This window comes from Pavona decussata, unplaced genomic scaffold (genome assembly GCF_977016875.1).
Source record: "Pavona decussata unplaced genomic scaffold, jaPavDecu1.1 SCAFFOLD_32, whole genome shotgun sequence".
NCBI classification, from domain to species: domain Eukaryota; kingdom Metazoa; phylum Cnidaria; class Anthozoa; order Scleractinia; family Agariciidae; genus Pavona; species Pavona decussata.
In genome coordinates this window covers 2,925,323-2,997,411 of record NW_028145455.1, presented here as the reverse complement: position 1 = coordinate 2,997,411, position 72,089 = coordinate 2,925,323, and the positions used below count along the sequence as shown (strand labels likewise).

Genomic DNA, 72,089 nt, shown 5'->3' with positions numbered 1-72,089 from the left:
AACGCGACGAAGCTAAGTTTCCTTCGGACAAGTGGAAAAACGTCCCACGAGTCATGATCATGAGGTGCGATACCTTTAGTAGCTCATTTCTTTTTCGCTAATCGCGAGACTCGAATTTCGCGAAAATCGAGACTCCAAAGGGACTGTCACCTTGAGCGGTACTATAATTAAACTGTGCGAAGCTTTGCATGCCTTTAATATTAAAAGAAGTTCTGTAGAAAAAAATCGTGGAGAGCTTCCACGTCGAAAAAAATACATGCAGACAAATTGGACTAAAGAAAAATTTATCCACTGAAAATTTCTAAGCCCACATCCCGGCAGTTCTAATGGTCCGCCCCTAAAGAAAAACAAGATAAAAACAATTTGTTTTAACTTTTAACTTTTAAGTCAAATTTTTTGCGTTTAAAATGTTTTATTTGAACCTAATTAGGCAAAAATGCTCTGTCTGGAATGATACTACATGCAAATCAGGCCTGATACAGACGCTGTTCCACCACATGTCTAACCTAAATTATGAACAAGAGGCCTATACTGGCATTTACGCGTGATGTCGTGCCTGATTTCCATTTAAAGCTATCCGTCCCTTCGCAATTGAACCATTGCATTACGGTACTCTTATGGTTGGCGAAATGGTGCAAAATTTAGGATAAATATTCATTCACATTCACCTACAATATCCATTTACATTCACGATTAATATTTTGATTAACAAATAAAACCGTTCACATTCAGAATTTAAGTGGCACTTTCCCTAAGAACGGTCCACTGCGTTTCGGGTCGAAAAAAAGTTTGCCCTCAAACTTTGCCCACTAAATCATCTTGGGTCATAAGTAAATGAAATGACTTTAGTTTTCGGAAATACGTTAAAATATATTTTTTACAGGCCACAACAGTCAGAGCGTTCGAGGACCTAAATTTGAGCGTGGCGAAAGTAGGAAGTTGCATAAAATTGAAGAGCTCGCTGCTCGAAAACCAGGAAACGCCACAAAAATTCATTATAATTCTTAAGTCAAGTGTTCCTTCAAAGGTATGAAATGCATGTTTATTTTGATTTGTTTTAATTATTACGGTCACAAAAACTAATATCATTAACCCTCGTTAGAACGCTTACTGAAAACCGGTGAAAGTACCCTGTCTTTGCCGGCATTTATTTCACAAGTCCAGACCGACCCATTCTAAATTCAGGCTGAACTTTGCTAAAAAGATGTTAGGAAGCATAGAAATATAAAAATACGTTGCACTTTTTATCTTCCTTGACCACAGCGACTTCACACTTTTGGTGCTTTTTCGAATGAGAAACCCGCATTATGCAAATAAGGTTGTCGATCAAATTCAAATTGTTCTAAATTAAGACATTCTTAATCGCTAAATTTCACCATTCTAAATTCACTACACCAAAAAGCACACAAATATAAAAGCAAAAACGGCTTTACCCGTTTAAAAATGCCTAAAACCTGATGAATTATTTAGTCCTGATCTCTGAATGCTATGTCAGTAAAAAAATTGTAAACATTGAATATGCTAATTGCGTTGTGTGGGACACTTAGTCCTATATAAAGAAATCTTTCTTCTCGCTGTTTTCTACTGTCGATTTTCATTTTTTTGAAAAGTGCTATTGAAAATTCGTACACGTTTTTAGTATCAAAAACTTGAAGAAATAATTCAGCTTTAAATGGATGAGCACACGCTGTGACATGACCTGCATTGAAATCGACAACACTTGACTGTTTTTTTCAATGAATGTTGTGTTACACTCTTGGTTATTTCTTGATTGCCTTTTTGTTTGGTAAATGGCTACTAAAAGGACAATGCTAACAAGACCCTCTTATTTTTCCCTGACCTACGACCAACGTACAGAATGATTTGATGAAGAAAGTTTTGTTTTGCCGGATATGGCATTTTAACGACATAACTCCCGCACTGAAGTAGGTCATAGGTCAAGGTCTTTTAAACTTCTCAGTTTACTTCCTAATTTTCTCTAAATTATTCCATTCCGTTACGAATCAAAACACTCTTAATCGCTTAACGTCACCATTCTAAATTAACTACGCCTAAAATCACACAGAATAAAACGCATAAACGGTTTTATAGTTTTAAAATGCCTAACACTTGTTCGGTCCCGATTTTTAGATACTTTGCGGGGAATTTTTATGCAAATTAGTCTGTCTGCTAAACAGTATTTAGGTTTTAAGAAACCTATTTTCATTACTAAGTTTTTCGTTTATTATTACATTTCCCTTTTTTTTTACGCCATTCAGTTGGTATTCATAGCTTGAAGGTCCTTTAAGAAATAATTAAAAATATTTCGCTGAGTTTGGCATACTGCCATCTGAAATCACAAAACACTGAAATTCACAAGCCGACTAGAAGGAGGATGCCTGTACATCCCTCTACATAAAGTGCCTTTCTCAATAAATAGAAAATATAAACTTCGGAACCACGAAAAAAATGATAGGTCGACTGTTGAAGTGCAAGTTGTTATTTTATTACAGTTCGAAAAAAAAAATCCCATGTAGTAATGAGAAAAACTTGAATTCGCTTTTGTAAAACATGTGATTTATTAATTTTCAAAAGCTGGGCATTGTCAATATGTTGCTCAAAATGAATTGATAGGAACTTCTGCATGAAAGTCGGAAGGAAAAAACTGTACAGAAAAAGAAAGATTTTATAGGAAGCGAGGGAAGGAGAATCCGTACGTCGCGATGCGTTCCGGTTGCAACCCTGGCGGACTAGGGTCATAGGTAGAGTTAGCTGTTAGCTTGCTCTGAGAGTTTCACTTGAGGCCCTTCGCCGCAAATGCCAAAGCTTCTAACTTGCACTTTTTGTTGTAGATGATATTTCTAGTTTAATGCCTCATTGTTTCTGTAATTACTTTAAAGTCATTATTATTGAAAATTCAACACGAGCTCTCCTCCTAGTGAAGGAAAATCAAATCCCACATTAAGGAGCATCAGTAAAGTATATTGTTGCTGCGTTGTTTTTGTGTAAGTGTAATTTTAAAACTACTCCAAGCTAGTTGACAGGCAGTCCACTAAAATGCCATAAATCCTCGAATAAGTGCCCCCTCTCGAATACGCGAAGTTCTCTGTGATTATAATAAAAATTGTCCAATTTTATCGTCTTCCCCCCCCCCCCAAAAAAAAAAATTGCGTATCAAAACGAAATTGTAATGCAAAATCCCCCGATAAGAATGTTCATGAGGTATTTTCACATATGCTTCTTAGACTGCGTAGCGCAGTAGCCCGAACATGAGAAATAAGTCCGAAGTCAGTTCTAGAACTTTCCTTGAGTAATTTGACTTTCTTTTTGACCAAATACGATATTTGCTTCTGTGAAAGATACGCCTTAGATCTTACATGCAACTTCGGAAAAGGAATCTGTACAAACATCCAATTCAGGCGCGAGGTGAGTTATTTTGTGAAATATCTACTAACAAATGTAGGTATATAGAGAACGACCGGACTATAAGATCGTTTTTAATCTTTCCTATAGCTTTCCTATAGAGAAAAGAACTTGGCGCGCGCACCTGTTAAAATCTCGATAACTATGAATGCAACCTGGTTTATAATTTGTTACAGGAAAGCAATACCCGCAATAAGATGAACATTACCATGTCTGATGATATTCGTCATGAGATAAATCATAATAACAACACAAGGGACGGCCCTGCCATTAGTGTCAAGAATCTTTTACTCCATACTGCGGCCCCATTTACGCCGGTCTCTGTACAAATGGGTATCAGGTTAAAAAAAATGGCTATTGCATCAAATTGAGCGGCATTTTCAGTGTCTGCGTTTGGGGGTTTTTGTTTGGCACGCATTGCGAGTCTCAACAAACATATTGATAGCTACAATCTTGGGCAACCGGCCTTTCTCCCCTTTTTTTTTTTTTTTTTTTTTTTTTTTCCAGTAATGGAAACATGGCGCGTTTTGCTTTGTACGCGAATTCGTACTGATTGATTTAGAGGGGAGGATGGGGGACTAAATTTTCCGTTATTTTGTCCAAGTTTGTAGGTCCTTGTATCCGCCAGGGCAAATATAAATTGACTATCAATATGACTGTTCATAAATAAAGCTTCGAAAGTGAAAGAGAACAACTTCTCATTAATGAGGTAATTTGAGCCCGAAAATACCGAAAAAGCAATCTGCTTCATAAGATGTCCATATTTTAACCTCGACAAGAACAGAAACCAAAGATATTTTATTTGCTTATATCTCTCGCTTTTTCACTGTTACAAGGTAGGATTGTGTAATTCTTGGGCGGCGTCATTGCTCATATAAGTTGAGCAAGTCAAATTCAGATCTCAGATTCCAGAAGTTAATAGTTACACGCTAGTAAGCTTTAATTGTAAGGTGTTGAATATTGCTTATCTTGTACGAGAATAAATGTAACAATGTATTCAAAGCGGAGGTGAATGGAATCATTTTAGAGAAAATTAGGAAGTAAACTGAGAAGTTTAAAAGACCTTGACCTATGACCTACTTCAGTGCGGGAGTTATGTCGTTAAAATGCCATATCCGGCAAAACAAAACTTTCTTCATCAAATCATTCTGTACGTTGGTCGTAGGTCAGGGAAAAATAAGAGGGTCTTGTTAGCATTGTCCTTTTAGTAGCCATTTACCAAACAAAAAGGCAATCAAGAAATAACCAAGAGTGTAACACAACATTCATTGAAAAAAACAGTCAAGTGTTGTCGATTTCAATGCAGGTCATGTCACAGCGTGTGCTCATCCATTTAAAGCTGAATTATTTCTTCAAGTTTTTGATACTAAAAACGTGTACGAATTTTCAATAGCACTTTTCAAAAAAATGAAAATCGACAGTAGAAAACAGCGAGAAGAAAGATTTCTTTATATAGGACTAAGTGTCCCACACAACGCAATTAGCATATTCAATGTTTACAATTTTTTTACTGACATAGCATTCAGAGATCAGGACTAAATAATTCATCAGGTTTTAGGCATTTTTAAACGGGTAAAGCCGTTTTTGCTTTTATATTTGTGTGCTTTTTGGTGTAGTGAATTTAGAATGGTGAAATTTAGCGATTAAGAATGTCTTAATTTAGAACAATTTGAATTTGATCGACAACCTTATTTGCATAATGCGGGTTTCACATTCGAAAAAGCACCAAAAGTGTGAAGTCGCTGTGGTCAAGGAAGATAAAAAGTGCAACGTATTTTTATATTTCTATGCTTCCTAACATCTTTTTAGCAAAGTTCAGCTGGAATTTAGAATGGGTCGGTCTGGACTTGTGAAATAAATGCCGGCAAAGACAGGGTACTTTCACCGGTTTTCAGTAAGCGTTCTAACGAGGGTTAATAATATTAGTTTTTGTGACCATAATAATTAAAACAAATCAAAATAAACATGCATTTCATACCTTTGAAGGAACACTTGACTTAAGAATTATAATGAATTTTTGTGGCGTTTCCTGGTTTTCGAGCAGCGAGCTCTTCAATTTTATGCAACTTCCTACTTTCGCCACGCTCAAATTTAGGTCCTCGAACGCTCTTACTGTTGTGGCCTGTAAAAAATATATTTTAACGTATTTCCGAAAACCAAAGTCATTTCATTTACTTATGACCCGAGATGGTTTAGTGGGCAAAGTTTGAGGGCAAACTTTTTTTCGACCCGAAACGCAGTGGACCGTTCTTAGGGAAAGTGCCACTTAAATCTATTATCTGGATCAATATTGGTTCACATTCAAGATTTGTATTCGTTTAGTAGTTATAACTTCATCCAAATTCAGCTATTGTATCGGTTCACATTCACAGTGCGCCGAATAGTGCAAAATTCACGAAATATTTCCATTCAGCAATTTCTGCGCATCGTATCTTGCGCGCACCACGTGATATAAAATGACCTCATACCCAGAGCCCGCGCTTTCGTGATCAAAATGGTGGATGCGGCTGAACGGACCGAACTATCAACCTCGTTCCCAGGGGTTTTCCCTTCTCGAGGGGGGCGGGCCCGCCCGCCCCCTACGAGAAGGGAAAAGCCCTGGGAACGAGGTTGACCGAACTATGACCAACTATGTGATGCCTCTGATTGCGAACTTATTTTTGGAGCAATAGTTGACGTCCTTAACGCGTTCATCATTAGCAGCTTTTGTCCCAAGGCAATAATGATCACCACGTTACTGAGTTGGCGCATGTTGGTGCGCTTGTTCGCGCAGGTGATACTCACATTTTTCCCATCCCTTCGAGGTTGAGAAGAATACTCCGTAAAAACTAAAATCTTAAACTAAGATTTTACCTTACGTTTCCCGTCTTATGCGAGACCAACACCACATTAAATTGAGACGATGATCATCTTTTTTAACACAGAAGATCTTGAAGAAAGACTATCGGAGTCTCAGTTAGTAAATAGGATAAAAGATCGTCTTAAATATTGTCTTTAAATCGTCTTCATTTGAGAAGCGCTTATCTTAATCAACATTGAGGCATCTTACTTTAAGAAAGACCAGTCTTAATTATATTAATCTGAGTCGATGCGGTCCTTATTTTAAGACGTTTTTTGGTCTTGTGGAAATTTTAAGACGCCTAAGCAGGCTTTAAGATACTGCTATCTTACGTAAGATGCAATCGCCTAAAGCTGGCAACACACCTGGTATTTTATACGACAATCGCAGCGAATTTGATCGCCTGCGAAAATCCTAAGTGACTTTCGCCACCGATTGATGCAGACACACCTGGCAATTTTTTTTTTTTTGTTTTTTTTTGTTTTTTTGGCCGATCGCGGCGATGTGGCACTTCAAAATTGTTCATGTGATAAAATGGCTCAACCTGCCTGATTGACTTTACTGGCAATTCGCAGCGATGAGCGTAAAAAAATCGCGGGAACGGGCACACTTGGCGAATGCCGGCGAATTTAATCGCCGATATCTAACATGCTAGATATCGGCGATTTTATTTTATTTTATTTTATTGCAATGCAATGCAAAGTTTATAATTTACGGGACTTTTAAGACCAACAAAACAGTATTTAAAATGCCGCGGTCCGACCTCTGTTTTCCTGCGAATTTACGGTAAGCGGATTTGTATAAGTTGTGTCATTTCAGATTTGGTGTAATAAAGTACTATGGATTGAAATTTGTTGTGTTTTCATTGCTGCATATATCATGTTCAAGCTTAACAGTATTAAACGCTCCCTGTTTTTGAATGTAGGCTTAATAGTGACCGTTGCAGTTAGATTGAAGATTTCTTCCTTGCTTCGAAACTTAAATTGAGATTCTAAAGCATCTAGAATAAGATTGTTCAAATCTTAAGATGAAAATATGACTTACCACAGCACTTTTAATCTAAGTGTTTTAAAAACCTTTTTGAGACCTTTCCTAAATTGACTGGAGTTATGTCATTGATATACAGATAAGATCATGGTAACTGGTACCAAACTTTAAGAGCACACTGTGATAAGTTATTTCCCACAGGAGTCAATAGGGGCCTCAAGAATTGAAATCCTTAAATAATAAACACTTATTAAGCAGTCCAAATCAGTTGTAAATTAAGAACTTGTTTTATATTCATTGGGAAATATTATGTTGAAATACATTTCAATTTAATCTTAAATCCAGTTCTTGAGTATAAATATTATATTGTCTACTGTAGGGTAATTAAGTAAAGATTAAAAGATTGTCACAGATCACTTCAACTATGTTGCTAAGTGAGTGTTGTGATGAAAGAACTAAAAATTCTGATTGTCCAGGATAACAGAACATTAGAAGGTGTAACAACAGATGTATTTTACGCATTACAACTCTGCATTTTTCTGTTTTCTACATATTTTGGAGTTATGGACGTTTCGAAAAAGAAGGGGTATACTTGTCACACACTTCCATGATCAATATACTGGAATTGATGGGAAGGCACTTCCATGACAAGATTGTTGAACTGGTCAAAAAGGGAAAGAAGTTCTACACTGTTAATGATAATTTGAACTGCAAAACAACAGTGAAGAATATGAGGGTAGATCACAGAAACAAGCAGCACAACTGGTTTGCAAGCATTGTTGTTTTTGAGAGGATTGATTTCAGAAACTTGGACAATGTCAGGCCACTTGGTGATATCCAGACCTTTTCAAACGAGGGGGATCTGAGGTTGCTAAGACCATTCAAATGCATTCCACTGCATGAGCCTCATCCTTCATTACCAGGAATGTTTAAAGAGTGTCAGAGAGAAAATTAACTTGGGTGAATTTTTTCGGTGGCTTGAAAGGCATAAGAGAGCTTGCAAGAGGTCTACCTGTAGCTCCTGAAAATAAAGAATCTGAATCGTCTGATGCAGATGACTAAGTGAGTTCAATACAAAAGTTATGACAAGGGTAAAATTTAGTTAATATCATAGAAACTTGAAAATTTAACTTACATACAGTAGCTTAACTTACAGTCGATCCGGCCTTCGCACCGTCTTTAAATCCGAAACGACACTTTTGGTGCGACCTAAGGACACCGTCGATCCGGCTAAACAAGATGGCGTGGTTTACAGGATTCCCTGTGAATGCGGTAAAGTCTACATCGTGGAAACAGGGAGATCTATGCACAAGAGAATCAAAGAGCATGACAGGGATATACGACTCGCCCTTACCCAGACGTCCGCCGTTTCTGAGCACGCCTACGACACCGGCCATTATCCGCTTTGGAACGAGGTAAAGTTTATTGATCGAGACTCTCACTGGTACAAAAGCATGACAATGCTGGATTTAGCTTAGATAAAATGATATCAGTAAGCTTAACATGTCAACAGGTAATTCAACTCCTATGCCTATCTTTGATGGTTGTTAGTTTACCTCTGTGGCTCAGAAATATTTAAAGGTCACTGTTCTATATGTTTAATACAACAACGTAAATATGAAATAACTTATACAGGGAAAAGCATGACGCAAATATCAATTTTCCTCCGTGTCCAATTCGTCCACCGAGAGAGTTTCATCATTGAAATCCATTGCAGGGAATAAGTACAGGGCCGTTTTCTTATTCAATGGATTATGTTTCAGCGCAAACATGCCAGATGCCTTGGCTTGTTGTGCTGTTGATTTTAAAGCAAGACAGAACCGTTACTTTGAAATAGAGGAAACAATATTGCAAGGGTAAGATCTTATGAGGACCATGAAATGAATAAATTGTCCCACTTATTGTATGAAAGACCTACAGTTTGTACTCGATTACATGTAACAGTTCAATTTTACATCAGTGTTGTTGTTGTCTGTGAGGATCTCTCAAGAAACAAGGTCAATTTGTTCCGGGAGTCATTGCTTGCCATTTTAATTATGATTGACAGAAGTATAAACACAACCGTTTGCTGAGTTGACAAATACACAGAAAACTCATTCAATTAAAGTCTCACAACGGTATATCAAGATATAAATTTTACTTTCTCTTGTGCTAATAAAATTATTTAGATTTTCAATAGTCTAACCTGAACATAACAATTAAAACATTTTAGTCTACAAAATGGCAGATAGCAAATATGAAGAAAGGCTGATCACTTATATAATTAGGACCAGCTATTGCAATGTAATGCCACATCACAGTTTGTTCTGTCGCACTTTGTAATAATCATTGCACTTTGTAATACCTGTCGCACTTTGTAATAAAACTGTCACACTTTGTAATACCTGTCGCACTTTGTAATAACACTTGTCACACTTTGTAATAAAATAGCTACCGCACTTTGTAATAACAAGTTGTCGCACTTTGTAATAAGTGAAGCTGTCGCACTTTGTAATACCAAGTTGTCGCACTTTGTAATAAGCTCTTAAATTACTTTTGAATACGACGTTCGGTGGTAAATAAGTGAATTAACTAATCACCCAGGGTACAAATACGTTCTTCTTTTATATTTTACTTTGCACACCAAACTGAGGGGATGAAAGAGAACCCGTTCTCCTCCACGCTTCTCGCAATTGTTATTTGTCTTGATGTATCGTGACAGGAACACTTTCTCATCACGAGTAATGACCTTTAAAAATCGGTTTGTTTGTACCACTGACTTGGTACTAGTCTAATTTACTGTGCAAATGACCCTATTGCATGTTTAATTTGTAAATGATAGCTTACTTCAGGTGTTAGAGAGGAAGAAACTGGAAAGAAAACCTGTGATGATGCCCAGGACAGAAGGAGAGATTTGGTGTTCTCTTGCAATTCGTGGGCAAGACGTTTTCCTCTGCTCCCAAACCAAGTGGTTAAAGACATGCTAGTCTAGCTACTATGCGTGACTCACACCTCAAAATGACCTCAAGGAGGCATTTGTACATCTCACACAATGGTTTCGACCAATGCTCGAAGGGAACGGTTGTCACATTGCATCCATTCCACCCCAGTGGATCTTTTTGAAGGTTCTGGTCAGTGTTCAGTTCAAGAGGTAAGCATACCTTGATCTGTGGACCACCCTTCTAACAAAGAAACCCAACAAAGATGATCTCAAAGATGGACTCCACTTGCTTGAAATCGTATTGGTTCTTCCTATCTCCGCTGCTCAGCTGGGAAAGGGCATAATCAGCCCAAAATAAAATCAAAAATGATTCACATTCCTCCCTTGGTGGAGAAACCCTTGAAGATCTCATGGGAATTTCACTGGAGGGTCCATCAGTTCTGGATTTTGATCCAGATGCAGCAGTAAAAAAATGAGTTTCTTCGTCAAAAAGGCCACGAGGACCATTCCTCCAATCTTAAGGATATAATGCATCAGATATTCAGAATATAGATAGAATCTATTCAGTCTTTTATTTCTTGGCCCACACCTCACTGCAACTCCCATCTACTCTACCTCAGCAAACACCAAGCGAAGAACAATACAACTATAAATTCGATTATTTACCGAAAAAATTTACCCTCTGTTCAGTTATTACAATCCATCGTTGCTAAACAAGCTATGTGATCTCCAAAATAGCAATTGCGAGAAGCGTGGAGTAGAACGCGTTAGTCCCCTCAGTTAAGTATGTGGAGTAAAACATCAAGGAAGAACGTATTTGTGCCCTGGGGGATTAGTTAAGTCATATATTTTCTACCAAATATCCTGTTCAAAGGAAATTTGAAAGCTTATTACAAAGTGCGACAACTTGTTATTACAAAGTGCGACAGCTTCATTTATTACAAGGTGCGACAACTTGTTATTACAAAGTGCGATAGCTATTTTATTACAAAGTGTGACAAGTGTTATTACAAAGTGCGACAGGTATTACAAAGTGTGACAGTTTTATTACAAAGTGTGACAGGTATTACAAAGTGCGATGATTATTACAAAGTGCGACAGAACACAGTTCCATGTTATAGGGCGGTTTTCAAATGAGTGTCGTAAAACCAAGGGAGACCTGGAACACTGTTCACCCGTTTTGGCCCGGGAAGCTCTCTTGGCAGTTCTCTTGCCGCTGAAGAAGCCGGCGATTGAATCAGGCCCCTTGTCCTGTTAAGAAGGCTGTCGTCTCGTACCCTAGCATTTCGCATTCCCTCTCGAATGCAGCGTCTTATGGTGTCCTCAACGCGCCAAACATTCTCCGCCATGTTTCTTCCGCAAATACGTCACGTGACACAGGAGATGACGTAATGCGCGATTTTGCTTCCTCAGTGCATCCTGAATGAATATCCGTCCTGAATGGATATCCATCGTGAATGTGAACTAAAATTGATCCTGAATATAGATAGGGACGCTAAATATATGAACGTCGACTTTATTTGTGAATCAAAGTATTAATCGTGAATGTTGATGGATGTTGAGTTGCTGAATTTTGCACCATGTCGTCCACCATATACTCGAGATCATGCCGGAAAATTTCTTTCTGAAAACGTCATGACATGGGCAGGTACATATCTGACTTACGCGCTATTCAGGGCTATTTATATTTCCTATTTGCCTATTGCATTAGGGTTGCGTTATTGGAGATCATATATACCGGAAATTGCTTTCGGCCGAAAAACGTCATGACCTGTGGCAGTTTACATATCTGACTCAGAAGACAGAAGACAATATTATTGTTGAAGACAAAAAGAAACACAGACAAAAAGCTTTCCTAAATGAACACGAAAACTTAAAGTAGAAATTGACAATCAAACCTTTAATTTTTTTTATGAAGTGGATTTCCAGTAGCATTTAGGCATGACAAAGTCTAAAACAATCTGGCCAGTCAATATCAAATTTCTTCGCTGCGTACTGTCCATTTTCCATCATTTAAACTGTCGAATACTTCTTAGCACTTATCTTTTCAATTTCCCACTTCAAAATTAAAGGGTTACTTTTCTTTCTGTAAACAGCACATTTGAATCTAAAACATTAAAACAATACGACTGCTAAAGAAGCTTTCTCAGTTACAACCCAGAGATCACGAGTGCGTGACGTCACAATAGTAGAAAACTCCAGTCCGCTCCCTTCTGATTCGAAAAAGGTGCGTAGCTTGCCATCCAGCAAGGTGTTTTTTGTAAATGATAAAAGAAGCTTTTTTACCCCAGTGGGAGGAGCTCCCATTTGTAAGCTATTTTGGTGTGTATAGAATAGGTTCTGGTTTTGCAGGTTCTCCATTCCTTAAATAGGGAATCTTTTTGCCCCTTTTTTGGTATGGTGATCCCAATGTACTCCTTAAAAGAGGGTTCCCTTGATGCTAAACTTCTATGTTACAGAAAAAAAATAGCGACCTGATCACACAGTTCTTTCGATTTTCTATCCTTAAATAGACCTCTTAGTAGGGTCGGTGTTTTAAAAACCTTTTAGAAACCTTTTCTAAATTGACTGGAGTTATGTCATTGATATACAGATAAGATCATGGTAACTGGTACCAAACTTTAAGAGCACACTGCGATAGGTTATAATCAATAGGGGCCTCAAGAATTGAAATCCTAATAATAAACAGTTATTGAGTAGTCCAGATCAGTTGTAATTTAAGAACTTGTTTTACATTCATAGGGAAATATTATGTTGAAATACATTTCAACTTAATCTCAAATCCAGATCTTGAGTATATATATTATATTGTATAAATATTATATTGTCTATATTGTCCAGGGTAATTACGTGAAGAGTTAAAAGATTGTCACAAATCACTTCAACTATGTTGCTAAGTGAGTGTTGTGATGAAAGAACTAAAAATTCTGATTGTTCAGGATAACAGAACATTAGAAGATGTAACAACAGATGTATTTTGCGCATTACAACTCTGCATATTTACTCTGTTTTCTACATATTTCAGAATTATGGACGTTTCGAAAAAGAAGCGGGTATACTTGTCACACACTTCCATCATCAATCTACTGGACTTGATGGGAGGGCACTTCCATGACAAGATTGTTGAACTGGTGAAAAAGGGGAAGACATTTTACGCTATTAATGATAGTTTGAACTGCAAAACGACATTGAAGAATATGAGGGTAGATCACAGAAACAAGCAGCACAACTGGTTTGCAAGCATTGTTGTTTTTGAGAGGATTGATTTCAGAAACTTGGACAATGTCAGGCCACTTGGTGATATCCAGACCTTTTCAAACGAAAATTACCTCCTCACTCCAGAAGAAGTCAAGAAACTCTAGTCATATTTCAAAGTTCTTGTGGGGAGGATCGTTCTTGAGTTCTTCAAACAACCTCAATTTGCAGCAGTCAAGAAGCTGGTACCACGGCACATTCTCCACCGGTACACTAAGGAAATGAGCTCAAAGTCAGAGGCGTTTCCATTTCCACTACAGTTCAATTTAAAGATGGGAAAAATATTCAAGCCATGAAGCCACATTTGAAACTATTTTAGAACTGCTAGTGAAAATGAAGACTTTGAAAGAGAGACCTGCATCCCGCTGACTTCAACTGTCCATCTGGTGGTGATCAATTGACGAGGGTGCGATTTACGTCTGGGCGTAAACCGACGGCTGGAGCTCACACGTCTAAGGGTCGACTCGAACCTGATACTCAGCTTGATGTAATAGAGCTGTTCGATACAAAACAAGCATTTTTAACTGTAAGTATACAACAAAAACATAATTTTGTATATGATGCTTACATCATACAATGTAGTTGACAGGAGAACTACTTAGTCTAGTTACTATCATATGACTTCAGATACTTTACAAATTCGTTTTCAGTTGTTCCTGTTATTATACTGTTTAACCATGTGAACAAATGTACAAAAGAGCAAACTAAGTTCAGCCTCATCAGGCAACACACCCCCAGCTGATTGAATTGCTCCACAAAAGTATGCAACAAAATTGTGGTATCCAGGGCAAAACAAAAACCAAAAAAAATGCACATTTTTCTTTGAAATTTATAAAATAGAGTACCTTAAATGATAGTAGCTAATCTGTTCTCCAGTGCAGATTTAAACAAATCGAAACCTCTTTTATACAAAACTGGTCTTAAAATATATTAAATGAAATTAATTGGAAAGACATAAATTTAATAGTCTGCTTTTAGATTATGGAGCTTAGACTCCACTGAGCAAAATAACCATATAATAATGTTATGTTGCTAATATTAATTTACAGCTAATAAATGATGTCCTGATGAACCAAAATTCAGCACGTGAAATTGGCACACTGAAGTATTTTAGAGAGCGGATTATGCGCTACAATGTTCCAACAATTGTCAAAAACAACCCTGATGCATATGAGGAGTTCTTTGTCTCAGTTGGAAGGGCTTACTTGGTGGAAACATTCCTAGAATTCTTTGGTATGGAGAACACTGAAAGTGAGCTAACAGAAAACTTGCCTGAACAAAATGCAAGTGTGGAGGCAAAGAAGGAACACTTTGATAAAGTGCTTGGAAAGTTTGTTGACTACCATGTTTTTCACTTAGGTGTGACAGCTGATGACAAAGTACAGAACTAGTACTTCTCACACAGCTGAATGACACAATTCATGAGGGTGATGGGGATAGAAGTGTAATTAACTGGAAATACCTTTTGTAGGTTTTTAAAGCCGTTAATAACTTGTCAAAGTTTGCAGTTGAAGGGATGTACTTCCTAACTTTGCTCAAGTGCATGTTGACACATCAAATGTCTGAACGCGTGATATGGGGAAGAGAGACCAACAATAAAGGAAAACTTGGAGCTTACATGCCAAATGATTTGGAAATGGAGCATACCATCAAGAGCACAAAAACCCTGATAACATCAATGGGGGCAAACAAAACTGAGAAGGCTGTGCTTCGTAGCTCAATGTCAGTCACTGGGGTCACTGAATCCCTTTATGCTTATGATGAGAGTTCAAATGTCAACCCGTCCTCAACTGCTCACACTAAAAAAAAAGTGCTGTCAGAGATAAAGGGATTATGCTAGGGGATCTGAGGTTGCTAAGACCATTCGAATGCATTCCACTGCATGAGCCTCATCCTTCATTCCCAGGAATGTTTAAGAGTGTCAGAGAGAAAATTAACTTGGGTGAATTTTTTCGGTGGCTTGAAAGGCATAAGAGAGCTTGCAAGACGGTCTACCTGTAGCTCCTGAAAATAAAGAATCTGAATCGTCTGATGCAGATGACTAAGTGAGTTCAATACAAAAGTTATGACAAGGGTAAAATTTAGTTAATATCATGGAAACTTGAAAATTTAACTTACAGTCGATCCGGCCTTCGCACCGTCTTCAAATCCGAAACGACACTTAAGTCACATTTGGTGCGACCTAAGGACACCGTCGATCCGGCTAAACAAGATGGTGAGGTTTACAGGATTCTCTGTTAATGCGGTAAAGTCTACATCGTGGAAACAGGGAGATCTATGCACAAGAGAATCAAAGAGCATGACAGAGATATACAACTCGCCCGTACCCAGACCTCCGCCGTTTCTGAGCACGCCCACGACACCGGCCATTATCCGCTTTGGAACGAGGTAAAGTTTATTGATCGAGACTCTCACTGGTACAACAGCATCAATACGTCCTTCCCCTGGAGAATCACCTAGTTGATCGTTTCCCTTGTGGTTTTTGTCCAGTTCGTCAACAACTTGATACACAAGCTTTTTCCCAGCTGCATCAACCAGCACGGCGAGCGATTCTTTTGTGAGCTGTCGAAGATTTTCTCTGCCGCAGCAAATTAGGTGGAACATTATAGTAAACCACACCACTAATTGTTGGAGGGGTTTAGGACGGTCTGGAGAAGATGGGTTGTAGGAGGTTTGGGTATTTTCTAGATCTTCCTTTGATATTGGACTGTGGTGATCAACTTTATTAAACCTTGCAGCTTAACTCGACAACTGCTGCCTTCAAAATTTGATTTGATTTGGAGAATTCGACACACTTATTAAGTCAATTCTCTTTTTAGGAGAAAGTGTCTTTGAAGACCAAATCGTATTCCCATCAAAGCAGACTTTTTGTAGCTGTTTCCGTTCTTTTTCTTGGCGTTCGGCCAGAAATTCGCTAAAAGTTCATTTAGTTCCTTCTTCGGAATCGTCTCTAGCGATTCTGTATTTTTCACCTTCTCTTCTTCAGGTTTAACTTTATTGCAGTATGCCAGGAATCAACAGCATTCTTGGTTGCTTTTCTTGTATTTTCCAAATCTTTTCCTTTTATTAGATGCTGGATTTCTTCAGCCTCAGGTTCCATTACATTTGTGTTTTCGCTTTAAACTGATCATGAAAAATGATCATGAAAGTGAAAAGTGAAAGTGTCCTTCGTCAATCAAGCGGACGTGAGCACGTGGTGAAAAACACGCCACTTTTTGGTCATGCACTGACCATGTGCTGTTGTATCCGGCGCGGGCAACAACTGCAGAATTGTATCCCCGTCGGTATACATGTTAAGACCTTTGTTCCTAATCAAAACAGTGTTCCTAATCAAAATAAAGGTGCTATTACAATGGTGAAGATGGATTTTTTAAAACTGATGTGGTCGGTTAGCGTTCATTGAATTTGATGTTACCATGGTCATTAATTTTAGACGGGCAGTATAAGGTATAAGATTTTACTTCATTTAACGTCGAAACGTGGGGAGTGGTCGCCCAGTCTCCCGAGCCAGGGGCTCATGTTAAAAACGCTCGACTAAAGAAAGCTAAAAATACGAATGCGATACATCATATATATACATAAACACTAATCTAAGTCTTAACAGCATTGATTTCAAAAGGGTAACAGTATTTCTAAAATAAATCGAGGATTGAGTAAGCTGTACCTAAATATATACCTATACTAAGTTTTACGAAGAAAAGTTACATAGTTATATACAAGGATATGTAAGTAAAAAATATGTTACCAGCTTCCCAACGAACGAGCGCACGTTTTTCATGCCCAGTTTCCTCGTTAGTTTCCGCGGGCCCAAAAAGTGGGCGTAAAATGAAGATCAATTTCGCTTTACGCCCACCTGAAAAATGTCTTCTGAGCTTTGAACTGTACTCAAGGAATGGTGACACTATAAAAGTACGAGACATGTTTTTAAAGGTAGTAGAGGTTGGGTTAGCCGTAGAAAGGGGCTCGAATCGCTCGATACACTACAGACTTTAATATATAATGTTCGGAGGCGATCTGAGAAGTATTCTTCACAAGGTTATCCGCACTTTAATTGATCTCAGTTCATTAAAGTTACATTTCGCTAATGATGTCTGGTGTCTTGGTGTAAAAACAGGTAAAAACAACGTCTTGAGACACGCGAATTTACCGGAAGTTACTCTACTTGACTTGCTAGTTACCAGTCTGTCACGGTAACTGTCCGCCATCTTGAAGTAGGCGGAAAAAAATTTGCCCGAAACGGAGGGTTATAGAATAAATAAACTCTTTCAGACGTGCTGCTATACCGGATGATAATGTTCTCGGCTTAAGGATTGTCCTCAAAATTTCACGATTACACTCGAAGCTTCGCTTCTCCTCCAACTGTTCATTTCTCCGACAATTTTTAATAGCCTTGGGAATTATCCTCCGATATACGAGCCGCCTGAATAGGTTTATTTACAAACTAAATGAGAATTTAATTAGTAGTGTAAGACACTCGCTTGACTCAGCAGAGAGACAGCAGGAATCTTTGGGCTAGCTCTTGTTCATTCTTTAAACGAACTGGTTCTTAACCACTACAACTTGATGACAATTCTACAACTATTCAGTTCCATTCTACGTCTACTCTTCAAGTAATCTAAGACTATTGTAACTTGATTCTACATCTATTCTACATCTTTACTACAAGTATCACTCAAATCACGCCTTACTGTATAGTGCGCTGTAAACATGTTTACGACTGTAATTCAACCAAGGCCAGATGGTTAACCAGAGATAAGAATTGGTTTTGCCAAATACACTAACAGGAAAGAACAACGCAACTGTTTTAAGAAAATAGATAGAAGGGGAAACCAATCAGGCTGATAAAATCCTTAAGTGTTTTGCCTTGATTTCAACCTTCGAGGAGGCCCGGCCCAAGCCAAGGTTGAAGGAAGTAGGCAAACCTGTACACAGCACAGCTGTTAACTCTTATCTTTGAACAACATGAAAATGTCAAATAATCTGGAAAATATCCATCAAAACTATCGCAAGGAATTAACATCTGTATTCTAAACTTAAAGTCGAAAAAACACCCTTACATTAGCTTCATAGTAATAGGTATGGCAACAAATATATAACTAGAGTTATCAAAGGGTGTCAAAAACTTACTTCGGAACCTCCTAGCTTGGCGAATTATAAAGGACAGTGCCTACTACTGCTACTGCGCATGCGTTCAGCGCATCTTCAGATGGTCTGAGAAAAGTCGGTTTTCTTAAGGGCGGTGCCTGCTAAAACAGGGATATTTTTGCGGGGTTTAACAGTACGCGGAAAAAGCAGATCTTGTTAAAGGTTATTGGGATACGAAAACAAAATTAGGTGTAACCACTCACTTTTCAGAGATATAATTAAGCTTCAGTTTGGAAAAAAAATGCCATAAATTGCTTTGCAATTTAGCGCTTTTTGAAATTCTTGTTGCTTAATTATCTCTGAGTGGTTACACCCAATTTTCTTTTTGCTAAGATTTGCTTTTACGGCAAACTGTCATAAACTGCATCAAAATAACTCTGTATTAGCAGGCACCGTCCTTGATAGGGGCTTACCATCAAGGATGGTTTGCGTAAATTCTGCAGGACTAGAACTGAGAGGCTACGTGTACCCTTAAATTACTCCAAGAGATGTCTTATTTAACCTCCATTTTACGATTCAATAGATTTACACTTAATACCGGCCTCATCTGCTAGTTTTTCGACAGTCTTTAAGTCGCGCCAGTCCAGCTTGCGCGCATTCTGTTTAAGCTCCAAACCAACTCGTTTGTAGTGGCGTTCTAAGACTTTCAAACAGTAACTGCTAATTTTACCCTCACATGGCTTTGGTAATATAGCACGCTGACGCTTAGGTACGACTCGTTCCAGATTATGATGTAGCAGAACAAAGTTATCGCTCAGAGAAAATTGACGATTCGCGCATATATCCAACTTATTTCCTGCCGCCTCATGAGACAGGCAGTAGCTTGTTAAGATGTTTGGAAGCAAAAACTCTGCCTGAGGCACATGAAATGTCGTCTGAGGCTCAGACAAGACCCATTCCATTTGTTGTGGACCAATCGTGTGACCAGCTGGCAACCGTTTATTGTATTCCGTTAGATTAGAGCAAATCTTCAACTTCCAGTCATATCGATCCCTTTCGAAGTACCAGGCATAACTGAGAACAGTACTGACTGGACAAATTTCACCCTTGCCATGATGATAAAACTTCTTAAAAGCTTCTTCAAAGCTAGTTGTTTTGAACCTTTTCAATATGTGCTCTCTGCAGTGAGTGAAGGTGTCGCGGTAGATGTAGATTGGAAAAGGTCCCACGAAATCAGCAACGTAAGGCAACCCCAACGCCACCTCTGTAGTCTTCGCCCAGCTTTCGACCCATGGGTCAGGCCAGCTACAATCCCAGCCAATGACTCGTAACTTTGTTCCGTCAAATATCGATGACTTTGTCACTGGTGTGACGAAGGCCACATCGCTGTCCACCCAAGCAACGATGGAGTCAGTTGTGAACAAATCAATAAAGTAACTACTCCAAAGCTGACGGTTGTAACCTGGTGGCTTTGGTAAACCAGGAAAGTTCAATACACTGTTGTCGTTAGGTAGCGGCTCGTACAACACGTCAAGTTTATAGTCTGGAAAGTGTTCCTTGTTTAATCTTGTAATAGTTTGTGCAAACGCATAATCGACCTCTGATTCCTCGTCAAGCACCACGACTGTCTTCCCGTATGATGGGGGCCAATAGAGAACAGTAGTCCTTAAAAGATCACAATAATAACGATATCTGTGATTTTCGAGTGTGGCAGCCATTCTCACAAACAGAGTGATGCTTGGGTGGACCATGGTTGTTGTGATGGCTGGACTCTGGACTCTGGACTCTAAGGTATTTGAACTGTTGTTAAGGCTGTGCGAGGCGTGGTTTTTTTTATTACCAATCAGTTGGAAATTGCCCTTTAATATCAAATCCAGAGGGATCAAGTAAAAGACAACAGCACTGCAAATGATGCAGCTAAGGAGTATGAATTTCCACGGGACCCTTTTTATGCAAACCATATCTTTCATGTATTTTTGACAGCTACCTGTGTACTTTTGTTGTCATGGACACCGACCTGCAAAAGAGAGAAAGGATTACACTTATTAATTCACTACGAAACATTTTGAGCTGAAAATAAGCCCTAACTATATTTCAGGTTTGTATTCGTAGTATAATAACCATACCAAAAGTAAGCAATTTAAATAATGTGCAGAGTATGCCGATTTCCTGCCTTTTGTAATAAAATTTATAGTTCCTTGTGATTCACACATGCTTTGCGGACCACAATTGTCACAGACTAATCAACGACGACCTTTGACGCCTACGACAATTGTTCAAGGTGGTTTTTTCAGGTCACCCTATGGTTCACTTTGGTGGAATATGTGTTCGGAAAGACATAACCCGCTTCGGAAATTCAGATTAGATTGTGATGAACAAATAGAGTTTTCTCTTGTGAAAGGTAACCTTAAACATTTGGAATGTAGATACACTCGATTGCAAAAACGTTGACACCTAAAAAGCATAAACCGTGAACGATGAGCCCCAATGGCTTTATGGGTATAAGTGTACTTAATTTATTTGCATAATATTCTGTTCTCGTGCGACGGTTGACGCGACCAAAATTAGTTGCACGTGATGAATGATGGAAACTGTCCAAGCTTTCCTTAACTTTGTCATGCCGCAGAATGGCCGGACATGTTTAATATTTATAAGTCATCAGCAGCGCATTAGCATAACAGTAACGCAATGGAGCGCGAAATTTGAAAGCCGGCAATCAACATTTTAAAGGAAATGACGCCAGAAAAGGGCTAACACCTCACTTTAATTTTCATTCTAAATGTGTTTCAGTTGGAAAAGTCAACACTTGTAGGCTGCAAAATAAAGATAAAAGTACACTTATTTAATCGAGACGCTCAGGAGAAGAAGACGACTTGTAAAAGCTATTGGAAATTTGTGTTAAAATGTTAATGATTTTGTAGCCATTTTATATGACAATTCAAAACTGTTTAATTTCTTTTTTAAATTTCTAGTTTTTGGTCCAACTTTTCATGAACTTGTAACTTGCAAAAGTTTCTATAAAAAGGAAATTCAGTTACTAAGCTAAAATATGAAGGATAGCGGGTGAGGATTTACTTGGAATTTGCGCTCCTTCTACATAATGAGTAGAAAATGAGCCATTTGCTCATGAATACGCACGTATGGCAGCGTCTCTAAGTTCATGAATCTCGCTTCTGCGCCACCTTTAGCGCTCCCTTGGGTGTTCACTAACGGCTGAAATGTACTTTTCAGTCTGCCGGGTTTCGTTGTGATCTCTGACGAACATTGACGATTGCGGCCGACGATCAGAGTCGTAATTTGGGAATCAGAGTGGTGATTTAATGTGCAGATAGATATTTGACGTTGTAACCAGCTTTGCCCGTGTTCTGAGTAATCCTTTAAATGCTGCTCTGTGGAAAGAGAAAGATGAGCGCTGGAAAATTTCTCTTGCGATGCAGCTGCTAAGGCCTTTTGAAATAACTGAAATAATGATAAATTTTTGAGCTTCAGTGAACGCGTTTATCGTTGTTGGGTTTTGAGCACCGATTTGAATCAGACTCGTACCCAGTCGCTATTTACGTGTTTTGTGGTGTGAGAAGATTGGACACGAAGATGGATTGAGGAGCGCGGGGTGTCATGGGAAGAGACGAAGGAAAAATAGCGTGCCTCTATCCATCTTCGTGTCCAATCTTCTCACACCACAAAACACGTAAATAGCGAATGGGTACGAGTCTGGATTTGAATGAAACACTTGTTCATTTGTCGAAGAGAAAATGAATGGAAAGCAGCGTGTTAAACTGCTGAGAGCACGAACAGAACGGCAAAAATTTTGCTTGCGCCTTGTGGTAAAACATTTAAAGCGCAAGGAGAAATCGATATTTTTGTGGCTGTTTTAAAAGTCAAGTGCCGCTGCGAAAGTTTGAAGTGCTTTCTGCGCCCCGTGCCAACCTTACGGGAATGCAGCGCAAGAGTGCGGCCAAAACTATTTCACTCACCAAAATTTGTCCGGCACCGGATAAAAAGAAACAATGATGGGTCAATGCCTTTTCAAAGAATGTAAAACAGCAAACATTTGCAAGTCTTTTCTCTGCTAACAATGGAGGTGATAGTGACGCGTACTGCCGGCCGACTAAGAGCATTTATCGCGATCGTTTGTTTTCCGTGCAGAATCGCTTACCATGTTAGTTACTCTCAACATGGTGTAATGGATGAACAAGTAGTTTGTCTTAAAGACATAATTATACCTTGCAATTAATGAATTATCGTTCACGATCAAAAGCGCGAGAACAAAAGAGTTATTCTAGTGACTTGTTTGTCAAGTCGCGCAGCAAAGCCTACGACAATTGGAAATTCCCTGAGGACTAATTCAAGCACAGTCTGCCTCATCAGTGTAGAAAAGTTCTTTTAGGAACTCCATTCCGTCTAAGTGAAAAATACATAGCAGTTCTTTTTACCGTTTCCACCCTCTATCTCGTTTTGTTAAAACAAAACAGTTCTTTTAAGAACTACATCTCCGTTTAAAGAGATGTCTCTCCTGGAACAAGGCGATCTTCCAACAATCAACCCTCTGTACGTCCACGTCCGTGAACCTTGCTTTATGGGATGCGATCCCAATTTTAAGCTTCAGGTGTGCAACGAAGTTCTGTGGACTTTAAGGAAAAGTTCTGCGAAAGAAATAGCGATCTGTTTCTTCAACTGCTTGTGGGAACTTGGCTTTAGGCTCACAGATGACGGCGAAAAGCGAGTGTTAAAGATTATCGTCCCGAAAGTCACGAAGTTCCAGAAAAGCTACTCTGGCGTTCAAGGGAAGAGAGCTCGACAAGAAAGAAGAGGACAGTGGTTTACGATACTTGTTAGCCCTCAAGAGTTCAGTAGCTTCCCCTGGAATGAATTGCGTTCATTGCGACAGGAAAGTAAGCGCCTCGCGGAGGAAAATGACCAGCTTCGGTCGGATATCGAGGAAAGCGCGAGGGAAATGTACGATCAGATGGAGGAATGCCAAGCGCTGCAGCAGGAACTCAGCGAGTTGAGAAAAAATGACAAAGAGCAGCAGGCATATCGCGGTCGTCACTACAGTAATGTTTCGTCACGACAACAGCAGAGACAACGCCTTCAAATCAAGTAAGACCCTTCAATTTCTGTATTCAATGTTAGCCTTTCTTCTTCATGCTGGGACATAAAAGTAGTAACAAATATGAAGGCTTGGATTTAAAAAGTTCAGTATAAAAAAAAAAATAATGGCCATTCACTACATGTTATATAAAGTTTGATATTTCAAGTTTAGCTCACTATTATTATTAATAACTAAAATTTTCTGTTTTAGAGAACGAGCACAGCAAGCCCTCTGGTTTGCAGAGACATTTGGGCTCCTTCCGGTCTCCCCTCAACTAACAGACCCAGACCAGTGAATGTTCCACTGAATCGAGATGAAACAGGTACACCGTGTATTGCTAAAACATCATTATAGTTTATTCTTCCTTAGAGAAATCCCTTTCTATTTTTCTCCCGGTGCTGTAAGAATAATTTTCAGATGGCTGAAAGGCTCTTTGCCAAATATTTGAGTACTTTGGCCCAAAGCACAGAAATATTGTCTTGGCAAGCTTTTTGAACTATTTCTGGAGTTGTAACTTTAAAATTTTTTGGAAATCCTGGCTTAAATATTATTGTTAATATTTGTGTTGATTGTGTTAAACAGGAGAGAACATGGCCCCTGCTGAATAAAACCAAGATCAGGCACCTTACACACCAGGTAAATAAACATACTGTATGTCAACACTGTCTGTATACAAAGTGGCTTGGTGACTTTACTTTAGCCATGAAAGGCTGTGGGGAAATGCTCTTCAGTGTTGAAGTAAAACTACACTCACATCAGCATTTTGACATATGATAAATTTTTCATGCTGACAGCACAAGCCCTCTAAGAAACTGTACAGCCCCATGCCATAATTTTGATAGTAATTGGTAAAGCCCCCTTACAGCAAGTTAAAACTGTTGTTTACTGTCTTGTTTTTAACAGGTGAAAGGCAATCACCCTATGATAAACTACATGAAGAGGACAAAGACAAAATCAAGACTGTGCTGTTTATCATCAACAAGTTTTCTGTCTCGTTTCGCGCCTATTCTGGACTGGCACAAGAATTTCAGGAACTGCCTCGTCATTATTTGGTAGAGCGCCAGCAGAAAGAGATTGACAAAACATGGTCAGAGGAGATAACGCACACCCCTGGAACACATCCTGGAGCTGAGTTACCTTTTAAGGAACTTCTGAGACATGAAAAAGCCAAACATGTAAGCATTGGTGGTAAACTTATGACCTAACTTTCCATGTTTACATAACTGCACAGCCCTGTCTAGCCAACACTTTTACATTTACTTATTAATCAACATCATTTTTATAAAATAAGTTCTCTTACAGCTCACAATTTTCCACTTTTGTTTTACAAATCAGATAGAACAGTCAACAGACAAAGCTGATCTGCCAACTTTTAAGGTAAGGAAACCTAATGAATTAATAAGCAATTTCACAAACTATTCCACTTTCAAACATGCACAGACTTGTAAGGAGCAAAACGAGCACCCCCAAAAACGTAATCCTCACTAATTCAATGGAGATTTAAGCAAATATTATTGTAATAAAACAGGTTTTATATTGTTAATACTACTTACAAAAAACAACAACACTTCCGTTATATTTGTATGCACATTTAAGGGAGGGGTTCACATTTCAGCGCATGTGCATGTATCTAAATGCTTTTTTCTCTTTCTTATCAACTTCATGGCCATAAAATCCCACTCACACGTACTTCAGTAATCACATTCTATAATTAGCCCAGTGTCCAAATTGGCCAAAAAGGGCCAATTTGAGTGATATCGCGATTTGCCTAGGTTCAAATCAGTCAATGAACTTAAGCAATATTTATAATGGTAATTGAACTGGGTGGAGTGCAATTTGGTCTGAAATCATACACATGATTTCAAAATCGAACGAGCGCGCAGCACGAGTTTGATTTGAAATCACAAGTATGATTTCAGACCAAAATTGCACGACACAAAGTTCAATTACCACTTTATTACACCTATTTTGAAATCACAGAGTTTCATTGTCAATATTAATATTCTATTTTTGTTACATCATTTCCATTTTGATAGGCTAAAGAAAGGATGCGATTTAGAGCAAAAAATGGTGCAATTTGGGAATAAATCGCACTGTTGAGAGCCAATCAGATTGCAAGGATCACCAGTGATTTCAAAATTGGTAGAAAATTATTCGGAAGAATTAAGTCAGCACTGTATTCTTTCTTGCAAAGAATGAGAATGGTAAATTATTGATTATGGAAATGAGGTTATTGTTTAAACACTACCCACAAATCCGTTGGGTCTCATCGTTCACGGTTTTTGCTTTTTAGGTGTCAACGTTTTTGCAATCGAGTGTATGTTTTTCACCCTCTAGGTGTTGTGTCTGCCAGCCTAGTCTGAATTAAGTTGAAGCAACATCTTGAACTGAAGTTGCCCTTAGTTTAGGCAATGTAATTTTGCCAATGATTGTTGAATTCGTACTGCTAGTAGTAAAAAGTGTAGTTTTGGGCAGATACCTGGGACTGATAGAGTGTTTTCATTCACGTGACCACTGGCCATATTGCTTTACTGAAACAAAAGAAAGTATTTACATAAAAATAGAGTTCAATTCCCAGAGGTTTAGTCTGGGACATCATCATGGCCGCCATTTCTTTGTTTTGGGACACCAACATGGCCGTTGTGACGTCATGTGAAAACACTCTATATAACCCAGTGATGGAAGTCTTGTCTTAGAAGCAGGGAGTAAGGACTGTTGAAATGTTTAAACTGCAGCAGAACTCATCACCAATGGACCATCATCCCTAGTTGTGGAAGCCAAAGAGGTGAAGGAGTAGCCTCCATGCAGTTATGTTTGGTTATTATTTTTGGTAGGAGGAAATATAACATCCTTAACAACATAATAACGCAGTGAAGACCAGTATAGGAAGAACCAAACAGAGCTAAATGGGCCACAGACTAGGAACAAGGTAGCAAAATCCACTACAATGTGCTAAATACATTAAATATCCTATCTAGAAACAAAGCATTTTATTGACCTGAGGTGATGATTTCTTTTTCTGTTTACTGGTGTGCGCAGGAGAAACGGGAAAAGGGCTTAAGGGAGGAGGTTTGACCAAGCCGTTTTCAAATGCAATTGCTTCATCCTAATCAAAGGCCAAAGCAGAGGGGTCGAAGGGAGCTCTGGGTAAATATTTTATTTAATGGTGACTTATGAAACCTTTTCAAATAAATCAAAATTGGATAGGTCAATGCAATGCCACACTTTATTTTGAACACAAGAATGGGAATTTTGCATTTTTCTGCTTTTATGACCTTTCTAAAAAATTTTATGCCGTAATACGTATTGTGAGATGTTTTGTCTTTTGTAAAAGTTATAAAAAATAAAATGATGGCTGATAGATTAGTGATAGGTTTATTTAAACAAATGAAAAAGCTCTCCTTCTAACAGATGTCTCTCCTGGCAGATCCTTGGCCATGGTATAAACAACAAACAAGTACTACATTTCTACCCTTACCTCCAAATGGACTCATCAATGTGGTGTCCAGGGTGTTCACTGGTGGGTAGGGGGGATTGGGAGGAGAGTTGACAGTAAATTAAATGCAGGTTGTTTCTCTTAGCTAACAAAGAAACACACCCTCCTCTTACTTAAATCATTGCAATCTGAAAATATCCCCTGGATCAAAAATAAAATGCCTTTGAAATGGGTTAAGGCCAAGAGATTTGCAACAAATTTTCAGTACTGTTCTCAAGAGCATTTCTCATCTCAGTCTCATTTCATGCATAAAAATTGCAGTCAATGTTCTCCTGCCTGGCCTCCTCTTCCTCCTTCCTCCTTCCTCAAATGAGGCATTTTGTTCCACACAAAAGACTACTTATTACGTATGATACCCTGGTGCAACTGTTCTTTGACTACTACAGTGTTGTACAGTACTAGTGGGACAATTGTAGGAAAAGTCTCTGACAAAAGTTTTAAAATCTGCACCATAGCATAGCACATATTATGACCTTCTCAAATTATGATACGTCTCTACCACAATTTCCAAAGTGAAAATCTTTTTAAACTGTGTATAGTTATTACAATCTAGAGGAATGGCATCCTTCTAAAACAGTACTTTTCTATTCCTTAATCCTTATATGCCTATTTCAAATGTCAAAAAAAATGTTCTGTAAATAACTGTGAAGACTCACGGATGGCTCGCGCAATGTCTCATTGCCTCATGCCTCGCAGAGGCCACGTTCGTTCCAAAAAGTACATCTAATAGATTTATTAGCGTTTTGGAACTTTTGAATTCAAGCGGTTTAATTTTAGAGATGTTCTATCTTAATTACGCACTGCAGAGTCACCGCAACTGACCAAAAAATACAGGACTAAAATTCAATCATCAGAACATGTTCACGTGCGTTTTCGAATATTCACAATAGGGAAAGGCTGGGTCTTGAGTGACAAAAAGGTTACGAATAACAAAAATGGAAAGAAAATTATATACATTTTTCTGTTAAGTTATAGAAAATGCTCTGTGCTTTTATAAAACTCGATTCAAAGAAAAGTCGCAATGTCTGCAATATGGCAAAGACATCTTGTTGGAAATCGATGGCAAAGTAAATAACAAAGGACGAGTAAACGTATTTTCACGGCATGCCAGGCCACGCAAGGACAAATCTCAAAGCTAGATCAGGAGCGATTTGAAACTAAAACAATAACAAATTTCGCTCACATCCCTTTCTTATAGTGGTTCATCGTCAGACACTAACTAGAGGAGCAAAAACTTGGCTCCAGTCTGCCGCATAATGCAGAACAGATGGCCGTTTGGAGCAACAACAAGATAAGTAACTATTGCTTTTAAAATACAATCAAAACTTCAGATTTGTTTAAAATTAATTTTCATTGAGGAAAAAAGAATGCGTATTTAATAGACTGTGACACCTTTTGCAACAGAAGTGAGTTTTTTGCGAAAGTTTCCAGAATAGTAGAATTTATGGTTTCGTGTCGTACGCAATGGGGTTACGTTTCTTGAAAAGCTTAAAACAGTCCTTGCTTCTTAAAGTTTGAATGCAAATGTTAGTTGGTGGCCTTGAAAACTAATTAAACTGCAATAATCTTAGATAATACTGTGTCATTTTGTATTTACTGGCACATTTGTGTTGAGCATCCTTTTAGTCAACGCAAAGAGGAATGTGACCGGAAGTAGCTTTATCAGTATCTTCTAAGCATAGCTGTATAGTGAAAAGGGCTTAATTAACCTTAGCATTTTTCTCTTGATTGTCATTTAGTTAGCACTACACTTTACGACTATGTTGGAATTTTGTTATTTCATGATCAAAAGTGAGTATTAAAGATAATTGGGCTTAAAGTTTTTTTCCGGTTTGTCGTTATATGACGATGAGAGCCACAACTTTAGATTACTGACGTGTGCAACAGAAATATTCCTGTGGGCCATAAGTTTTGCTAAAGAAAGTTCAAGAGTTAAGCTAACAAAATATGATTCTTAATTTGACTGAATAATTCTCTAGCATTGTTAGCGAAGTAATGAAAAGTGATCAAAATTAAGCTAAAAATCAGCCTCAGGGGACCCCTACAAGGCTGTTATCTGGAACTCGGCCCAAATAAGGCCACTGAAGCTGCAACTTTGGTATATTGCACAAGTCCTCACAGTAACTATGTGTGCCAATTTTGAGCAAATCGGCCGACCCTCATTTCCACGTCTGCCCCACTCTCTCAGGCAGAAGCTCTTAAATTGAAAAACATGGGTGAATACCATGATCTTTAGATCAGAAAACTGACTTTTTATTGCTTTCAGATTATTTAAAAACTTCACAAACCTTGTATTGAATATTACAAGTTTGTTCCCTGTCATCATTTGACATCACCCGGTTTATCATGGGATGCTATGTTAAAAATGACTCATTTCAATTGAAAACTAATAACTGGATTGATATCGATATGTATTAATTCATCGAGAGAGGAATGCGAGGGGGTGTCTCTGACGTTGTTCGCAGATACGGAAAAGCAAACAATAAATAAATAGGGATTATGATGAAAGCAAACAAAGTAGTTATATTATGTATCTTGATGCTAATAATTTGCATGGCCACAGCCAGTGAGACAATATCTTCTGACGTGTGGATTCAAGTGGCCCTCTTTAAAACCAAATAATGAATGAATTGAACCATAGTTAATAAAAGGCAATGGTTATGAAGCCTGCCAATTTTCTTTGTGTGGTTTTATGTTTTTGTTAGCATTTTTGGCCTTGACAGTGCACAGACGACAATAGATTTCAGTTGAAACGTGTTGGAGCAACTGGCCAATAGAAACGTTCGTGTTAAGATATTCAACTGTAGGGTGAACATTCAAACAAAGGATTGTGCGCTGTCATGGTCCTTCCAACATAAATTGCAGGACCATTGTTTTCATGGCAAAGTTTCATAACCAGTCCGTCAATTAACTATGATTGAACATAGCTTAATACTAAGAATCCAATCAATAAAAACCTTAAACCGTGCGGCTTATGTTTGCATGTGTAATTTGGAACTTTTTAAAGTCTTTTATTTATGATTTCCACTACAACTATATCAAGAAACAGTATCGAAACAGGAAAAAAATATTCACAGTCTGATTGATTAACTCATGAGATTGAAACCAATCATGCACACAATGATTTGTGATGACTGAACTGTTTGACAATCGTTTTATCCATCTGACAGTCAATTCTTTGGTTAATAATTGGGAAATTCAAAGACGAAGCTTCTGCATGGGTACCGATAAGAAAAATTTGTTGGTTTAAGGTAAAAAATGTACAGCTCTTAAACAGACAATGATTACAATGGTAAATTCCACAAACGTCCACCATAACAACTACGATCACGTATCTGACGTTGTAAAGAAAGTAAACAAGCGCCTGCATTTTTTGCGTCACCTTATGCGTGAACAAGTCAAGTCGGAGGAACTTTAAAAATTTGCTCTTCTATTTGACTTGTATAAGGCCTGTCACTGAATACACATGCCCTGTTTATAATCATAGCCTCGAGCAATACCTTTCAGTAGATCTAGAGAGATGTCAAAGGCGAGCTTTGCGTATCATCTATCCAGATTGTTCGTACAATGAGGCGCTTCTTTTGACTGGTCTAGTTCCCTTACACGAGCGCCGCGAGTTCTCATCTAATAAGCTCTTTAATTCCTTCCTGTCTAATCTTTCGCACAAGCTGTATAGCTTACTGCCTCCCAAGAATGAGTGCGAAGTCAATTTAAGGAGTCAGCACTCTTTTACTACACGGTGCCTCCTCACCACCGGCCCGTACTCGCAATAGTTTTATCTATCACTATGTCCATAAAGCAATGATTTAATATTGTTTCTTTTAATCATATATTTTGTCCTTTTATATTAGCTTTTTTAAGCTTGGTATTACCATTCGTTCATTACTATATCTGTCTGGATTTTTAAGAACATGCCCTCAGAAATTAACCACATTTTGAGACTTTCTAGGCTGATGGAATATGCTAGTCCAGAACATGACTTTAATTAGGGCTCATCACAAGAAAGCAAGGTCAAAGAATACTACAAACCTGGTATAGAAGGTTTGTCTTTGAAATTGGACATGAAACTAGCACTGACATTTGAACTGACATGAAACATGGCCTATGTGTTGACAAAACAAGTGCGACATTTCGCAATTATTAACGGCGCCAACGCATCTTAAATCTCACCCAATACCCGGTCTTTTAGCGGTCCAGTCTAGCTTTCTAAAACAGAATCGGCTTAAACGGAGCAAGACAGCGTTCTAAATTGATTTTCCGAATCTCTTCTATATTTACAAATCGAAACGAATCACGCCGAACGACATCTGGAAATTATTTATGACATTGGGTCCGGAAATCCGATCGACTAATCGATCACTAGCCTAACAACACTACAGTTATAACGGCGAAAAATAATCGAATAGCTTTTCAACCTCACGCTTTTTGAAGAGAAAATCCTTGCCATTTCTAACTTTAAGTCCCGGACGTAGGCAAAAACATTGGAACGGGGAACACATATGGCGGTTTTCAACAAGAAAATAAACTAACTCTTTAGCCAGGTTAAAAATTCCCGATGATTTCATCTTGCCCGACTAGAAATCATCCCTAAGAGCTACTTTTTAAAGCCAAAGACTGTCACCTCCTCAAGCAAAGCCCAAACTATGCCAGCCTTCGTCCAAGCCCGAGTAACTAAAGTTTACCTGTTTAGCTGAAAAACAGGACTACTGCTAGCAAGCATATTAGACCAGGCATGCAGCAACTGCACTCGGAAGACTTTTTCCCTCATTAGACTTAATGATGTCCTCAGGAAAACTTTGCTTAAGGATACCAAACAAAACGCTAGGGCTAATGGATTTCTTCTCAGCTAAGAGCGCGCCGAATTCAAAGCGAGTTCGTTGTGCCGTGTATAAACGTTTGAGAGAGAATGGGGCTAGCTGGGCAAAACAATTAAATGAGTCTACATCGGGTAGTTTCGGGGAGGGGGGGGGAGGGTCAGGAGAAGAATAGCTTTTGTCTTTAAAATGACTGCTGGTGACTCTTGTATCGTACATCACTAAATATAATGGGAAATAAAAAAATAATAATAAAAAAAAGAAAGTTATATGTTAAGAAAAGTTAACAAAAATCATAGATTTCTGAGGGTATGTTCTTTGAAATTCAGACAGATATTATTAGTATTTGGGCTCAAAATGTGCAGAACGGCTTGATATTCTTCTTTGTATCATTAATCACTTCAAGATTAACCTGTAGTAACCAAATAAAGAGGAAATGGTGCCTCCACAAGTTATATTTTAGGCAAGAAATCATGTCAGTTTATGAGTGGCACAAAGCAAGGGCTAACTAGTTCCTTGCATTCATCATATTTTGAAATAAGCTGTAACGTTTTAGGCTTTAAGCCCTTCTACTAACAGCAGTTACATTGCTAAACAAAACAACTGTGATTTACAAAAGCAGGACTAGCAAGAAAAGCTGATATTTTCATCATTCCACTTATATCATTTTAATAATTATTATTAGTATTTGGGCTCAAAATGTGCAGAACGGCTTGATATTCTTCTTTGTATCATTAATCACTTCAAGATAAACTGTAGTAACCAAATAAAGAGGAAATGGTGCCTCCACAAGTTATACTTTAGGCAAGAAATCATGTCAGTTTATGAGTGACACAAAGCAAGGGCTAACTAGTTCCTTGCATTCATCATATTTTGAAATAAGCTGTAAAGTTGAGGCTTTAAGCCCTTCTACTAACAGCAGTTACATTGCTAAACAAAACAACTGTGATTTACAAAAGCAGGACTAGCAAGAAAAGCTTATATTTTCATCATTCTACTTAAATCATTTTAATATCTGTCTGGATTTTTAAGAACATGCCCTCAGAAATTAACCACATTTTGAGACTTTCTAGGCTGATGGAATACGCTAGTCCAGAACATGACTTTAAATACGCCTCATCACAAGAAAGCAAGGTCAACGAATACTACAGACCTGGTATAGAAGGTTTGTCTTTGAAATTGGACATGACACTAGCACTGACATTTGAACTGACATGAAACATGGCCTATGTGTTGACAAAACGAGTGCCACATTTCGCAATTATTAACGGCGCCAACGCATCTTAAATCTCACCCAAAACCCGGTCTTTTAGCGGTCCAGTCTAGCTTTCTACAACAGAATCGGCTTAATCGGAGCAAGACAGCGTTCTAAATTGATTTTCCGAATCTCTTCTATATTTACAAATCGAAACGAATCACGCCGAACGACATCTGGAAATTATTTATGACATTGGGTCCGGAAAACCGACCCCAAACCGCACCTCTCGACTAATCGATCACTAGCCTAACAACGCTACAGTTATAACGACGAAAAATAATCGAATAGCTTTTCAAATTCACGCTTTTTTAAGAGAAAATCCTTGCCATTTCTTGTTCGTGTTTAGTGATATAACTTTCAGTCCCGGATGTTGGCAAAAACATTGGAACGGGGAACACATATGGCGGTTTTCAACAAGAAAATAAACTAAGTCTTTGGCCAGGTTAAAAATTCCCGATGAATTCATCTTGCCCGACTAGAAATCATCCCTAAGAGCTACGTTTTAAAGTCAAAGACTGTCACCTCCTCAAGCAAAGCCCAAAATATGCCAGCTTTCGTCCAAGCCCGAGTAACTAAAGTTTACCTGTTTAGCTGAAAAACAGGACTACTGGTAGCAAGCATATTAGACCAGGCATGCAGCAACTGCACTCGGAAGACTTTTTCCCTCATTAGACTTAATGATGTCCTCAGGAAAACTTTGCTTAAGGAAGCCAAACAAAACGCTAGGGCTAATGGATTTCTTCTCAGCTAAGAGCGCGCCGAATTCAAAGCGAGTTCGTTGTGCCGTGTATAAACGTTTGAGAGAGAATGGGGCTAGCTGGGCAAAACAATTAAATGAGTCTACATCGGGTAGTTTCGGGGAGGGGGGGGAGGGTCAGGAGAAGAATAGCTTTTGTCTTTGAAATGACTGCTGGTGACTCTTGTATCGTACATCACTAAATTAATGGGGAAATAAAAAAAATAATAAAAAAAAAAGTTATATGTTAAGAAAAGTTAACAAAAATCATAGATTTCTGAGGGTATGTTCTTTGAAATTCAGACAGATATTATTAGTATTTGGGCTCAAAATGTGCAGAACGGCTTGATATTCTTCTTTGTATCATTAATCACTTCAAGATAAACTGTAGTTACCAAAAAAAGAGGAAATGGTGCCTCCACAAGTTATACTTTAAGCAAAAAATCATGTCAGTTTATGACTGACACAAAGCAAGGGCTAACTAGTTCCTTGCATTCATCATATTTTGAAATAAGCTGTAAAGTTGAGGCTTTAAGCCCTTCTACTAACAGCAGTTACATTGCTAAACAAAACAACTGTGATTTACAAAAGCAGGACTAGCAAGAAAAGCTTATATTTTCATCATTCCACTTATATCATTTTAATATCTGTCTGGATTTTTAAGAACATGCCCTCAGAAATTAACCACATTTTGAGACTTTCTAGGCTGATGGAATATGCTAGTCCAGAACATGACTTTAATTAGGGCTCATAACAAGAAAGCAAGGTCAACGAATACTACAGACCTGCTATAGAAGGTTTGTCTTTAAAATTGGACATGACACTAGCACTGACATGAAACATGGCCTATGTGTTGACAAAACAAGTGCCACATTTCGCAATTATTAACGGCGCCAACGCATCTTAAATCTCACCCAAAACCCGGTCTTTTAGCGGTCCAGTCTAGCTTTCTACAACAGAATCGGCTTAATCGGAGCAAGACAGCGTTCTAAATTGATTTTCCGAATCTCTTCTATATTTACAAATCGAAACGAATCACGCCGAACGACATCTGGAAATTATTTATGACATTGGGTCCGGAAATCCGACCCCAAACCGCACCTCTCGACTAATCGATCACTAGCCTAACAACGCTACAGTTATAACGGCGAAAAATAATCGAATAGCTTTTCAACCTCACGCTTTATGAAGAGAAAATCCTTGCCATTTCTTGTTCGTGTTTAGTGATATAACTTTCAGTCCCGGATGTTGGCAAAAACATTGGAACGGGGAACACATATGGCGGTTTTCAACAAGAAAATAAACTAAGTCTTTGGCCACGTTAAAAATTCCCGATGATTTCATCTTGCCCGACTAGAAATCATCCCTAAGAGCTACTTTTTAAAGCCAAAGACTGTCACCTCCTCAAGCAAAGCCCAAAATATGCCAGCCTTCGTCCAAGCCCGAGTAACAAAAGTTTACCTGTTTAGCTGAAAAACAGGACTACTGGTAGCAAGCATATTAGACCAGGCATGCAGCAACTGCACTCGGAAGACTTTTTCCCTCATTAGACTTAATGATGTCCTCAGGAAAACTTTGCTTAAGAAAGCCAAACAAAACGCTAGGGCTAATGGATTTCTTCTCAGCTAAGAGCGCGCCGAATTCAAAGCGAGTTCGTTGTGCCGTGTATAAACGTTTGAGAGAGAATGGGGTTAGCTGGGCAAAACAATTAAATGAGTCTACATCGGGTAGTTTCGGGGAGGGGGGGGGGGGGGTCAGGAGAAGAATAGCTTTTGTCTTTAAAATGACTGCTGGTGACTCTTGTATCGTACATCACTAAATTTAATGCGAAATAAAAAAAATAATAATAAAAAAAAGAAAGTTATATGTTAAGAAAAGTTAACAAAAATCATAGATTTCTGAGGGTATGTTCTTTGAAATTCAGACAGATATTATTAGTATTTGGGCTCAAAATGTGCAGAACGGCTTGATATTCTTCTTTGTATCATTAATCACTTCAAGATAACCTGTAGTAACCAAATAAAGAGGAAATGGTGCCTCCACAAGTTATATTTTAGGCAAGAAATCATGTCAGTTTATGAGTGACACAAAGCAAGGGCTAACTAGTTCCTTGCATTCATTATATTTTGAAATAAGCTGTAAAGTTGAGGCTTAACTTTAAGCCCTTCTACTAACAGCAGTTACATTGCTAAACAAAACAACTGTGATTTACAAAAGCAGGACTAGCAAGAAAAGCTTATATTTTCATCATTCCACTTATATCATTTTAATATCTGTCTGGATTTTTAAGAACATGCCCTCAGAAATTAACCACATTTTGAGACTTTCTAGGCTGATGGAATATGCTAGTCCAGAACATGACTTTAATTAAGGCTCATCACAAGAAAGCAAGGTCAACGAATACTACAGACCTGCTATAGAACGTTTGTCTTTAAAATTGGACATGACACTAGCACTGACATTTGAACTGACATGAAACATGGCCTATGTGTTGACAAAACAAGTGCTACATTTCGCAATTATTAACGGCGCCAACGCATCTTAAATCTCACCCAAAACCCGGTCTTTTAGCGGTCCAGTCTAGCTTTCTACAACAGAATCGGCTTAATCGGAGCAAGACAGCGTTCTAAATTGATTTTCCGAATCTCTTCTATATTTACAAATCGAAACGAATCACGCCGAACGACATCTGGAAATTATTTATGACATTGAGTCCGGAAATCCGACCCCAAACCGCACCTCTCGACTAATCGATCACTAGCCTAACAACGCTACAGTTATAACGGCGAAAAATAATCGAATAGCTTTTCAACCTCACGCTTTTTGAAGAGAAAATCCTTGCCATTTCTTGTTCGTGTTTAGTGATATAACTTTCAGTCCCGGATGTTGGCAAAAACATTGGAACGGGGAACACATATGGCGGTTTTCAACAAGAAAATAAACTAAGTCTTTGGCCAGGTTAAAAATTCCCGATGATTTCATCTTGCCCGACTAGAAATCATCCCTAAGAGCTACTTTTTAAAGCCAAAGACTGTCACCTCCTCAAGCAAAGCCCAAAATATGCCAGCCTTCGTCCAAGCTCGAGTAACTAAAGTTTACCTGTTTAGCTGAAAAACAGGACTACTGGTAGCAAGCATATTAGACCAGGCATGCAGCAACTGCACTCGGAAGACTTTTTCCCTCATTAGACTTAATGATGTCCTCAGGAAAACTTTGCTTAAGGAAGCCAAACAAAACGCTAGGGCTAATGGATTTCTTCTCAGCTAAGAGCGCGCCGAATTCAAAGCGAGTTCGTTGTGCCGTGTATAAACGTTTGAGAGAGAATGGGGCTAGCTGGGCAAAACAATTAAATGAGTCTACATCGGGTAGTTTCGGGGAGGGGGGGGGGGGGTCAGGAGAAGAATAGCTTTTGTCTTTAAAATGACTGCTGGTGACTCTTGTATCGTACATCGCTAAATTTAATGGGAAATAAAAATAATAATAATAAAAAAAAACAAGTTATATGTTAAGAAAAGTTAACAAAAATCATAGATTTCTGAGGGTATGTTCTTTGAAATTCAGACAGATATTATTAGTATTTGGGCTCAAAATGTGCAGAACGGCTTGATATTCTTCTTTGTATCATTAATCACTTCAAGATAAACTGTAGTAACCAAATAAAGAGGAAATGGTGCCTCCACAAGTTATATTTTAGGCAAGAAATCATGTCAGTTTATGAGTGACACAAAGCAAGGGCTAACTAGTTCCTTGCATTCATCATATTTTGAAATAAGCTGTAAAGTTGAGGCTTAACTTTAAGCCCTTCTACTAACAGTAGTTACATTGCTAAACAAAACAACTGTGATTTACAAAAGCAGGACTAGCAAGAAAAGCTTATATTTTCATCATTCCACTTATATCATTTTAATATTATTATTAGTATTTGGGCTCAAAATGTGCAGAACGGCTTGATATTCTTCTTTGTATCATTAATCACTTCAAGATAAACTGTAGTAACCAAATAAAGAGGAAATGGTGCCTCCACAAGTTATATTTTAGGCAAGAAATCATGTCAGTTTATGAGTGACACAAAGCAAGGGCTAACTAGTTCCTTGCATTCATCATATTTTGAAATAAGCTGTAAAGTTGAGGCTTAACTTTAAGCCCTTCTACTAACAGTAGTTACATTGCTAAACAAAACAACTGTGATTTACAAAAGCAGGACTAGCAAGAAAAGCTGATATTTTCATCATTCCACTTATATCATTTCAATAATTATTATTAGTATTTGGGCTCAAAATGTGCAGAACGGCTTGATATTCTTCTTTGTATCATTAATCACTTCAAGATAAACTGTAGTAACCAAATAAAGAGGAAATGGTGCCTCCACAAGTTAAACTTTAGGCAAGAAATCATGTCAGTTTATGAGTGACACAAAGCAAGGGCTTGCATTCATCATATTTTGAAATAAGCTGTAAAGTTGAGGCTTTAAGCCCTTCTACTAACAGCAGTTACATTGCTAAACAAAACAACTGTGATTTACAAAAGCAGGACTAGCAAGAAAAGCTTATATTTTCATCATTCCACTTATATCATTTTAATATCTGTCTGGATTTTTAAGAACATGCTCTCAGAAATTAACCACATTTTGAGACTTTCTAGGCTGATGGAATATGCTAGTCCAGAACATGACTTTAATTAGGGCTCATCACAAGAAAGCAAGGTCAAAGAATACTACAGACCTGGTATAGAAGGTTTGTCTTTGAAATTGGACATGACACTAGCACTGACATTTGAACTGACATGAAACATGGCCTATGTGTTGACAAAACAAGTGCTACATTTCGCAATTATTAACGGCGCCAACGCATCTTAAATCTGACCCAAAACCCGGTCTTTTAGCGGTCCAGTCTAGCTTTCTACAACAGAATCGGCTTAATCGGAGCAAGACAGCGTTCTAAATTGATTTTCCGAATCTCTTCTATATTTACAAATCGAAACGAATCACGCCGAACGACATCTGGAAATTATTTATGACATTGAGTTCGGAAATCCGACCCCAAACCGCACCTCTCGACTAATCGATCACTAGCCTAACAACGCTACAGTTATAACGGCGAAAAATAATCGAATAGCTTTTCAACCTCACGCTTTTTGAAGAGAAAATCCTTGCCATTTCTTGTTCGTGTTTAGTGATATAACTTTCAGTCCCGGATGTTGGCAAAAACATTGGAACGGGGAACACATATGGCGGTTTTCAACAAGAAAATAAACTAAGTCTTTGGCCAGGTTAAAAATTCCCGATGATTTCATCTTGCCCGACTAGAAATCATCCCTAAGAGCTACTTTTTAAAGCCAAAGACTGTCACCTCCTCAAGCAAAGCCCAAAATATGCCAGCCTTCGTCCAAGCTCGAGTAACTAAAGTTTACCTGTTTAGCTGAAAAACAGGACTACTGGTAGCAAGCATATTAGACCAGGCATGCAGCAACTGCACTCGGAAGACTTTTTCCCTCATTAGACTTAATGATGTCCTCAGGAAAACTTTGCTTAAGGAAGCCAAACAAAACGCTAGGGCTAATGGATTTCTTCTCAGCTAAGAGCGCGCCGAATTCAAAGCGAGTTCGTTGTGCCGTGTATAAACGTTTGAGAGAGAATGGGGCTAGCTGGGCAAACCAATTAAATGAGTCTACATCGGGTAGTTTCGGGGAGGGGGGGGGGGGGTCAGGAGAAGAATAGCTTTTGTCTTTAAAATGACTGCTGGTGACTCTTGTATCGTACATCGCTAAATTTAATGGGAAATAAAAATAATAATAATAAAAAAAAAACAAGTTATATGTTAAGAAAAGTTAAAAAAAATCATAGATTTCTGAGGGTATGTTCTTTGAAATTCAGACAGATATTATTAGTATTTGGGCTCAAAATGTGCAGAACGGCTTGATATTCTTCTTTGTATCATTAATCACTTCAAGATAAACTGTAGTAACCAAATAAAGAGGAAATGGTGCCTCCACAAGTTATATTTTAGGCAAGAAATCATGTCAGTTTATGAGTGACACAAAGCAAGGGCTAACTAGTTCCTTGCATTCATCATATTTTGAAATAAGCTGTAAAGTTGAGGCTTAACTTTAAGCCCTTCTACTAACAGTAGTTACATTGCTAAACAAAACAACTGTCATTTACAAAAGCAGGACTAGCAAGAAAAGCTGATATTTTCATCATTCCACTTATATCATTTTAATAATTATTATTAGTATTTGAGCTCAAAATGTGCAGAACGGCTTGATATTCTTCTTTGTATCATTAATCACTTCAAGATAACCTGTAGTAACCAAATAAAGAGGAAATGGTGCCTCCACAAGTTATACTTTAGGCAAGAAATCATGTCAGTTTATGAGTGACACAAAGCAAGGGCTAACTAGTTCCTTGCATTCATCATATTTTGAAATAAGCTGTAAAGTTGAGGCGTTAAGCCCTTCTACTAACAGCAGTTACATTGCTAAACAAAACAACTGTGATTTACAAAAGCTGGACTAGCAAGAAAAGCTGATATTTTCATCATTCCACTTATATCATTTTAATAATTATTATTAGTATTTGGGCTCAAAATGTGCAGAACGGCTTGATATTCTTCTTTGTATCATTAATCACTTCAAGATAAACTGTAGTAACCAAATAAAGAGGAAATGGTGCCTCCACAAGTTATATTTTAGGCAAGAAATCATGTCAGTTTATGAGTGACACAAAGCAAGGGCTAACTAGTTCCTTGCATTCATCATATTTTGAAATAAGCTGTAAAGTTGAGGCTTAACTTTAAGCCCTTCTACTAACAGTAGTTACATTGCTAAACAAAACAACTGTGATTTACAAAAGCAGGACTAGCAAGAAAAGCTTATATTTTCATCATTCCACTTATATCATTTTAATATTATTATTAGTATTTGGGCTCAAAATGTGCAGAACGGCTTGATATTCTTCTTTGTATCATTAATCACTTCAAGATAAACTGTAGTAACCAAATAAAGAGGAAATGGTGCCTCCACAAGTTATATTTTAGGCAAGAAATCATGTCAGTTTATGAGTGACACAAAGCAAGGGCTAACTAGTTCCTTGCATTCATCATATTTTGAAATAAGCTGTAAAGTTGAGGCTTAACTTTAAGCCCTTCTACTAACAGTAGTTACATTGCTAAACAAAACAACTGTGATTTACAAAAGCAGGACTAGCAAGAAAAGCTGATATTTTCATCATTCCACTTATATCATTTTAATAATTATTATTAGTATTTGGGCTCAAAATGTGCAGAACGGCTTGATATTCTTCTTTGTATCATTAATCACTTCAAGATAAACTGTAGTAACCAAATAAAGAGGAAATGGTGCCTCCACAAGTTATATTTTAGGCAAGAAATCATGTCAGTTTATGAGTGACACAAAGCAAGGGCTTGCATTCATCATATTTTGAAATAAGCTGTAAAGTTGAGGCTTTAAGCCCTTCTACTAACAGCAGTTACATTGCTAAACAAAACAACTGTGATTTACAAAAGCAGGACTAGCAAGAAAAGCTTATATTTTCATCATTCCACTTATATCATTTTAATATCTGTCTGGATTTTTAAGAACATGCTCTCAGAAATTAACCACATTTTGAGACTTTCTAGGCTGATGGAATATGCTAGTCCAGAACATGACTTTAATTAGGGCTCATCACAAGAAAGCAAGGTCAAAGAATACTACAGACCTGGTATAGAAGGTTTGTCTTTGAAATTGGACATGACACTAGCACTGACATTTGAACTGACATGAAACATGGCCTATGTGTTGACAAAACAAGTGCTACATTTCGCAATTATTAACGGCGCCAACGCATCTTAAATCTGACCCAAAACCCGGTCTTTTAGCGGTCCAGTCTAGCTTTCTACAACAGAATCGGCTTAATCGGAGCAAGACAGCGTTCTAAATTGATTTTCCGAATCTCTTCTATATTTACAAATCGAAACGAATCACGCCGAACGACATCTGGAAATTATTTATGACATTGAGTTCGGAAATCCGACCCCAAACCGCACCTCTCGACTAATCGATCACTAGCCTAACAACGCTACAGTTATAACGGCGAAAAATAATCGAATAGCTTTTCAACCTCACGCTTTTTGAAGAGAAAATCCTTGCCATTTCTTGTTCGTGTTTAGTGATATAACTTTCAGTCCCGGATGTTGGCAAAAACATTGGAACGGGGAACACATATGGCGGTTTTCAACAAGAAAATAACCTAAGTCTTTGGCCAGGTTAAAAATTCCCGATGATTTCATCTTGCCCGACTAGAAATCATCCCTAAGAGCTACTTTTTAAAGCCAAAGACTGTCACCTCCTCAAGCAAAGCCCAAAATATGCCAGCCTTCGTCCAAGCTCGAGTAACTAAAGTTTACCTGTTTAGCTGAAAAACAGGACTACTGGTAGCAAGCATATTAGACCAGGCATGCAGCAACTGCACTCGGAAGACTTTTTCCCTCATTAGACTTAATGATGTCCTCAGGAAAACTTTGCTTAAGGAAGCCAAACAAAACGCTAGGGCTAATGGATTTCTTCTCAGCTAAGAGCGCGCCGAATTCAAAGCGAGTTCGTTGTGCCGTGTATAAACGTTTGAGAGAGAATGGGGCTAGCTGGGCAAAACAATTAAATGAGTCTACATCGGGTAGTTTCGGGGAGGGGGGGAGGTCAGGAGAAGAATAGCTTTTGTCTTTAAAATGACTGCTGGTGACTCTTGTATCGTACATCGCTAAATTTAATGGGAAATAAAAATAATAATAATAAAAAAAAAACAAGTTATATGTTAAGAAAAGTTAACAAAAATCATAGATTTCTGAGGGTATGTTCTTTGAAATTCAGACAGATATTATTAGTATTTGGGCTCAAAATGTGCAGAACGGCTTGATATTCTTCTTTGTATCATTAATCACTTCAAGATAAACTGTAGTAACCAAATAAAGAGGAAATGGTGCCTCCACAAGTTATATTTTAGGCAAGAAATCATGTCAGTTTATGAGTGACACAAAGCAAGGGCTAACTAGTTCCTTGCATTCATCATATTTTGAAATAAGCTGTAAAGTTGAGGCTTAACTTTAAGCCCTTCTACTAACAGTAGTTACATTGCTAAACAAAACAACTGTCATTTACAAAAGCAGGACTAGCAAGAAAAGCTGATATTTTCATCATTCCACTTATATCATTTTAATAATTATTATTAGTATTTGAGCTCAAAATGTGCAGAACGGCTTGATATTCTTCTTTGTATCATTAATCACTTCAAGATAACCTGTAGTAACCAAATAAAGAGGAAATGGTGCCTCCACAAGTTATACTTTAGGCAAGAAATCATGTCAGTTTATGAGTGACACAAAGCAAGGGCTAACTAGTTCCTTGCATTCATCATATTTTGAAATAAGCTGTAAAGTTGAGGCGTTAAGCCCTTCTACTAACAGCAGTTACATTGCTAAACAAAACAACTGTGATTTACAAAAGCAGGACTAGCAAGAAAAGCTGATATTTTCATCATTCCACTTATATCATTTTAATAATTATTATTAGTATTTGGGCTCAAAATGTGCAGAACGGCTTGATATTCTTCTTTGTATCATTAATCACTTCAAGATAAACTGTAGTAACCAAATAAAGAGGAAATGGTGCCTCCACAAGTTATATTTTAGGCAAGAAATCATGTCAGTTTATGAGTGACACAAAGCAAGGGCTAACTAGTTCCTTGCATTCATCATATTTTGAAATAAGCTGTAAAGTTGAGGCTTAACTTTAAGCCCTTCTACTAACAGCAGTTACATTGCTAAACAAAACAACTGTGATTTACAAAAGCAGGACTAGCAAGAAAAGCTGATATTTTCATCATTCCACTTATATCATTTTAATAATTATTATTAGTATTTGGGCTCAAAATGTGCAGAACGGCTTGATATTCTTCTTTGTATCATTAATCACTTCAAGATAAACTGTAGTAACCAAATAAAGAGGAAATGGTGCCTCCACAAGTTAAACTTTAGGCAAGAAATCATGTCAGTTTATGAGTGACACAAAGCAAGGGCTTGCATTCATCATATTTTGAAATAAGCTGTAAAGTTGAGGCTTTAAGCCCTTCTACTAACAGCAGTTACATTGCTAAACAAAACAACTGTGATTTACAAAAGCAGGACTAGCAAGAAAAGCTTATATTTTCATCATTCCACTTATATCATTTTAATATCTGTCTGGATTTTTAAGAACATGCTCTCAGAAATTAACCACATTTTGAGACTTTCTAGGCTGATGGAATATGCTAGTCCAGAACATGACTTTAATTAGGGCTCATCACAAGAAAGCAAGGTCAAAGAATACTACAGACCTGGTATAGAAGGTTTGTCTTTGAAATTGGACATGACACTAGCACTGACATTTGAACTGACATGAAACATGGCCTATGTGTTGACAAAACAAGTGCTACATTTCGCAATTATTAACGGCGCCAACGCATCTTAAATCTGACCCAAAACCCGGTCTTTTAGCGGTCCAGTCTAGCTTTCTACAACAGAATCGGCTTAATCGGAGCAAGACAGCGTTCTAAATTGATTTTCCGAATCTCTTCTATATTTACAAATCGAAACGAATCACGCCGAACGACATCTGGAAATTATTTATGACATTGAGTTCGGAAATCCGACCCCAAACCGCACCTCTCGACTAATCGATCACTAGCCTAACAACGCTACAGTTATAACGGCGAAAAATAATCGAATAGCTTTTCAACCTCACGCTTTTTGAAGAGAAAATCCTTGCCATTTCTTGTTCGTGTTTAGTGATATAACTTTCAGTCCCGGATGTTGGCAAAAACATTGGAACGGGGAACACATATGGCGGTTTTCAACAAGAAAATAAACTAAGTCTTTGGCCAGGTTAAAAATTCCCGATGATTTCATCTTGCCCGACTAGAAATCATCCCTAAGAGCTACTTTTTAAAGCCAAAGACTGTCACCTCCTCAAGCAAAGCCCAAAATATGCCAGCCTTCGTCCAAGCTCGAGTAACTAAAGTTTACCTGTTTAGCTGAAAAACAGGACTACTGGTAGCAAGCATATTAGACCAGGCATGCAGCAACTGCACTCGGAAGACTTTTTCCCTCATTAGACTTAATGATGTCCTCAGGAAAACTTTGCTTAAGGAAGCCAAACAAAACGCTAGGGCTAATGGATTTCTTCTCAGCTAAGAGCGCGCCGAATTCAAAGCGAGTTCGTTGTGCCGTGTATAAACGTTTGAGAGAGAATGGGGCTAGCTGGGCAAAACAATTAAATGAGTCTACATCGGGTAGTTTCGGGGAGGGGGGGGGGGGTCAGGAGAAGAATAGCTTTTGTCTTTAAAATGACTGCTGGTGACTCTTGCATCGTACATCGCTAAATTTAATGGGAAATAAAAATAATAATAAAAAAAAACAAGTTATATGTTAAGAAAAGTTAACAAAAATCATAGATTTCAGAGGGTATGTTCTTTGAAATTCAGACAGATATATTTTATTGTAAATCAGACGTAATTCAGCCTGTGGCTGCAAGGTTTTTGATTAATAATTTATCTATCTATCGATCTATCTATCTATCTATCTATCTATGTATCTGTCTATCTATCTATCTATCTATCTATCTATCTATCTATCTATCTATCTATCTATCTATCTATCTATCTATCTATCTACAAAAAATAAAGATAAAATGTTTCTCCCTCACCAGCAGGTGATCAGTATAAAGAGAGGTCCTGGTCTGAATTATTATTAATTACAAGAATTCACTATTTTAATATGAATCTAAACAATATTATACATAGAACTGAAAACTCATATACATCAAAAAGATTTTTAAATATTCACATATATATCAAATGGGATATAGTCTTGAAAGTTCTTAGGGCTCTGTCTAAAGAGACAAGGCTTTTGTAATAAAGAAGGCGTGCATTATACCGAACATAAAAGAAGTAAACATTCCGATGAAAACACAACCATAAACTCAGTCTTTCTCACAAAAATTGGGATTAATATATAGAAAATGCAGTAGAGAAGAAAGAAGTAGAATTAAACCAGTGAGTTAATCAAATAAAAACATCAAATGATTTTTCCCGCCTTGAAATACAGCATTCTAAAATTTTCATGCAAGGCAAAATTTTTCACCATTTGATTTCACGTTGGAAATTTATTATTTGGGGGAATTTAATTTTCTTGAATTTACTTTTTACTGAATTGTTTTTTGTTGGATGAACTGATTGAACTTTAAGGGATAGAAATGTATGTTGTTACCCCCAATTACCCTATATAACTACTAGCAGCGCGGAGGGAAATCTTGAAAATTCATAACTCGTGGAAAATTACCTCCTGGTATCTAAATAAACTTCACGAAATGTAGAATGTCACAATAGTAACATTTAACTGCCAAGGAAATATTAGAACGCTCAAATCGACTGCGTGTTTCTTAGTGCATGCCACTAAACAAAACCTTAATTTCTCGGTAACTATCAATCCTCTTGAAACGGATAAACAATCTTTGGAAAGCTTAAAATCTGAACTATAATTATATATGATCGATTCATGTCCCAGAGAATTCCCTTAATTGAGAAACGACTAGGGAGTGGTGAGTCGTGTCTTAATTGCATATTATAATAAAATTTCGATATAACGCGCGCGCTGATTGGTTGAAACCGCGTGCTTTATCAGAGTACAGGTGCACGGAGCAACGGTGTCACGCCATCAACCCGTTTGTGAAATTCCTGGATTTCTCTCTCGGTTTTATTTATTTATTTATTTATTTATTTATTTATTTATTTATTTATTTATTATTATTATTATAATTTTTCGATACAGACGTCTTTTATAACCTAGAAAACGTAAACGAGCTGGACATACACCATCCTGTGCGTATACTAAGTAAAAAAACAGTACAAATAACAAAGTGATTGAAAGTGAAGTGTCCGAAGAAGTTAGCGACTAAAACAGGGCGCCCATTAGAAATATAAACAAACAGAGATTTGAAACATGTCAACCGACGAAATGGTCGATATTACATAGAAGGCAGAGACGATAAACACCAAAGATAGCATAAAATGGACAGCTAAAGTTTTAGAACGAAAGATGTAAAAATGTCACAAGCTTAAACAAGTGTTATAATAAAATTTCGATATAACGCGCGCGCTGATTGGTTGAAACAGCGTGCTTTATCAGAGTACAGATGCAAGGAGCAACGGTGTCACGCCATCAAGCCGTTTGTGAAATTCCCGGACTTCTCTCTCGGTTTTATTTATTTATTATTATTATTATTATTATTATTATTATTATTATTATTATAATTTTTCGATACAGACGTCTTTTATAACCTAGAAAACGTAAACGAGCCATCCTGTGCGCATATAAGGTAAAAAAAAAAAACAGTACAAATAACAAGGTGATTGAAAGTGAGGTTTCCGAAGAAGTTAGCGACTAAAACAGGGAGCCAAGTAGAAATATAAACAAACAGAGATTTGCAAACATGTCCACCGACGAAATGGTCGAAATTACATCGAAGGCAGAGACGATAAACACCAAAGATAGCATAAAATGGACAGCTCAGGTTTTAGAACGAAAAGTGTAAAAATGTCACAAGCTTAAACAAGTGTTAAAAGGTCCCCTAAACGCTCGTTAGCTATATTCTCGTACAAAAAGATCAAACAAAAAATTGAGAGAACTGAAAATTTAATTAGCTAACGAATACAAAAATATATAAGCTTACAAGATCCTTACATTTTTGGTGCAAGTTCTATCACGCCGCATCATGGCCACTTCCGCTCACCGCAATGAAACAAGCCTCAGAAATTACAACGCTCGCCCTTCGAGTGAACAACTTACAGCTTGTTCAGATATCCTCTCTGGAGCTCTGAGTGGGAAGCCACAGCAGTCACAGCAGCCCTTTTCCCAACGGTGTCAACAGTTCGAGCACTCCTCTTGCTCCCGTGAATTCGACTGTTGTGCATTCACTAAACACAGCGCAGCAGTTGGTTTATTACCGGCCGCAAGCTTTAAAGCAGTTTGTTTTCGAATTGCCATGTTGATGACGTCCAGATTTTCACGAGCCACAAATCCACCTGATTTCAATGAACATTTTACTTTTCCATCCTGGTTTTAAAAGGGAAAACTGAAGCAGCGCTGACGCTACTGGCGTTACATTCGAACTGAGCAAAGATTGTGAACTTTGATGCCTTGTTTTGACATGTCTGACAGCTTCCGTGTTGTTTAACCAATCAAATCATTTGAAACATTCTACCAAGGATTGTGATTGGCTTATTTTAGCGTGCTTTATCAGAGTACAGCTGCACGCTGACGCCAGATCTGTTCGTTCGGAAAATGAAGTTGGTTTTGAAAATGAGGGTGTATGCGGGGGAAATAAAAGAATTCTTTATCATAAAACAAATAAAGAAGCCTCGGCTGTGCTCTGTTCTGTTGTAACGCACTTACGAAGCAGCTAGAGCACTCAAGAAGTAGGGAGAAACACTCGACTACGTCTCGTGTTTCCTCCTACACTTCTTTCGTGCTCAAGCCGCTTCCTGCGTGCTTTACAACAGAACAGAGCACAGTCGAGGCTTCTTTATTTGTTAAATTATGGGCTCAGACGAAAATCTTTGGAAATTCGTAACTGACTGAAAATTACTCCTGGAGTAATAATTTTGGTTCCTAAATTAACTTTACGAAATGTAAAATGTGGTAAAACTAATGTTAGCCTTCCCCTACGTATCGCTGAAATCGACTGTCGCCGCCTGACAGTAGTCAAATCTTCCGCGATCTGTCCGTGCGTTTGATTAATACCTCTCGATAAACGACAACACGAAATTTGTGAGTTTCGCCACAGCCAACTATTAAACGCAGTACCATCGCAAAATTTAACCTGAACGACTAACGGCCGGGAAAATTATCGAACAAGACTCCGGCGTAATTTCGATATAGTTCTCGGCACACGCTCTTAGCACATCATGGCTTTGTTCGTACACCAACAATTGGCCGAAAGCAACTTGCACTGTACTGCTTTTCAAATTGAAAATTGAGACACGTTACTGAAAACACACTATAGCACTAACACGAAGTTGGGCTTATCCTTCGAATAAAAACCTGCTAAACTCACGGGTGATATAAAGAAGCAAACGGAAGTAATAATTTGCAGTAGAGCAATGGTGTGCGACGAAAAAAACAGAGAAACAAAACACCAAAAAAATTGTCACAGGATTTTACACCGAGTACAGAGTCGTTCCCGAGACATGTAACATGGCAAAGCTTTTCTGAATACGTATTAATCTCATCAAAACCTCCACATGGAAGAGTAGGAAAATTGAGCTTTCAAATGAGGTATTAGACGCTCGAACGTAAAATATATTTTCTCTTCTGTGACTTTACCAAGTGGGTGAAAGTTTTAAATGCCATCCTTGAATGGTTGAACCATCGAAAACATCGAAGCAAAGCAAGGTTCCTGCGATATTTATCTGAAAATCTTTTCGCTTGTACATACCTTTCAAATGAGGCAGTCAAATTGTTCACAGACTCAAAGCGTCGTCACAACTTCTGGCTCTCGCTTCTCTCCGCCGAAAATGACGCCTCTTCGATAAACCCAACTAGAAAGCCATTTCCATTGACGTAGCGGCTTTTGTTTTCTCGTTGGCCAATCAAATTACATATACTTTTACAACCCTTAAAACGGCATGTTACCAAGGTGAAACAAAACGGGGGATACTCGGGAATAAACGTGACGGGGTGGGTGGTGGGGGGGAGAATCATGTATTTTGGGGGGGTCTAAAAAATCTGCGCGTATTTTTTGGGGTTCAAATTTTCGTCAGGCTAATATTTCTTACGCAATTTAAGCCAAAGTTCCCGCAAGATCCGAAAGCATAAACCACAAAAAAAATATTTCCTCATTCTATGTTCCAAAACTAGTCAACCTTGACCACAAAACTTTCTTTCTTTTTCAGCAGAGAGGCAGTATGTATACTGTTCTTAAAATTGCATTTTTAGAGTAAAACAAGTCATGTATTTTTTTGGGTGCACAATGTAAGCTCCATGTATTTTTTTGGGTGCAAAATATTAGGCTCCGTCGAACCCCCAGTCACGTTTATATCCGAGTACCCCCGTGGGGGTGAAACTTCATATTCGAAATGTGATTTGAGTGAGAAATCAGGCAAATGCGCATATAGTGTCAAGCTAGCAGTTCAGCAGGGATTCCAGAAGGTCAAGTCATAGTTACTTGAGGGACTAGTTATGAAACCTTACCATGAAAACAATGGTGCTGCAATTTATGTTGGAAGGGCTACGACCCTGCACAATCCTTTGTTTAACGTTCACAACACAGTTGAATATCTTAACAGAAACATTTCGATTGGTCAGTTAATCCAACACATTCCAAATTCTATTGTTGTTTTGTACTCGCAATAGTTTTATCTATCACTATGTCCATAAAGCAATGATGTAATATTGTTTCTTTTAATTATATATTTTGTCCTTTTATATTAGCTTTTTTAAGCTTGGTATTATCATTCGTTCATTTTTATATATTTTATTGTAAATCAGACGTAATTCAGCCTGTGGCTGCAAGGTTTTTGATTAATAATCTATCTATCTATCTATCTATCTATCTATCTATCTATCTATCTATCTATCTATCTATCTATCTATCTATCTATCTACAAAAAATAAAGATAAAATGTTTCTCCCTCACCAGCAGGTGATCAGTATAAAGAGAGGTCCTGGTCTGAATTATTATTAATTATAAGAATTCACTATTTTAATATGAATCTAAACAATATTATACATAGAACTGAAAACTCATATACATCAAAAAGATTTTTAAATATTCACATATATATTAAATGGGATATAGTCTTGAAAGTTCTCAGGGCTCTGTCTAAAGAGACAAGGCTTTTGTAATAAAGAAGGCGTGCATTATACCGAACATAAAAGAAGTAAACATTCCGATGAAAACACAACCATAAACTCAGTCTTTCTCACAAAAATTGGGATTAATATATAGAAAATGCAGTAGAGAAGAAAGAACTAGAATTAAACCAGTGAGTTAATCAAATAAAAACATCAAATGATTTTTCCCGCCTTGAAATACAGCATTCTAAAATTTTCATACAAGGCAAAATTTTTCACCATTTGATTTCACGTTGGAAATTTATTATTTGGGGGAATTTAATTTTCTTGAATTTACTTTTTACTGAATTGTTTTTTGTTGGATGAACTGATTGAACTTTAAGGGATAGAAATGTATGTTGTTACCCCCAATTACCCTATATAACTACTAGCAGCGCGGAGGGAAATCTTGAAAATTCATAACTCGTGGAAAATTACCTCCTGGTATCTAAATAAACTTCACGAAATGTAGAATGTCACAATAGTAACATTTAACTGCCAAGGAAATATTAGAACGCTCAAATCGACTGCGTGTTTCTTAGTGCATGCCACTAAACAAAACCTTAATTTCTCGGTAACTATCAATCCTCTTGAAACGGATAAACAATCTTTGGAAAGCTGAACTATAATAATATATGATCGATTTATGTCCCAGAGAATTCCCTTAATTGAGAAACGACTAGGGAGTGGTGAGTCGTGTCTTAATTGCATATTAAAAGGTCCCGTAAACGCTCCTTAGCTATATTCTCGTACAAAAAGATCAAACAAAAAATTGAGAGAACTGAAAATTTCATTAGCTAACGAATACACAAATATATGAGCTTACAAGATCCTCACATTTTTTGTGCAAGTTCTATCACGCCGCATCATGGCCACCTCTGCTCACCGCAGTGAAGCAAGCCTCAGAAATTACAACGCTCGCCCTTCGAGTGAACAACTTACAGCTTGTTCAGATATCCTCTCTGGAGCTTTGAGTGGGAAGCCACAGCAGTCACAGCAGCCCTTTTCCTAACGGTGTCAACAGTTCGAGCACTCCTCATTCGACTGTTGTGCATTCACAAAACACAGCGCAGCAGTTGGTTTATTACCGGCCGCAAGCTTTAAAGCAGTTTGTTTTCGAATTGCCATGTTGATGACGTCCAGATTTTCACGAGCCACAAATCCACCTGATTTCAATGAACATTTTACTTTTCCATCCTGGTTTTAAAAGGGAAAACTGAAGCAGCGCTGACGCTACTGGCGTTACATTCGAACTGAGCAAAGATTGTGAACTTTGATGCCTTGTTTTGACATGTCTGACAGCTTCCGTGTTGTTTAACCAATCAAATCATTTGAAACTTTCTACCAAGGATTGTGATTGGCTTATTTTAGCGTGCTTTATCAGAGTACAGCTGCACGCTGACGCCAGATCTGTTCGTTCGGAAAATGAAGTTGGTTTTGAAAATGAGGGTGTATGCGGGGGAAATAAAAGAATTCTTTATCATAAAACAAATAAAGAAGCCTCGGCTGTGCTCTGTTCTGTTGTAACGCACTTACGAAGCAGCTAGAGCACTCAAGAAGTAGGGAGAAACACTCGACTACGTCTCGTGTTTCCCCCTACACTTCTTTCGTGCTCAAGCCGCTTCCTGCGTGCTTTACAACAGAACAGAGCACAGTCGAGGCTTCTTTATTTGTTAAATTAAGGGCTCAGACGAAAATCTTTGGAAATTCGTAACTGACTGAAAATTACTCCTGGAGTAATAATTTTGGTTCCTAAATTAACTTTACGAAATGTAAAATGTGGTAAAACTAATGTCAGCCTTCCCCTACGTATCGCTGAAATCGACTGTCGCCGCCTGACAGTAGTCAAATCTTCCGCGATCTGTCCGTGCGTTTGATTAATACCTCTCGATAAACGACAAAACGAAATTTCATTATCTTGTGAGTTTCTGTCGCCACAGCCAACTATTAAACGCAGTACCATCGCAAAATTTAACCTGAACGACTAACGGCCGGGAAAATTATCGAACAAGACTCCGGCGTAATTTCGATATAGTTCTCGGCACACGCTCTTAGCACATCATGGCTTTGTTCGTACACCAACAATTGGCCGAAAGCAACTTGCACTGTACTGCTTTTCAAATTGAAAATTGAGACACGTTACTGAAAACACACTATAGCACTAACACGAAGTTGGGCTTATCCTTCGAATAAAAACCTGCTAAACTCACGGGTGATATAAAGAAGCAAACGGAAGTAATAATTTGCAGTAGAGCAATGGTGTGCGACGAAAAAAACAGAGAAACAAAACACCAAAAAAATTGTCACAGGATTTTACACCGAGTACAGAGTCGTTCCCGAGACATGTAACATGGCAAAGCTTTTCAGAATACGTATTAATCTCATCAAAACCTCCACATAGAAGAGTAGGAAAATTGAGCTTTCAAATGAGGTATTAGACGCTCGAACGTAAAATATATTTTCTCTTCTGTGACTTTACCAAGTGGGTGAAAGTTTTAAATGCCATCCTTGAATGGTTGAACCATCGAAAACATCGAAGCAAAGCAAGGTTCCTGCGATATTTATCTGAAAATCTTTTCGCTTGTACATACCTTTCAAATGAGGCAGTCAAATTGTTCACAGACTCAAAGCGTCGTCACAACTTCTGGCTCTCGCTTCTCTCCGCCGAAAATGACGCCTCTTCGATAAACCCAACTAGAAAGCCATTTCCATTGACGTAGCGGCTTTTGTTTTCTCGTTGGCCAATCAAATTACATATACTTTTACAACCTTTAAAACGGCATGTTACCCAGGTGAAACAAAACGGGGGATACTCGGGAATAAACGTGACGGGGTGGGGGGTGGGGGGGAGAATCATGTATTTTGGGGGGGTCTAAAAAATCTGCGCGTATTTTTTGGGGTTCAAATTTTCGTCAGGCTAATATTTCTTACGCAATTTAAGCCAAAGTTCCCGCAAGATCCGAAAGCATAAACCACAAAAAAAATATTTCCTCATTCTATGTTCCAAAACTAGTCAACCTTGACCACAAAACTTTCTTTCTTTTTCAGCAGAGAGGCAGTATGTATACTGTTCTTAAAATTGCATTTTTAGAGTAAAACAAGTCATGTATTTTTTTGGGTGCACAATGTAAGCTCCATGTATTTTTTTGGGTGCAAAATATTAGGCTCCGTCGAACCCCCAGTCACGTTTATATCCGAGTACCCCCGTGGGGGTGAAACTTCATATTCGAAATGTGATTTGAGTGAGAAATCAGGCAAATGCGCATATAGTGTCAAGCTAGCAGTTCAGCAGGGATTCCAGAAGGTCAAGTCATGGTTACTTGAGGGACTGGTTATGAAACCTTGCCATGAAAACAATGGCGCTGCAATTTATGTTGGAAGGGCTGCGACCCTGCACAATCCTTTGTTTAACGTTCACAACACAGTTGAATATCTTAACAGAAACATTTCGATTGGTCAGTTAATCCAACACATTCTAAATTCTATTGTTGTTTGTGCAGGGTCAAGGTCAAAAAGGCAAAGAAAAACATATCTCAAGAAGTTTGTCAGGTTTCATAACCATTGCCTTCAATTACAGTGCGACTACTGTTACCGGGTCACTTAAACAAAACTGGCCAATCAGATTGCTAAACAAGAACAATGAATTTCAACCAAAGCCGACTGAACCAATCACGAGTAGACGGAAAACAACAGTTAAAACCTAAAATTTCGGAATTATTGACTGTTCGTATCATAATGTGATCTGATTGGCCAGTTTTAAGTGACCCCGGTAATAGTAGTCGCACTGTAACTATGGTCAAATTTAGTTCACTGTAAACGTAGTCGATGGCGTGTCAAACCATCCGAGCGTTTTCAAGCAACCCCTTGATATTTAATGGTGCCGACAGGTGATCGGTCAACGGGTAATAATACTATGTCTATCCAGTCTAAACATTTGATTTTTTATTAAGTCTCAAGGGAAAGAAACTTCTTGGATTTATTTTTTAGTTTGATTTATCAGTAAGCTTGTAGTGAAGATATCAGAAGTTTCCGTCACGACTGGGTGATAATGGGCCAAGAACATCAATGAAGAGCCGAGAAAAACAAAAGTCACTTTCTAGAATACCTCTTCCATTGGAAACAAGAGACGAATATGATCGTGCTTACAAAATGCATTCGAGTTTTAAAATTCACAGCAGCGCGTAGGATATGCTTTTCATTGGCAAAGTGATTCGCAATATCTATAAGGAGCTAGTTTCTAAAGAAACTATGGTATCGCGTCGGAGTGGAAGCGAATGTTTGGTTATATCAACAAAGTTGATGAGGTTATTATGTTACCGAGGGATTTGAGAGTGTTAACCCTTTATCAGAGCAGATCACAATTTGCAGTGTCTCGAGTTGTTATGATGATGGCAGTGAAATTAAGAAAGTAAAACCAAATGATAGGCGCATATTTGGTTTACTATTTAGTCCAAAAATAGTTAAGATATGAAGTTTTTACTTGCTTGAGTTAAAAAATAATACATCTGGGCTCCGTTTTTCGGAAGCCGGTTAACTTTAATACACGATTAAAAGTTAACCGAGGTTTTCATCTCGCTACAGTAAAAATGTTTTTCAATGCTGATTTAAAATTAAGGGTATGGAAAAATTTAAGTCAAAACTGCAGGGCAGAAGTATTTTGGAAAAATGCTTGTTGATTAGTAATTAAACTCCAATCAAACCTCACATCAACCCAGGATTAGCTTAATCGGGCTTTGAACAACTGGTATGTGGAGCTTGGCCTCGCGGTCCTCTCTGGGAAGGTGTATGCTAGGAATGGTATGAAAAATACCCTACAGGCTACTGTCGACATCATTGTGGAAGCGCTTAGCCGAAAACTGAGCGCAGCAAAGGAATACTGCAACAAAAATGGAGTAAGGACTAAACGGTTACTCCTCAACCGTCTTCCATTGTGCATCCGCAAAAATTGACCGCAGCGAAAATAATGTTTCTTATTGGAGACTGAACTTACCGCTTCCAGATAAGTCATTGCCACATCGTCAAGAAAATATCATTACGTATTTTTCTATTTATTTTTAACTATTCATTGTCTAGTTACGATGAACTGTTAAAGAAAACAAAGACAGTATCATTATACAATGGAAGACTTCACAAAATTTTTACGGTAGTTTTCAAGAGCTTATTTGTTTCTACGTAGCCTGGATATCTAAAAGAACTATTTGTTTTCCTTAACTCCAGTTATTCAATAAGATAAAAGAATATCTTGACCTTACCTATACCAAGAACAACAACTGTTATGGACTTGAATGCATCCGATATCAAGCTGCAAACATTTGGAACTCGCTCCCCGACAGTATGAGAACAATAACAGCATTTAAAGATTTTAAGGTATCAGCCACCCTTCAGGACCGTCCGCGCGCGGATCGCTGCCATATTTGAGGTTTCAACGTTTTCAAATAGATATGCTTGAGAGCTTTCTTTTAAAAAAAAAATCAGAAGAAAATGTTATTTCTGTCGAAAGATATCGGGGGTAAAAGATTTTTTCTCGTTAATTATCTTAATTGATCGTTGACAAGATCTGTCATTGAACTAGTAACGTGATACCGAGTGCGTGCTTCGAACGACACAACACGTGCGAATTGTCTTCGTGTTGTTTATAGCCTTTACCTCGATATTTAGCGTATGTCTCGGTGAAAATGCCGCTAAAAAAACAAAAGAAAAGATCGTGTCCGTTTTCCTCATCGAAACCGAGAGCGAAAAAGAAATCGAACAGCGAGTTTGACAAAGAATGGGCTGCAAAATTGGCAGAGAGTGACAAAGGCTCATTTTATCGGCAAGAGAAGTGGCTGGAGGAGTTGGATATTCAGAAAAGCGAAAATGCTACAGTTGCTGAGAGTGCAAGCCGCTCCAAAATTTAGCTTGAAGAACCAGAAGAAGAAAGCCAATTAAGCTCATCGACCCCATCTGCTGATGGAACGTGGAAAACAATAAGCGGTCGAGCTATCGTATCGAGTGAAATTCTCCTTCAGAAACGGGACGAGTCTGTATCTTGTCAAGTCGTGGAAAATGTAGTGACTAAGCATGGACTTGGTTCTACCTGGAGAATCCAGTGCGAGAATGAAAGCTGTCCGTCGCACAAGACAAATTCTGTTTTTATTTCTTCCGAGAAGAGTAGAGCGTTTAAAATAAACCGGGCCTCAGTTCTTGACCTTCGAGCAATCGGTGGTGGACATTCGGCGGCTTCGCTTTCGTTCGTGTTGATTTCGCACTGGTTTTCGGCATCTTTACCAACTTAGCCAACCTTTCAAGAAATAAACACAATATATTTTTATTGTTACATGAAAAGCGTATTGCTGTTTGTAAATTAAACGATTACTATGCATGTACACTAACCTCAACAAAAATTTTGTCTTTTGTCCACACGCAGAGTAATTGAACTGACTGGAAGCAAAATAGTTATTTCCGGCTGCTTGCCGCGAAAGTTTGTTCCTGTTGCATGTTACCTGTCAAAGTCCTATTGTTAGAGAAAATTGAGCCCTCTCTGATATCAATCAGAATAAACATTTAGGTGTTATAATCTCATTCCATTCCTTTATTGGCTGAGGTCACACTAGAGGAAGCCACCTATTTACCATAGTAAAGCTGTCAAAAAAGATTTGACGCTTTCCATGTGCACTCTTTCGCATGATCAGTAAACTTATACCAGTGTATACATGACGAGTACACTAAATGTTGACATGTCGCGTGAGCTCACATATCGGCTGTAAGTTACTGATCTGTGACTTGGCGTGTAATAAAATTATGGATCAACAAGAGAGAGTTGTATTTTCAATTGTTCCATTTTGCTTTTAATTCTGCTGCTTAGACGAGCACGTAGAATTCGCTTCCTTCTTACATACAACTATTTAGATCTTGGGACCAAAGAAAGTGCAGCGGTTTCGTTAATTAACCGTGTAGACGGCAAAGAAGAGCGCGCAGGCAAGCCTGGGTTTACCCTCGACCACAGGGATGGCTTGAGGAAATGTATGATAACCGGCTCCTTCGAGCCCTTTGGAAAGACCATTTCAAGGTAACACGGGAAACATTCGACTTCATTTTAAAACTTGTGAAGGACGAAGAATTAGCGCTGTTGAAATCCATGTTCGCTCAAACACACGCGCCAATGAGCGGGAAAATAAATTCATGTTAATAAAATATGAATCCCCAAATGTATTGTAATTACAGCGTTTGTCCAAAAAGATGACAAACTGTCAACAAAATATGCATGGTTTAGATAGACAAGAGATGTACCCACCTTTTTTTGGGTAACTAGATTCTTATCTGGGGTCAAGTCAACTTTGTTCTTGCCGCTGTTGTTAGGGCAACTTACCAGAGTTAGGTTTACCATGGTAAACTGAAAATTGGGGGTCACACTTGCGGTGCCGTTAACCATGGTAACCTTGAGTTTACCATGGTTACCTTTCTCCAGTGTGACCTCAACCATTGTCACCATTGAATCCCTGTTTACATTTCTAGTTAAGTGAATAGCTTTGTCTAAGATATCACAATCATCAAGTATCGACATGACAACAGTCTTTGCATAGCCATCCACATACGAGACGGACCATGCAGAGTGCTGAAACCATCGGGGAACATTACTATTGGCCATAGCTGGCAAAGTCCTTGCCAAGATCTGATTGTCTTGAACAGCCTGAAAATTATTTCGGAAGAGGTTCTCATTGAATGTCACGTGGATTTCGGGCTGGCCGTTCCACTGCTGACATGATCGTAACTCTGCGGCAGCTCCAAGAGAAGGCACCAGAGCAGCACCAGCCCTTGTATGTTGTCGTTGTTGACCGGTCTCAGAGGCATTTGGCACCGTCGCCACCCACGGGACTCAACAAACTGGTGGCCGTTTATTTCCCTTTATACAGTGCAGGATCACTAAAAATACTCACTGGGCACGGCCAAATGTTTTTTGAAACCTATGGATGCCATGGCAAGCTTATTAATATCATCAAGCAGTTCCACTATGGAATGAAGGCACAAGTCTCAGTCGGCGGTGAACCCAGTAATGCCTTTGTAGTCAACCACGGCGTGAAGCAAGGGTGCATACTGGCCCCAACTCTTTTCTTCCTCAACCTCACAGCTGTGCTGGATACTATGAACAAAGGGCTAAAAAAGGGCGTGTTTCTCCCCACAAGGACAGATGGCAAACTGTTCAACCTTGCCCAGGCAGGTCTCTGTCTAAACAGACAAGGCCTTTGTAATAAAGAAGGCGGGAATTATACCGCAAATAAAAGAAGCAACTGATTCCGATGAAAACAAAACTGTTACATGAAGTACTTCTTAGGCTTTCCCAGAGCCCTTACGCCCTGTACGCCCAGGAACTTTCATTGAACTGAAATTAAGATTGTGAAAGAAATTAAAGATTTTGCTGCGTGTGCACGTAAGCAGCACTACCTAAATACGTGCTTTTTAAAAGCATTCAAATAAAAATATCTCAAAGTAGAGTATTAAACTTTTCTTTAAATCGCGATACATATTGGTCAACCGTATGACATTTACATTGATGCATTAAAAAATGGGGGTCACCGTGCTCGTTTAGAAGAAAAGGACCATTTATTTTCCTGCCGAGCTTAAGGTTACCCGGTACCTTCAGAGGTGTCTTCAGAGGGGTCTCGCGTCCAAGCGATGTAGCGCGTCCGGTTAATACTGTAGATACCTGAACCCTTATATCAAATTAAAGCTTATAGAGCTGGAATTTTGAAATAAAATGAATTGCCGAATTTTTAACCCTGTTTTCTCGAATAAATTTTTTTCACTTGGAGGAGCCACTTCAAAGAGCTAAAACTCAAAAGGAATTTGCTCGTTTGCCTTCAAATTTGGACAGTAGCTAGTTTAACATATAAACAACAAAAACGTGTCTGCGAATGTTTTCTTTCGAAATATTTTTTCTCCGAGAGCGACTTTTGTACGATTACTCCACATTTTTTTCATCCTATTTCGAAAATGCTCTATAACTTTTCACTGCGATTGAATATGGCAAAACGCAGACACTCTTTTTTAGCGCTTTGGGTCCGGAAACTGAGGAGCAAATTAAATTAGCAAAAAACAAAATTCACTTTGACTTGAAGCTTTAAAAAGGTGATTCGGACGCTCGCAATCAGAGGTCGTGAAAAATTAGACAATTTATTTTATTTCAAAATTCTTGAGCTCTATGAGCTTTAATTTGATATAGGGGTTTAGGTATCTACAGTTTAAACTGGATGCGCTACATCGCTTAAACGCGAGACACCTCTGAAGGTATCGGGTAATTTTACCCTCAAGGAAATCCCGTAATGTTCTGCGTGCGCGCTCGTGCGCGCGCTAAATGACGCGAAAAATTATGTGCAGCAAGGATGCGCAATGCAATAATTTCATGGAATCACCTTAAGAAGAATTGAAAAAGGAGCTGTAAAGTTTGATTTGCACTACTTTTTCCTGCGACATCGAAATGGCATGCAAATTTGTTGCACTTGTTTCGTAGGCTAATTGACCGGAATAAATATATTACTTTAAAGCAGAAAAGGAAGAAATCTGGGAACATTGAATGGCTGTCTTCGGTCAGTCTGATTAGTTTTAGGGCCCAATATGTGATGTTTGGAAACATTCACGGGATTCAGATGTCAAGTGTTTGTGAATCGGTTCTGATCTTGTATTTCGTGACCTGTATTGCGAGCCGCAAGTATCGCACGCATATTCGATCTTCCTTGAGTGGGAAAGAGTTTGAATCAGAGCTTGAAACTTGAAACAAATAAAGTTCTTTTCTTCGTCTTTCGAGATATGAGATTTAATTTAGAGAAAATTACATACCAGAAACACTTTTCATGAAAATAGGCATTAGTTTCAAGAAAGCTTTAGAAAGCAGCCAGCGAGTTTGGAATGTTTATTGTATTAATTTTCTTGTGAGATGGCTGGTTAGGTTTGTGTAACTTTTTCTGCTTGATAGCCAAACATAAATAATATAAAAAAAATTAACGTATACTATGTACTTATGTATTTGCTGTTAACACCTTTTTCCTTACTGTTGTATTTTCCTAACCCAAGCCTAATTTAACTAGCAGAGCTCTTCAACCAGTGTTATCAATTTTTCTTCCCCCTATTTCATTTAACTGCACAGAGGTAGTGGCCAACACGAAAGCTTTGCTCCTTTGGCCACCACGCACTTCTTCTGTAGAAAGTAAAATCATTAAGTAAATTGCTCTGTACGTTTAATTTTTTTCTCACTGTAAAATATATTGTATTTCGTTGTAGTAAGTGTAAATAAAATTGAATTGAATTGAATTGTAAAGTTTCAAGTTCATTGGGTTATTTTACACCGTGAACGGGGATTTGCCCTTTGACCTTAATTTTCGCGGTTTTCATCGGCCTATGACCGCACCTAGGCCGCATTTTAAACTCTTGCAATTTTCTCAAAAAATGAAATACCTTGGAACTTCAAAATATGATTTTCTCGTAAATAGTTAATCCAAGGGTATCTTCAGGCGAAATATAAGAAATTCGACCAAGTGGTCGCTGAAATGCAGTTCTCGATTCTTACAGGTAGCCGCTCCGAGTAAGAGTATGCTTAGACCCTTGAGATTTAAATCGAGCTATCAAGAGGCCAAAATACCAAATGCCTACAGTCGATGAAGTTTTGTCAAAGCTAAAGTATTAACTGGCTAGACGAAGAAAGTTCCTTGCTTGCAAAATTCTGGACCCCATTTGGCAGGTACTGGTATTTACGAATGCCACAGCAGCGCACCCGAAGAATATCAGCGTCGTCGGAATGAAGCACTTGCAGGTCTCAACGGTGTAGAAGTAATTGCAGACGACATTCTGTATTATGGTAGTGGAGAAAATATTGAAGATTCCCTAAAGGATCATGACAGCAATTTACAGAATTTGCTGCAGCATGCAGATGAAGTTAAACAAGAAGTTGAAGTTGAGGCTATACCAAGCCACCTACATGGGCCATTCGTTCACATCTGAAAGACGAGGACATTGCAAGCATGCTTCGACCAGACGACAGGAAAGCAGTTCAACGCCTTCTAAGATGTTTCAACTATCTTTCCAGGTTTATGCCAACAATTTCAGAAGTGTCTGAACCACTACGCAAATTAACCGAGAAGAATGCTATGTTTGTATGGGAAAGTCAGCTAGCCAGAGAAGCATTCCAAACCATCAAGAATATGATCAGCTCGACACCAGCCGTGCTCAAATACTATGACGTAGCCAGTGAAACCACCATCCAATGCGTCGCATCAGAGTCTTGACCTGGAGCCACGCTTCTTCAGAACGGGCAGCCTGTGGCGTTTGCGTCAAGGTCATTGTCAGCTGTAGAGCGCCAATATGCACAAACAGAAAAAGAGTGCTTGGCGATAGTTTTTGCATGTAGCCGTTTCAATTAGTACCTCCATGGAAGAGAATCAACGACAGTGGAGACAAACCACAAGCCATTGGTACCAATATTCAAGAAGTCGCTACACTCCGAACCAAAACGGCTGCAACGAATGCTACTTAGATTACAGAAGTACAATCTTCATGTAAAGTACCTCCCTGGATCACAGATGCATATTGCTGATATGCTTAATAGAGCTTATCTCCAAGCTGATCACAGCCAACACGGAAACATCCCAGAGTATCAGATCTTCCAGTTCAGCCAGAAGCATTATTGTTGTTTCAAGAGATTGCTGACATCAATCAAGCTGATTATATGCGCTTATCAGAAGGGACTCATCAGCAAATCAAACAGCCACAATCGCAGATGCTGCATTGCAAAGTCTCATGAACATGATTCTGATAAGTTGGCCACTTACCAAAGAGGAAGTTCCAGTTTGTATCCACGAGGATTGGAACTACAAAGAAGAGTTAAAAGTTCAAGATGAAGTCTTGTACAAAGGAATAAAAGTGATTGTTCCTGCTTCTATGAGACCTCAGATGATTGCAAGAGCTCACTCCAGCCACCTTGGGCCTGATGCTTGTGTACGTCGAGCGCGCAATGTGCTATTTTGGCCGAGCATGGCAGACTAAATCAACAATCAAGTTCAGAACTGTGAAGTTTGCAATGACTTCTTAGCTAGACAACAAGAAGAACCATTGATGACCCACAAAATTCCTGGAACTCCTCGGTCAAAGGTTGGACAAGATCAGTGACCGTTAGCTGCAAAGGGCCATTTGCTTAATTTTACCGTCACTTTGCGCGAATGATCTGAGGCAAGTACGACTGCTCTCAGTCTATATTTTATTGTTTTTGCCTAGTTTTAGGTTGCCTTTTTATCTTACCATTTCCTTCCTGGATTTATTGGGGAGAAATAGCATTCGCCTGTTGGCTTTTCCGGTCGATTTCCCGGGAGTTGAGCCAGGTTTTGTCTACACCCAGTTGAGGCACTTGGCTAACTCGATCAATCTCTTCATAGATTCTTTATTAGTTCAACGTCTTCCAACAGGAAAACCATAAGGGGCAGACCCGGGTAGACCCCAAAAATTGTAACTTAAAAAAGGATAAGCTAGCTTAAGGTACAAAAAAATTGGCAAAACCCGGCAACAGTAAGTAGCTTTAGCCTCAAGAAAAGCAGTAGCATCAGCAATCAAAACAACATGGCGGCAAGCGCGAGGTCATCACCATTGAAATGGCTAAAAAACGCAAACAAACGCTTCAGCTTGAAAAGTAACCCGTACCAGCACTAAGCCAATTTGTTCCTATAACTTCAAGGCGAATTTCAACCGGATAAAATACCACAGACTTCGTTGACGACGAAACTTTCAACAGGCTAACCCCTCCAGACTGATGTTCGTCGACGCGAAAACCACTGATCAAATGACGCATTCTGATTGGTCGAATTTAGTGAGGCACACCGCTGAGTATAAACATACACGGGTAGCAGTAAAAGGTGATGACGAGCCTGCGCGACTCCTGCAATTCGTAAATAATTTCTTATAAGCCTTTATATAATTATAGTTTACTTGTCCTGAAAATGAGGAGGAGGCCGTTACTGTCGTAGAAGGGTCACATGAGAGGAAGAGTCACGTAGGAGTCGAGTCAACCTATCTCCTTGCTAGGTTAAAGAGAGTAAACTTTTGTTTGTTTAAGTATATAAATTATATCTCGTATGCGTGCCCTTTGGGACAGTTCTTGTGTTAAAAGGTGGGGTGGACTGGTAGCATTTGAGAGTTAGGGGGAGACGTCTATTTATACCAAGAGGATGCAATGTTTTAGCTTTGTTGATTAAATGAGCTTTACGAGCTTTCTAACTGAGTCACCTTTGCTGCGTATAAGTTCAAGCGGGATTAGGTGAACGTCATTGATTGAGTGGCCAGGTTGGTTGAAATTTAACGAGACAGGAATAGAATTGTTTAGCTGATGGTGGTTCAGGATAGTCTATCCTAATTGTTATTTGTTAAATTAAACTTGGCCTTTTATAAAAACGTGTGACAAATGGTAGGAAGACACCATACCAAAAAGGAATAAAGACAAATACTGCTACCAATTTTCCTTGCCAAGTACACTTTTATTTAAAAAAAATAAAAAAGCTGACACAAATACAACTTGTTTTAAAACTTGGAAAATATGTATCAGTCCTTTTACTTCACAAAAAGCAAGTTATAAGCTTTACTTTGCAGGGTAAAAACGTCTAACATTTGAACAACATGTAGATTCAATAGGCCATATCCGAGTTGTTTAGAACGTCATTGTGAAAGGGAGGCTTTGTGCATAGGTTTTGGTTTGAAATTTAGTGTTTATTCACATGCAAAAAACAAACTTATTTTCATATTGAAAAGCTTTGCACGAAGCCTCGCTTTCATAACGAGGCTCAGAGCAACTCGAAAATGGCCTGTTAAATGAATTGTACTAGGCGCTCCGGAAATGCGACATATCAATTAGGACTAAATTATCACTAATCACCACACTCTGCACTTCCGGTAAGGGTTCATTTTACTGCCAGTCGGGCAGCTGAAGGCTTGTGAAAACTTGTCAAAGTTGGACAGCGGACCAATAACCCTATGAATAAAGTCAAAAAAGGTTGGTTGGCTGAATAAGAATTGGAAAAGAAAAATAGTAACCGTAATGATTTTACTTCTCATCGGTTTCAAAAAATAAGTTCAGTGCTGATCAAAACAGTTCATTACAGAACAACACCCTCTCACATATGACGACGTAGCGACATTTCTAGTCAGTGTTATGCTGTCGAGTGGGCCATTAAGTTAATTTAAGGACCGTGCCTCCTTTGGCTATTGCGCATGCGCCTGCACATCTCGGGACGGGCTGGGAGACTCGTAGTTTCTTCAGGACGGTGACTATTAATTAAAGTATTTTTTTGGTGCGGTTTATAGATATGCATGTAGGAAAAGTAAATCTTAGCAAGAGCTGTTGAAATCCAGAAAAAAATTGGGGATAACCACATCTTTTTTCAGCGACAATTAAGCCCAAATTGGAAAAGACTGGCGTACATTGTTTCGTATTTTACAGCTTTTGGGGGTTATTCTCGTTTGAATGTCCCTTAAAAATGCCCCGGCGATCTCTTCCAGTTTCTTTCTTGGATTCCTATAGCCCTTGTTAAGATCTGCTTCTCCCGCGTAGTTAAAAATGGGGAAAAAATACTTTTCTATTAGGAGGCACTAACCTTAACACGCCGAGAAAGCAACAACAACGGCAAAAAACGAAACAACGTAAACGCCACGTTATCAATAAATAATATATGGCGTCTCTTTAGAGGTCGTGTAAACTGCATGCCATTGTAATGATCAAGGAGTGACTCACATATCATGGTACTTTAAAAAAATGCATACGGAGAGAAATCGTTCTTTGTTATTTGTTGCATCAGAATCAAAATATTAAACCAGGGTATTGACTGGTTGGTCCGAAGTTGACATGCGCAAAGAGACATTGGCTGTGGACACACAACCCTGTGTGGCCATTCGTGTCGTTACAGATGTAACTCTAACCCTCTCCCCCAGGGAAAATTTGTCACAGCTACAATCTCGTTTAAGATTCATATCTTCCGCTAAAGCATGGTACGCAGCAATTGAAGTTTTGAACTCCTCAACTCTCGTGAATTAGCAAGTCTAAGTAAACGCCGCTAACGCTCTTTTTTTTCTTTTTTCAAGACAACCTTAAATGGCCATTTAAACACGTGTTAACAAAGCCTTTTGTTGATGAATTTGATCCAGTTTGGTTGATGCGTCTACTTCGTCAACTACCGTTACAGTTAGTTTGTGGTTAATCTTCAGTTAGCAGAGGTAAGATTCAACGGTGGGAGAGTGACAGCAAATACAAGTAAAACCGTATAATAATCCGCGAAAAATGCACATGGCGGATCCGCAAAAGGCATACATCCCGGGGGGGGGGGGGTACTTGGGTTCAGTTTTGCTGGGTATGTGCCGCTGGCCTCTCAGAGCCCCTGCCCCATTATAGTCTTTTTTGTGGCCAGTTATAGACCCCATCTTAGTCACTTTTTGGGAAAATGTCATTTTCGCGATCCCAACTAAGTCACTTTCTATTTATTTTTTTTTTTTCTTACCCCAAAAATCCGAAAATGTGCGACCCCATTCTAGTAACTCTACTGAAAATGCAACCCCATTCTAGTCAATCCAGTCGTGAAAATGCGACCCCATCCAGCGGCACATCCCCATTAGCCTCTTATATGGGAGTACCCCCCCCCCCCCCGGGGCATACAACACCTAGTTATCATTTTTTTAAGAGTTTCTGGGAGGAGTGATGGGTTTTCGATTGTCCCTAAAATACCTCAGGTTACCAAGCTTGAAATTATCGTTACTGAAATATAGGAAATCGGGTCGTGTCTTATCAGGACGACAGAAACGTCTGGAGTGAGCGATGAAAGTGAAAGTGGGACCGGGAAGACGATTAACCTACGGGCGTGTGAGGCTGGGGTTTGGGAGAATTCACGCGCCTCCATCCATGAACTTCAGGAGAAAAAATCAATGAACGAAGGAATGAACGATTCCCTCAATTAGTTGGAGTTTTCAAAACCTATAAAATTAGAACTAAGTTCAACAGAAAATTAGGCCGGAAATCAACCGAATTCAACTGTTACAAACATGAATATAGCAAGTAACTGTGTACATGTAACTTAGTATTTACCACCTTACTAACTTTTACAAGTTCCTAAATAAGCCTTGCGTACGGGGAAAGATAAAAAGAGATGGTTACCTGTATTTATTATACGAGTGTACATCAGTCTTCAGCTGATAAAGGGCCGCTTCTTTTTTGTAGACACTGCACCATGGCTACAACAGAAGATTGACAGGTAGCATATGAATCATTGCCACATATGAAGTTTAACAACACTCAACAATAACTGCAATTGTGTGCCAACAGGCTCGGTTACAGACCCCATCGCGCTTCAAGCGAGCCAAGCTTCATGTTGGTGTAAACTAGCGGCGATTTCAGCCCGATTTCGTGATGTGACGTCATGGCTTAACTGAAAAACGACCAATAACATCTCGACTTCGTTGACCAATCAGGTTAACAACGTTAACCAGAGACATTTATACCGCCTCCACTGTTGTTCCACAATTTACTTGACTCTGAAGATGACTTAAGCTTGCGCTCAGGTTTACTAGCTATCAAAACGTTAGTCAATGTCACTTCAAACAGTCCTTATCAGGATTGCACTCACCCGGATGATCATGATTTACGTCCTTATGAATATACAAAATATATTATGAATAAAAGCCAGCATCTGAATGATCGCGAAAGAAACCAATCAAAATAGTACTGAGATTCTACAAAAACCACAAGCAAAAGCCAAATGGTTCATAACCTACCAGAGCAAACCCTATAAAGAAAAGTTGATCCACGTCGAAGCCAAGGTCGGGAAGCCGTTCTTCTTGTCCATTGTCCCTCACCCAAGACTGATAAGCCTAAACAATGAAGGACATTACCTGAAAATTTTATCTCAAACCTAATGTTCTTTGCTCTTACAGCTTGTATACTGCCTTACAATAGAATAGTCCATAGTCGAACGCGTTTTCCACTGAAACATCAAATTTCCACGAAGTGAGGAGAAACATGACGTATCATACATACCAAATTATTTGCCAAATATATTTCAGGAAGAGTCCACCCCCCCCCCCCCCCCCACCCCACTCTCCCAATTTCGCCTGCAACGCATGCTAAAAACAAAAGAGAAGACTACCGTGAAGGAAGTTTGGAAATGTGGTCTTACTTCATCATAGAATTTGGTGAACATTTGCTCCGAGAGTTATTAATGATCTGATAAGCTATTTCAAACACTCTCCCTCGTGTTTGATATACAAGATTTTCATCTATCGAACAGATTTTGAGTGTGGCATTTTCGAAGGGAATCTACGTGGTGACAGTCTACCACTCAAATGGAACTGAATGAGAAGTTACTGAACTTTAGCTTACTTCATATGCCAGCTTTATCCCTCCATTATCTGCAATGTTTTCGTTCAAGGTCTGTTTGCCATCAATCTGCAAATGAACAATTTCTAGTCAAAAGAAAGCATATAAGCCGTAGAAAGCCGCAAAACGTAGCGAGAAATTTTCAGGAAAGTTGCGGAAGGCAATGTACAGAAAATGATTGTTTGTTTGTTTAACTGTCGTTTTTGCAACTCTATATTGGTTTTATAACAAACAAGAGCTAATCAAACCAAGGAGCCCAATACTCGGAGCATATAGCTCCCATATACTATACCCATGCCACGGTGTTTTCACAGATCAGTCTATTTTTAGATACGTATCCGTTTCCCGCATCCGTGTCCTACTAAAATTTAAATTCCAGTTCACATGAGAATTATGCAAAGCTTGAGACTGGTTAGTAACGTTCCCGTGGAAGACTGAATTTCTGGGAACTTCAATCTAAAAATTAATAATTCTCAAAAAATTCCGTTACAGTAATATGTTTTGGATAACAGGCTCCGCATTTCTTCACGATTGTCTTTTTTTGTTTTCTTGTTTTTGTTTTTTTGCTTCCGTTTTTTTGTTCTTTTTCTGGATTCGTGTGAACTTCGTTTCAATAATAACTTTCATTCAAGTTATGGCCCGTTACTTCTTCCTCCTGACAGTAGACCATGTTCCACGTTGGTAGCATACTGAAAAAATAAATAATTGATCCTGAGTTTTGGCAGCCACGGACAGGTGTTTCAGCCTTTTGAGGTATCAACGGCGCAGCATAGCTAGACTCTGGCTGAGGGTTCCCACATTAGCAAATCAAATGATTACAAAGTGTATACCATTTGCAATTGGTGGCTGAGAAATTGGCAAGTGCCGATCATGTGTGCTTTGATAACTTGCAGTCACTGCTGGATAAAGGGTTATGTCCGCTACCAATGTGGTCGTAGCGCCCTTTCCAGTGGCTGCATGAGCGGTATTTGTGACATCGTCATTTCTAAGGTAATTTCCTCGAAATAAGAGTAAAAATTTTCTCAAACTTTCTTTGATTATAGGTCACCGCGTGTGCGAGAGAGCGGCGATCCACTCATTATATTATTAGTTATCCCATAAAATTTTAAATTTCACATAATAGTGTACTTAATCAGTTCTTGCCATGTTTGGTGGGAACAGAAATAACAGATAAAGCAGAACTTGGAAAAACGTTACACGTAGAATTTGTGATGTATAAACAATAATTAAAGGTAAATTTCTTAGCAAGGAAACACAATTATAAGGAGCATTTCAAATTAAGTTGAAACGTTTTCGGAAAGCGAAATCTTTAATTTTGTACATGTTTAAACCGTACTGTTAAAGTTATATTGACCGATTACTTACATATGTTCCAAACACTTCGTAGCCGCTGTATTGTTCCACCAAGCAATCGGATCTGGTTTTGAAGTTTTCAGCCGAGTTTGCCGACCACCAATCCTTCACTTTTCCATTTTTATCAAAAAGTCGACCTTGAAAAGAAATTTGTAACTTACATGTAAAAGTCGAAAGGCCTTCCTTTTTAATACAACACCTATCAACAAGACGTGCCAGTTGATGAACTTGTGACCCTATAGAGCGGTTTTCAGGTGAGTTGTTGCTCTAGCCAATCGCAACAGGCGTAAACAGTAATGGGCCAATCAGCATTCAACGCACATACGTGTAATCGGCGTCAAGATTGGTTTTGGTTTTACATCTCATTGGTTGAGAAAGTGACACGAATTTTGCTAGCCAATCACAGAGCGTAGTAAAGGAAAATCAAAGCACAAGCGAACTTACTTTCGACACTCAAATGAAATCCGCTCTAGACAAATGTCAATAATATTTCTTCTTTGAGCTTGTGATCAGATTAATTGTAACTTTTCTATGCACATACTGCACATACTGATTAATACTGTTTACACCTGTTGTGATTGGCTAGAGCAATTACTCACCTGAAAACCGCTCTATACGATCACGATGCACATACTGATCCAATCTTTAGAAAACTTGGTATTTTAAAATTTCATGACATACACCTATTTTAATAAGGTTTATTCATGTACTCTTACCAAAACCGTACCCTTCCTTTAAAATTTGAAAGTAAATTCATCTTACAGAAAGAAATTCATTCGTATCATACAAGAAACTCTCATTTATATCGTTTGCCTCTTTGTCGAACTGACATCAAACAATTTTCCGTTTTTTACCAGGGACCTAAATTTTACAACTCCTTGTGTACCGAAATCGTCAACTCGTCCTCCTCTATCTCCTTTAAGAAAGCACTTAAGGCGTTTTTCTATATATTAATTTTCATTTTCTTGTAGCTTTTCTTTTTGTAATATATTTTTCCGTTTGCCATTGTAATTGTATCCGTCGTCGTGTTCTTATCACCTGTGCTGTCAAATCCATGGGTGATTTCATGACCAATGACCATTGCCAAAGAACCGTAGTTGATATATCTGGAAGATAGTAATTGTGATAAGTGGGTTAGTTTCTAAAGAAACTGTGGTGATACCACGGTGGCCACCGTAACTGGGAGATGCGAGAGCCAGTAACGTTTCGAGTGTTAGCCCTTCAATCATCAGAGCGCTCTGACGAACGGCTTACGCTCGAAACGTCTTTCTCGATTCTCTTTACTGTGGCCAAATTACCCTATCAACGCTGAGATGATAAAACCAATTATTCATTGTACGTAATGTGTTCAGTTATGATTGTCGAGGTTTGGTTTTGCATTAGCTCTTGATTAGTCGGGGAAACAGATCTCTCCAATGAAATGAATAAGAACATACAACTTTGTGGTTTTAAAAAAATATCTTTGTAGAGAAGAAGAAGAAGAAGACGACGACGAAGAAGAAGAAGATTATGAGGAAGACGTCGACTGTTTTTTTGTTTTTTGTTTTTGTTTTTTGTTTTTGTTTTTTTTTTTTTTTTTTGGTCAGCGGGACTAGAAAAACAAAAAACAGCAGCCATTGGAAACTTACGATTCCACTTAGGCACTGCTACTAATCATTATATAGTATCACCCTCTGGAGACTGCCGCCTCGAATAAGTTCTTGTAATTTACGCACTTTGCACCTTTTTTACTCTATACAACGGACGAAGCGATAACCAATATAAAGAAGTTCCAGGATTGAACTCAGATTTGTAACAGGTGCGACTTGTTCTTGCTGATAAACGTTTTGAATAGTGTTTTGTAAGTGTTTTTTAATCTTTAGTTTGCTTGTTTTCCATGATGTGAGCACTGAGCCCATCAGCAAATATTACTGCGAATATTCCTGACACCTCATAAAAGTAGTCAAAACGGATTTTAACAGATGTTATTGTCGGAAGAGTGAGAAGACTTAAGTACGAGATTAGTGCAACACTAAAAAATGTCTCGTGATCCTTGTGTTCGCAGTCGAGGCCCCAGAGTAGCTGCTACTCACTTTGGGTAATTTTTCTTGTAGACAGGGGATTGCAGAATTCCGGCCAAAAATACTGCCAAGGAAACAAAACAAAAGTTACTATTTGAGAAAATAAACTGTTCCCTGACCCTGTCATTGGAAGTTAGGAAAACAAAATTAGCTTTCTGGATTAAAAAAAATTAAAGCGTTACAAGGGTTCGATTCCTTTTTTAAATCTTTTTTATGCCACGTGACTTCAGGTGGTGTATGTCACGTGCTAGTCACGTTGCAGGGCAACACTCTAAATCGAGACAGCGATTACGAACTACCAGAGGTTTTTTTTTTTTATCATTTTGTTATGTTACTCACTCCATCTGAACATAAAGTAACATTTCATTTACTTGAAAAAGATCCCCGAAGAAATCGAAAGTTTGTAGCCCCTTAATTTTTTTAGATCCTGGAAGCTTATTTTGTTTTCCAAAAAGTCACTACTCTATGTAAAAGTAAAAATGCCAATAATTTGTTTTCTTTTTGT

General features: G+C 38.4%; 3 protein-coding genes and 2 pseudogenes across 8 annotated transcripts in view; 2 read left to right on the top strand and 3 right to left on the bottom strand.

Annotated features, from left to right (window-relative positions):
* The first annotated feature begins 13,345 nt into the window (after window positions 1-13,345).
* Window positions 13,346-15,448, top strand: LOC146484661 (uncharacterized; annotated as a pseudogene).
* Window positions 15,449-15,569: 121 nt separating this feature from the next.
* Window positions 15,570-16,503, bottom strand: LOC146484660 (uncharacterized; annotated as a pseudogene).
* Window positions 16,504-16,528: 25 nt separating this feature from the next.
* LOC146484658 (uncharacterized) lies at window positions 16,529-49,494 on the bottom strand. The gene is made up of 2 exons (XM_085104527.1): window positions 49,407-49,494; window positions 16,529-20,505 (listed from the first exon to the last, which is right to left on the bottom strand). The coding sequence occupies exon 2, from the start codon at window positions 20,456-20,458 to the stop codon at window positions 19,058-19,060; it is 1,401 nt and encodes a 466-aa protein (XP_084960653.1). The 5' UTR covers window positions 20,459-20,505; window positions 49,407-49,494; the 3' UTR covers window positions 16,529-19,057.
* LOC146484659 (uncharacterized) lies at window positions 22,368-25,248 on the top strand. 3 transcript variants are annotated; one of them, XM_085104526.1, is made up of 3 exons: window positions 22,368-23,902; window positions 24,163-24,216; window positions 24,484-25,248. In XM_085104526.1, the coding sequence occupies exons 1-3, from the start codon at window positions 23,894-23,896 to the stop codon at window positions 24,634-24,636; spliced, it is 216 nt and encodes a 71-aa protein (XP_084960652.1). In that variant the 5' UTR covers window positions 22,368-23,893; the 3' UTR covers window positions 24,637-25,248. The 3 variants fall into 2 exon arrangements, 1 of the variants encoding a protein (XP_084960652.1); XR_014863586.1 differs by having other exon boundaries at window positions 22,368-24,755; window positions 24,916-25,248.
* A 14,785-nt stretch (window positions 49,495-64,279) lies between the features above and the next one.
* Window positions 64,280-72,089, bottom strand: part of LOC146484657 (endothelin-converting enzyme 1-like) — a 31,892-nt gene continuing 24,082 nt past the window's right edge. For all 4 annotated transcript variants that reach the window (XM_085104753.1, XM_085104755.1, XM_085104754.1 and 1 more), the window contains 7 exons: window positions 71,597-71,648; window positions 70,563-70,630; window positions 69,537-69,661; window positions 68,175-68,240; window positions 67,571-67,666; window positions 66,954-67,030; window positions 64,280-64,784 (listed from right to left, as the gene is read on the bottom strand). In XM_085104753.1, coding sequence (XP_084960879.1) covers window positions 64,685-64,784; window positions 66,954-67,030; window positions 67,571-67,666; window positions 68,175-68,240; window positions 69,537-69,661; window positions 70,563-70,630; window positions 71,597-71,648 — 584 coding nt within the window. In that variant the 3' untranslated portion in view covers window positions 64,280-64,684. The remainder of the gene's footprint in view (window positions 64,785-66,953; window positions 67,031-67,570; window positions 67,667-68,174; window positions 68,241-69,536; window positions 69,662-70,562; window positions 70,631-71,596; window positions 71,649-72,089) is intronic.

Coding starts and splice junctions, on each gene's coding strand:
- LOC146484658 (XM_085104527.1), bottom strand. CDS start 20,458: ATGAAAGATATGGTTTGCATAAAAAGGGTCCCGTGGAAATTCATACTC.
- LOC146484659 (XM_085104526.1), top strand. Junction 24,217..24,483: donor TCAGGCACCTTACACACCAG/GTAAATAAACAT, acceptor TGTTTTTAACAG/GTGAAAGGCAATCACCCTAT.